This window comes from Gymnoscopelus microlampas (assembly GCF_963454915.1).
Source record: "Gymnoscopelus microlampas genome assembly, chromosome: 13".
NCBI classification, from domain to species: Eukaryota; Metazoa; Chordata; class Actinopteri; order Myctophiformes; family Myctophidae; genus Gymnoscopelus; species Gymnoscopelus microlampas.
The window spans coordinates 41,010,749-41,066,385 of NC_139950.1; the positions used below are offsets into that span (position 1 = coordinate 41,010,749).

Below are 55,637 nucleotides of genomic sequence, written 5' to 3' on the forward strand. Positions count from 1 at the left end.
ATTTGCGAGTACTTTGTGTAAAAGTACTTAAAAGTGAATGAATGGAGTTAAAAGTACTTTATTTGAGTAAAAGTACTTACATGTGAATAAAGGGTGTAAAACTACAGTATTTGAGTAAATGTGCTTAAAATGATTAAAGTGAATTTAAAGTACTTAAATACTTAGTAATTATAGTGAGTAAAAATACTTGAAAGTAACCAAAGTGAGTAAAAAGTAGCAACCACATATCAGACACTTGGTTTACCATAGAATTATGCTCATCATCTGATTTTCGTTTTCACTTTTATTAAAAATTGCAATAAAATACTGATCAATTATGTATTTGAACATTATAGGCGAAATGCTTTTTTAATATGCATTATGTACAAACAGGACTTAACGGGGAGAATATAAATACTCTTTCAACAACACCAAGAAATGCCTGCAATGTAAAAAGCAACCACGCTATTAGAAAGTGAGTGATGTGAGGAAAGGCTTACATTCCTGAGAAGCAAATGTATGATTTGTCTTCACTGTATACGGGGTTAGGTCCTGGACAACCTGCAATGCTCCCCTATCCTCACTCCTTGAACACAACTGTCCCAAGTATTGTTCTATTATGTAGTGGCTTTAGAAGCCTTTATATGGAATTTTCACATCCATTTGTTAGTGTACAGTTGGTTGTATGTGAACAAACACGATAATTTAAGCCATCAAGCAGATATCAGCACCATTGTCTTTTTGAGAGGAACTTGAACAATGTCCCTACCATAAAAAATCTCTCCTATTAGGATGATCAAAATGCACCAATTCTAAGTATGTCCTCTTTAAAGAGAACTGTATTAAAAAGCACCATTTTCAATTTATGCAGTGTGTTAAGCCATAAGAGCAAGTGCTAGGCATGCAAAATCTAACGTTCTCTGCAAGCACCATGTCCCCAATAAGGTAGTTTTACTTTTGTCCGTCATATTGCATAATAAAGAACGAAAATGCACCCCGTTTCTATGGCACTGTCACGCTGGAAAAATGGGACCTTGTGCTCAGTATTTAACATGGTGCAGACTCCTTATACGTAGCCAATTAAACAAGTGAGTGGGTCGCAAATGAAACCGTCTTTTATTTTAGAGATAAACACGGGTTAGAAAAGTGCTTTGTGGAAGGCTGATGCCCCACAACATTTGTATCGTTCATTTCCCCCTTGTGCTGATCTCTTAAATAACATGAGGTGAACCGTTTCCTGTGCGACCCACTCCTATAACACCCTCCCCCAAGCATGATCTAAGGGCAAAATGGCCACCTTGTGAATATGGTCAATGACGAGACGACCACAAAGATGAATTCCAATGACATAGGTGACATAGCTTCAAAGTATCCCTTGAAATATCAGTGTGGTTGTGAGCCATCGTGGCTATCCAGGCCCTTTACCAGGAGCCTGAGCTTTATAACTGTGACCCAGTGCCTCTTTTTAGTTTATGATTTGTATTATCCAAACCCACAGTCCTCACCGAATTTCTAATAACCTCCCTGTTAAAATATTTGCTACTGTAAACCAATAAAGCACCACCGTCTCGGGGCGACAGATATACTATCAATGTTCTGTCAAGACTCTGTGCCCGCCAGAAGCGGTGACACTGCAGGATCAAGATGGTCACTTCCATATCCCCACCCTATCCTCCTTCCCTCCCTCTCTGTGTCCCTGCACCCCATGTCCTTGGGTGAAGTGTGTCCTTTCTCAGTTTCTGGGCTGGGAGTTGAACTCCTGGCAGATGTTGTGGATGATCTTGGGTACAAATTTGTAGAGGCTGTCGAACTCGTCTACGAAGAAGGAGTGCTCTTTGTCGGGGTCGGTGGCGATGTACTCCAGCTCGTCCTGGGCCGCCCACGCGATACCAATGGAATAGGCAATAACACCTAGGTCACAGGAGATGAGAAACACGACATGATGAGCACTTTGCAGAGGTGAGGCAAGCAAGGCAGCTGTTCAAACCAATACACAGTACAGTACGTGTACAGTATACTAGCTTGGATCAGCACTTCCATAAAATAAACAATTTCTCCAGTTCTGATTCTGTCGGCTTCTTACCTTGGCGATGGACAGCCAGTGCGGGTGCTCTGACATCATCGTAAGAGCGTCCATCTGTGATGACGATCATGATCTTGCGTTTATTGGGTTTGGATTTGCTGAACAGCTGATCTGCAGCGTAGGTGATGGCAGCTCCGGTGCTCGTCCCGCCGCTCCAGTAGTTGATGCGCTTGATGGCGTTCAGCAGGTCGGCCTTGTTGTTGTGCTGCCCAAAGGCGAACTCCAGCCTCTGCTCGTAGGTGTACTGCACGGCCCCCACCCGTGTGTCCGTGTCGGAGATCTCAAACTCTCTCGTGACGTTGGCGACGAACTGCAGCACCGTGCGGAAGTTGCCCGTGCCCACGCTGCTGGAGCCGTCGATGACAAAGGCGATGTCGTTGGCGTTGAGGCAGGTCTTGCTGCACACCAGACGGTCAGTGTCGCAGACACGCTTCACAAGGGGCTGCACCGCCTTCCTCAGGCCAAACCAGCTGGACACAGGCAAGGAGTAGAAGCCGTTCGTTCGACACACAGCCTGTGAGGTGGAGGTCACACATGGTACTCGGTTACACATTTTATTTGGTCAACTTCTAAGGCAAATGGTAACATGTTACAGGCCCCGTCACAAGATTTTCAAGGGGAGGGGCCACACAAACAGCCCCTCTTCTTTCAGGAAATCTTCATCACTGTCTACCACACCTTAGCTCAACACAACTCAACTCAACTCTAACCACATGACAAACGACAGCAGCGTCAAACGCTGCTGTCGTTTGCGGTAGCACTTGCTACCACAACTTACACCATTTAGCCTTTAAGTGCATGTTACTAGACCAGTAATCTCTCAAGACAGATTCAGAGCTCCGCAAATTTTTTTTTTTTGCCGATGAGTTCCCATATTGCTAGACCAGTGGACCACCATGTTATTTTCAGCAAGACACAGACATACACGTAGGACAATGTGTAAAATATGCACAGACACACATCAGTGATAATACCTTGTCAACGAAGTTGGGCTCGACCACATTGGGTTTCTCATTGTCATCAGGACCCTCAATGGTGACAAAAAAGATGTTGATGCCAGACTCCCTAGCCAGCCGGGAAGCCTCCTCCACCTTATCTGTGGGCCAGCCATCCACCAGCACCACAAGCACATTGGGAGCTGCTCCTCGGTTGCCATTGACATCGCTGAAGTAGTGCTTGTTGATGTAGGAGATGGCCTTCCCTATCAGGACACAAGGGGGCAGTAGATATTCAGTGCACATTGGTGGATATCATAAGCGACCACTGAGCATCTTGGTGTTACAGTGCAACCATATTTATTAAGATTATTGGGAAACAGGGCTAGTTTGAGATAGTAAAACGGTCAGCACACTAACATGTATTCTGTTTTATGTACTTAATTGTAATCAGTGGGCTCAGATGCTATTTTATTTTTTCAATACAGTCTGCAATTTCACAAAACATGCAAGCACATGCTTTGTATGTTGGGTTGGGTTGAATAATGTGAAATATTTTGATTACTTCATTATGGTATCGTGTTTGCCCTTCCAGGCCATCGCATAAAATATCAATCCAAATGCAAGATAATTATTTTCACATTTCTGAGGTCTGAGGAACGCGTGAACAGTAGACCAGTTGATATGTATGCCCGAGGCTCAGATAATCAGGGCTCTGTAGGGCGGAAACGTAGCCACATTACTAGAGCAACATTCTAAGAATACATGCATTCATGTCTTCAACATACAAATATCACGTTCTACTTAAAACGTATACAAAAACATTTGCGTCTCTGCAAAGCATACGGTTTGTACAGTTTAGTCTTTCAGAAAATAGTTACAATATATCATTAAGCCTGTCAAAAGCGTAGCGGGTGGGCGATGCTATATCTGTGAGAACAGGAGGAGATCAGTATTTAATGACTATGAGGTTGACATTGTTGCTTGAGGGGGCTCCTTAACTTACACAAACAGCACTTCTTGTATGAGGCTGCAAATTTGAGCCAACCCCAAGAACACATGTGGCAATGAATGTGTGCTGCTGACGCACCAGCCAAAGCTGAAAAATAGAGCTTACTTCTTGTAAGCTGACCCCCTTGAGCTGGTAAAACCAGAATGCTTTTGGTCAGACCAGGAAGAAAACACTGCTTGCAAAAGCAGAACTGTAATTTAGCAAACAGTGTCTAGGGGCAAATTTAGATTTAATTCTATCCTTGCATGTGAAAATGTGAATCGCCAAGCGATAATTGTGCCCCTTTCACTTTCACAGTTGTGTTTGTCACGGTCGTACCAGTCCAGTGGTGGACAGTAATGAAGTACATTTACTTGAGTACTGTACTTAAGTAAATGTGAGCCGTTTTATTTTCTTTCTTATTTTCCGCTACATTTCTATGAAGGTTGTCGTTACCCGTTACTTTTAAATATAGCTTTGAAGTCAGCAGTTGAATTTAATAAGTTTGACCAGGCTGAGAATTCTCCCTGTCACTAGAGACCTGTTTCAACTCATTTGAGATGTAGACGACTAGACGTCATTCCCAACAAATTGTTTACATTGACTGTAGAAGCGCACTTCTTTTTGCCTTGAAAAACTGAGTAGACCTTCGCCAAAAATTAAAATAAATAAATAAATACTGTAGTTCCTTGTTCGAAGACTTTGCGTGGTTATGAATTAATACAATCTTTATTGAGTTTCTCTCGGTGATAGCAGTATTGTTGGGGTAGTTATAAAGCTAGAAGGGAAACTGGGATTATAAGGTACTGTAGGTTGATTGTTTTATGTATTTTCTGAGGAATCTGCATCTACAGCAATTCCATTGGATTTCTATGCTGAAGTAGGGGTTTCTCTAAGCTTTGTGTAGAATAGCGGTTCTACAATCAAGGCATTGCATTCATTAGGTAGATTCAGAGGCCTACAAGGTTCTGTATTCATTCATGCATTTGTGAAAACAATACGGCAATTAAAAGGAAAATGTACTTTTGAATACTTCTGTCATTTTGAACAAGCACTCCAGTACTTTAACTCAAGTAAACATTTAAGCAACTTTCACTTTTAGTGGAGTAATATTTGACCTGAGGTATCTCCTGTATACTTTGTCTCAAGTAGTCATTTATCTGGTATCCAGGTGACTCACCCACATTGGAGAGACCCCCCTTTTGGGTAATCTTATCGATGGCTGCTTTCACATCTCTGGAGTTGGAGTACGTCTTCAGACTGAGCTCTGTCACAGGGTCGTCCCTTCACACAAAAAAGACCAACAATCTCATTTTGTGGGTATTTGTATATCGTTGCTGTTGGGTGGAAACCTTGTAAGTCCAAAATATTATTTTAAAAACTATTTAAAAGGCTGGCATAGCGGTCCGGGCACCTAGGATGCCAATGCCAGCGTGTCCAGGGTTCGAGGCCCGATCCTGACGACCTTTGCCACGGGTCACTCCCCATCTCTCTCTCCCCATTTCCTGTTAATCTACTGTATACTATACTATCAATATAAGCAGAAAAGGCCCCAAAAATATATTTAAAAAACTATTTAAAATAGTGAATATAGCCTATCTACAAGCTCACTGTTTACAACGTGTTGCGTCGCAACACGTTGTAAGTTTGTAGATCGGCTATTTTCACTACTTTTGTGTACCACACTTTTATGATGAAGTAGGGCATTAATTTACTAAATAAATACAAATTTGAAACGGAGAGACAAGGTTTTTGCACGACAGCAACGATATCATGTGTGTACACACTAAGTGTTAATTTAACTCTGAGAGTGTACAAATGTAACTAAACAGGCCTGTTATATTTGTACACTTGCAAGTTACAAAATGTTACAAATGGATAAATGAACACTGAGGATTTTAGGAACCGTATAAAACAGTGAGGGTACCCGTATTGGATAATTCCCATCATGGGTCCAGCCACGCCCACATTGATGACCTGTGCCACCTCAGCCAGGAAGTCCTTCTGGATCTTGAAGCGACGCTTTCCAATGCTCCAGCTTCCATCCATCAGGAAGGCAAGGTCCACTTTACAATCTGCAGAACCCCCCAGGTTACAAACATGAACATTGTAGTGCACACAGTGGTGGGAAAAGTACTCAAATGTTTTACTTAGGTAAAAGTATCAATACTGCAAAGTAGAAGTACTCTGTTACAAGTAAAAGTCCGGAATTTCAAATTTTAGTAAAAGTACAAAAATTTTTGAGTAAAAGTACAAAAATATTGGTATCAAAATGTGCTTAAAGTACCAAAAGTAAAAGTACTCAAATGTTAATAATAAATAGTAGATCTGCAAGCTCGCGACGCGTTGTGAGCTTGTAGATCGGCTATTTTCAAATAGCCCACGCACATCTGTGAATAATGAAAGAAGTACAGAATGAGGGACATACTTGGGTCTCCCTGGGACACAGGCTCTGGTATCCTAGGTATAGAGTCTTGATCTCTGACACCGAAGCCTGGAAATGTTTCAATACACACACACACACACACACACACACACACACACACACACACACACACACACACACACACACACACACACACACACACACACACACACACACACACACACACACACACACACACACACACACACACACACACACACACACACACATGTATGCAGAGTAACAAAATGAATATTGATTTTAGCAACATTGCCCTTCAAGTAAGTTTAAACCCCTAAAAGATTCTATTATATGACGATTTCTGAGTCTCAACATGAAGTTAAATACCATCACATTATGTCACAGAATAAGCTTTGTTTGAAATAGACAGACAGGCGTGCATATTTATGAACTACTGAGATAAATACAAATCTTCTGAACAGTCACGTTCCTGTATTTTATCTGGCATCAAGAATTTAAGAATCTAAAAAAAAAAAAATAGATACACAGTATGACTACAGGAACAGTGTCAAATATAATTCAAAGTCATAGAACTTTATCTGTCTTTGTGCCTGAGAAAAACGTTAGGGGTGCTTGGGTGGCACAGGGGTAAAGTACCTGGCAGTGCCCACCACCGGAGTCTGGGGGATTGAATCCACCTCTGTGCATCCGGTTTGGCTACAGTATATGAACACAAATGGCCATGTTCGGGGGAGGGAGGTGAGTGATCTTTGTCCCTGTGCTAGTTATTGACTCCTACGGGCTGGGGCGGCGCCTGTCAGTGGGGGGTGATGAACGAGAGGAGTAGGATGGAGGTGCTATGTCCTCCCGGTGAGGCCTCCTCACTGGTAGGTGAGCCAGTAGGGTGGAATAGCAGTGGCAACACAGACATGTGTGGGGAGGATTCATTGACATAATGACTAAATTGAGAGAAAAAAGGGGTCTATTTTTTTTTGTTGGCTACTCTAACCCAAAATTTTAAAAAGAAAAAAAAGCCCAATAACAAATTTCAGTCACCCAGTCAAACTGGGTCAAATTCCCCTTTCATTATCATATCCAAAAGAATTCCCATGTGTATACTGAATGTGGCAGTTGTGGCAAGATTTTATACCAAACGGGAACAGATTCATTCACCAAGTAAGCGTCCCGTTTGACATTCATTCTAAATCAGTTAAATTACAGGCTGAGCAGAAATGTGGAAACCCAGAGGCTTTTTCGGTTGACGGTTTGAGCAGCCTTCTCCTCGGATGACCTAATTCACTGACCATCACTCGAGAAGACGCACTGGGTAAAACGGAACCAAAGTTTTGCGACAGAGCAAAGCCATCTCACCTAAATCATAAGGGTTTGCTTCTGGATTCCAGGCATCCACTGGCTCCACTGTGTAGAGTACAAGCTCACCATTAGCAAAGTGCCCTCCACAAAGCAGCAGGTAGATAGTACCACTTCACCATTATAATAATATCATTATTATAACCACAAAAAAAGGAAACTGAAGTGAAGTGGAAGGGATTTCAAACTGACCCAAAATAATGAAGAAATATATTGAAGCAAGAAGCTCCTAGAATACAAGAAAATATTTATTTATGCTATTAAATAGCACAAAGAGTCCAATCAGCACTTAAGTAGCCAAGAGGAAGACACCTGGATTCGTAATAATCATAATAATATCTAACAGCACTAATACATATTCCGTTGCATTCAAGGAGCTTCCTACTACAATATATTTCTTTCAATAGTTTAACATAATTATCACCACATTTTGTACAAAGGAAAACCCCTTTTAAAGACTCAATCATGATCATTTCTAGAGACTTAATCATGATTCTTCATAATTGGAAAGGTAAACATATTTTTCTATACCAGAAGAAGATCCCCTCTACAAAATCCCAAGTAAGGGACTCCCTTGTCATGTAGGCTGTGGCCAATGTTATGACTTGCTGCATACAAATCAGTATATTAAACAATAAGAATGCAGAAGATTGCCTTGAAATTGCTGTACATCATGGCCATTCTAAAGAATCCCTGGAGACATATGTGTGTTGAACTATATATCCTGCCGTGCCACTTACCTCTAGTATGGGTAGTGTCCAGTGGCACTTTGCGGCTGCTGTCTGAGTCAGCGGAGCGGGGTACTGAAACGTAAACACTTAAAACAGTCATGCACACGCCCTGGCGTAAGACCTCAACATTATCTGAAACAAATGCCAACACACCAAGGCAGAACTCCCAGTCCCTTTTCGCTCAATCTCTCATCTGGTTTGACGTGTGGTTGTATGTCTGTGTGGGGTAAAGTTGGAAACAGCTTAGGCACTGGTTTAAAAAAACCATTCCATCTTCCGCCTAGATTTAGATGCCTTGACAAGTGTCGTCAAACAGATGGATCCGTGGTCTATAATCTCATAAGATGAGAGACGTATGTGCTTGCCACGAGGCTCTCTGACATGAGTTCATACGCAAAGTGCCTGCTTTGGTGTTTGTGAATTAAGGCCTGCGGTATGAACGCCATTGACAAAGACGAATCAGATTTTCACACTTTCTTTTTTTTTTTTTTTTTACTTTCTTTTTTTCTTAGAGCAAGGTAGGTCATTTTGGGCATCACATTTACATTAAATGAGTACATTTCTGGTATAGTTAACACTCTTATGTTAAGGGCTATTCAGTCCAGATGAAATGAGAGGGATCCTTATTTGAAGTAGCTTCAGTCCTTTTGTTGAGAGATCTCAGTTTGTTTGTCTTTACTGTTAAAGTCCATGGTAGTTTGTCGGTAGATAATCCAATGTTTCACTCCTGATTTTTGGGCAGGTTTCCAGACATTTAGATTTTCACACTTTCAAAGCGTTGAATTGTTATGGCCACGTTTAGTAGGGCTTGCTATTGTGTTGGATACATTCAGTACTGGCATGCACCATTGTAGTATCATATGGGAGGTTTTAGTTTAGTCTCATTGCATAGATTTGTGAACCTGATGAATCAAATGTGCCTCACGTCAAAAGATATGAAGTTAAAAAAATAACAGAAACTTCATGGTAAGGGAAAGAAAAATACAGTATTAAATAATCCTGATAACAAAATAGAGAATGTGGTGGTAGTGTGTGTGTGTGTGTGTGTGTGTGTGTGTGTGTGTGTGTGTGTGTGTGTGTGTGTGTGTGTGTGTGTGTGTGTGTCTTCAAAGAAATAAAGGTATGAGAGAAGTCAGGATGAACGTGTGTGGTGTTACTGTGACAAAACGTCATGTGTTATAATATAATAACATATATTATATACACATACATGTGCACATCATAAAACCTGTTAGTTCCCAGTAAATGGAATAGAAAGTCACTTACGGTACGCTCCAAAGTTATAATACCATCGCTCATACTCTGAGATATCAGGCCTGAGATCACGAGCTAGAGGAGGACGTCGTAAGACCCATTAGTATTCCCACAGTGGACATCAGAGGGAGACACACATACATTTCCATGGCTGTGATTGGTCAAATAAGCACAGCCTTATTAACCAATCGCAGACCATTGAGGAGAATGGCCTTGTGCTCACTCATCCCCTTAACAGAAACACTCATCATGCACCAACAATAAACCTGCCCTTACGATGTGATACATGACAGGAATGGTGCATCTCCCATATGCCAGGCATATGGCATGCATTAAAACATCCCGAGAGAGCCCTCTGGCATGGTACATAGAGTTGCACCAAACTCAACACACACATGGTCAGCAGATACCAAACTATATCAGTCACGCGGGCATGCTATGCTGTTTGAACATGCACTGGAAACAGATATAATGGATACCAGGCTGGGTGTAGTAACCAGCTCCTGTGGGAGGGGGCGGTACACACAAAGCATGTCATGTTGTGCTGTCTGCCCAGCGGGGTGTCAGCTTACCTGCGATCTCAGGTGTGTCCACCTCGCTCCACGTGTATCCTGAGTCTGGGGCTGCAAAACTAACATCTGAATGTACAGTAGAGAAGGTGGCGGTATCAGCAACTACAAGGATCACATTTCAGCAGATAAAGGCCAGTTAGTGTGCTTCAGCAAATGTTATATCATGTTGAACCTAAAGGTGAATTTGTCAAAAGACAAAAAAGTGGCCGCACACACCGTTATAACCAAAGTGCCAATTTATTATAGGACGCAGAGTAAAAAATTACCAACGTTTCGGCACAAGTGCCTTCATCAGGGTATATGATGAAGGCACTTGTGCCGAAACGTTGGTAATTTTTTACTCTGCGTCCTATAATAAATTGGCACTTTGGTTATAACGGTGTGTGCGGCCACTTTTTTGTCTTTTGACAAATTCACCTTTAGATTTTTCTGCCGTGAGCCAGCACTACTATAAGGATTTGGTGTGCGTAGTACCTTTTTGCACATATCATGTTGAACCCCCAATGTGGGATTTTATGTCCCACAAAAAGACTGCATGGATACAGGTTGATTCTTGAAGCTTGGCACATACTGTAACTGTAGCTTCTCAATCCCATTACTCACATCCATATCCCCCCAATGTTAAACAAACAATGCATGTGATCAAATCATTCACAGATTCTAAATTCATGCAATTGAATATTTATTATTGTATCATTTGTTTATGAAGATTCATAGAGAGGATGATTTATCCTCATTTTAATACCTGCTGGTCGTCTAGCGGCGGGGAACCAATCGGGGCGAGCAAAGGCAGGGGGCGGCCAATCCCTTCTAGGAAAAGCTGTGCAGGGCAAGATTAGAAAGCCGCGTTCATTGACAAGCTTCAGCCAATGTCATTACTAGGACTACCATGCTTGTGACCTCCACTGAACCTGCAAGCGTAGTGGAGTATACACAAGATGATCATTCTCAGTCAGTCAGTCAGCGGCCTAGGGACAGACAGCGACTGAGTGACTGAGAGTTGATGTTGTGAAATAAGAACCAAGCTATTCCTCTGTGACTTGCGTTCTTCAACCTGCATTCTGGCGCAAAGGAAGCAAGCCTTTGACAGCAGGAGAACTACAGTAGGCTAGAACGCTCACAGATCGAGTAGTTGGTCTATCATAGGCATGTAGCAAAAATGTGGCATAAGAGCAGCAGCCAAAACTAAACCATAATAGTACACTGTCTGATTTAACAGCATACTTCTGTGAACCAGGAGGTTACAAAAACACCAAAGCCTATGTTCTGCAGAGTTCCCATCCAGCTACAGCTAGCGAGCAGTGTCTGTGTTGACGGGGGAAAGGCTGGGAGAGCCCAGCTAGCAGCTCAACAGAGCGTGGGAGTATTGTTCTAATACTGGTGTCAAACCAGGGACAGTATATACGGCAGAGATTAGGGTAATCTGCTGCTGGTCAAAGCCTCATTGCTGTACAGCAGACAGTTTAATGTTGTTCTTCTGATTAAAGTGGTGCTTATCACTTAAACCCTCTAAACTTGACGTGAGTTGGCTCTGTGCTTGGTCTGCTCTTTTTTACCGTTGTGTTGCGTTGTGACACATTGTGCACTTGTAGAACTTGGATTTAGTTACAAATTGTAATTTTGTTGCACATGCAATGATAATAAAGCAATTGAATTGAATTGAATTGAATTGAACCAAACCAAACCAAACCAAACTGAGCACCAGCACTGGTTAGCCTACACCTATTGTTACACTGCATTGCATCTACTAATGTTTTTACATTACAAGACTAGCCCACAAACTCACAACCTATCATTTCCAAAGTCATCTTTAGTTAATGCAAATAATAGCATCATGTTACAAAGTGACCCTGCATATCTCAGTCAAACCTCATTGTGCCATCCATCGTACACTGCAGGCATCTGATACCATCACATTTTAGGGATTGACGGTTTTTGCATTCCACAGAAGCAAAACAGAAACACATTCCTCCGAGGTCAGTCTGGGCTGGACTTGAACGACTTTAAGAACTTTCTATTCTAGACAAGCTGGAGAGTGGACCCAGATCCCGCAAGCCCCTGCGGCATTGTGGATTGGGTCAAGTGTCACTCTGTGGGAGCAACGTGGTGCCGCAGCTTTCATCTCACTCCCTCTGCAAGCGTTTACAAGGGAGTGGAAGAGGTCGGACCAGATGGGATCTGTCACAGGATATTATTACAGTACTGACAGAGTGCCTTTCTCATCATGGTCTTATCAAAAGAGAAAGCTTAGAGCAGGAGTTCACCGCCGTCTCATATCTGATGGAGATACGTCCCAAAATGATTCAAAATGAAATGAAAATCTTATCGTCTTGTCTCTTCTTTGAGGCAATATACCTACCATACCATTTCCTGTCACGTTATGCTTGCCGAGATAGAAGTCGAGAATAATGAATAATGTCTGTTGTTTTTTACCCTGTTATTCATACTGGAGTGGCTGTACGTTTGAACCACAAACGGTTAACGTTGGAGCGGCGTTATAAAACATTTCACCTTGGGTTTTATTGCCCTGGTTATTTCCCTGTTTGATCGGATGTGTTGCGTTCACTGCCTCTCTAGTAAATAATGTCTGTTTTGAAGTACGGTTTTAGGGATGCAGTTTTAGGAGACACTTACTGGGGTTCGACTGGCCAATGTGCAGAGTCCTCTCAGGTGGGGCCGGCTGAACCCGGTTGAAAGCTGTTTGTAGCAATGGGAAACAGGCGGATAGAAGCAGAGGAAAGTAGGAATGAGGGTTGGGGATGAGGAGGAGGGAGGAGGACAGGAGAGCTTCAATCCTACGGCTCCATCTGCAAATGGAGCCCAGCTGTTTTTCTTTTACTTAAGTTGAAGGCATTTTCTCCACAGCGTGATATCAAAAAGCCAAAAGGATACATGCTGGATATATTTACCATGCCTTAACTCATCTTTAGTGGATTAATTGTTCTTTTCATCTTGGAAAATAAAAACATCAGTGGGGGAGGGGTGTGTGTCTGACAGCAGAGTGCAGTACAGTAGTTAATGGCAGTGATTTTTTGGAAGGAATGCCGTGATGCATGATGGAGTGGATTAGTGGTGACCCCGGGGTGAAGATCACAGGGGCTTACGGGTGTGGACATGAGGGTCAGACTTACAGCAGTCATCGTCTCCTGGAACGCAGTTCCCACCGCCTGCTATACCCGGAGCCATCTGCACCTCTTGTTGTCTATTGAGTGCCCTTGACCCGCATTCCCTGTCAGTTCCCTCCATGTCTATCTCATTGCAGTGCGTGTGCGTGCGTGCATGCGTGCGTGCGTGTGCAGTGTTTGATAAAGCTGACCTGAGCCGGCAGGAGGGGCTGGCTGTCTCCTAACAGTAGACCCTGCTTCTGTCCTGCGCAGACCTGTGCCCAAGAACAAGACAGACTTAACATTTGCAGCATGCTTCCCGACAACAATCAACATTTATATGCATGTATGAAATATACAGTATGTAAAATTGGTAAGATGTGCTAAATTGGTAAACATTTTTTTTTATGTCATGGGGGAATAAAGTGTGGTTAGCTTCAGCAGGAGCCAAGGGGTGAATGGGCTCAGAGAATGGCATTGATTAAAGGGGAGCACTGCACAATCCAAGTATTCACACATGATTCCTATTGGCCTGGTACTGTGGGGCAAATATTGAGCACGAATCATACACGCAACTAAAAACCTGATGAACTAAAATCTATGATTGGGTCTAAGATTGGAGCCAGGAACTGTTCCACTAACCTGCAATGGGAGACTGACTTTGTGAAAACACAGAATGCTTGCCACAGTATGTTATTATGTTATATGATTTTTTTAAATAAGCATTTTACGTTTCCAAACCACACAAATATGCCCAAATCCATCAAACAAAATTTCCCTGGATGCTCTCACGTGCATTTGCTAAAGTCATATTTCAGACTGTGACAGGAAAGGCTTTTGCATCTATAAAGTGGTAGGTGCGTAAGAGAAGACAAAAGGCCGATCAAAGTAAAATAAAAAAAGGAGTTTTTTCTTTTATATTTCAGACTGTGACATTTCTAAAGAAAAATTAACACAAGCTGATCTGTCGTTTGACAGTGGGACACATGTGAATAATGGATTTTGGCAGCATTCTACTTTAAAAGACAAGAACAGAACAGACAAGTGGACCATTCCAGAACATTCTGGGTCCACCCTTGTGTTGGCTCTGCAGTAAAATTCATTTAGGCAGCTGTGCACATAGAGAACAGAGATGCCACGCAGAGATTAAAGATAGTATCTCAGTGAGAATGAAAAAGTGTGTGTCGGGGAGGGGGGGGGGGGGGGGGTGGGGACACACACATATAAAAGAACAGAAACAGAACTCAGCTGCGTGAGTGAGACACTCGGGCTAGCCCTGTTCAAAAGGTAGACAAGGCACACAGCGAAATGACAAATGACACATCACTAATATTAAAGCTTGGTTTACCTGGATTAATGCGTGGTGAAAATCTATTCGGATAGCCAGTCCCTCTGAATACTTTGAAGAGATTTAACGGTTTAGTTAGACTTGAATCATTATTTGTTATGAGAAGGACTTTTGAGGATCTTCAGAGTCAATGACAGTGTCGACATACCTTGGCTGGGACCGTTTCCTTGACCATTCTGTGACTGCCCTATATCAATGTTGAAAGTTTTAGAAAAATAATCTTTATTTGTAATGTTTAAACATGAATTACTTGTAAATGTGTTGTTCTTGGTTTAATATAAGCACATAGCTTGATTTACAGGTTCATTCTACGTTAGAACAAACTAGTGTTTTAAGTGTTTGGCTTAAAACGAGAGGATTATTTGTAAATTAAAGTTAAAGATCAAACAAAACATTTAATTAATTAAATTAATTATTACACACATTAAATATGCAAGTTATGTTGTATATTTATAATGAACTTGCTCTGACCATACTTTAATAGTTACATATTAGGAACACTAATACCCTGGTAAGCTTTAATAAAGAATATTTTAATCCTGATGGACACCAATCCCAGAAGACTAACATGACAACACTGAAACAACCACAAACAAAATGCCTTACATCAAAGCACACTATTGCACACCGTGATGATACATTATAATCAACAACACCCTGGCCCTTCATGCTACCAACCAAGGTGCTGGGACTCCATAAGGCTTTTGCTACACTTACTTGAGCTGGCAGCTGCTGCAACAGAAGCAAAGTATGGGTGACTGCTGCCTAGATAGAAGAATCACATTGGGTCCCAATGAGAAAAGAAAGATAGAAATAAAGATAAGAGGGAGGGAGGAGGAAAGAGAGTGAGAGAAGGGATGCAAGAAGCAGGCACACTCTCATTTAGGACATCATTAGACAGATACATGAGTACCTGTTCACTGGGACAGATCGCTCAACCTGATCGCCATCTGACATCGTTTTCATTTTGTGATCAGTATATACAGTATATATAAGCTTGTGTTCAAGTCAAATGTACAGCACGGTCAGCCAGTAAAGCAGGAGAACAGTAAGGCCGCAAGGTTATCAGCGACCAGCTGTAATTTGACAAGCACTCATCACTGAAATGAAAGCTTGTTTGGCCAATCAGAGCAATTCCACAGTTGATGCCAATGCCTCTTGGTTGACACAGTAACTGGATCTATCAGTCTGGATTGTTATTAAGGGATCAATTGCTGCCTCTATTAATCAGAGGATGTACAGAGCATTTGCACCCAAGTGAATACACAATCCGCATACATACATGGATCCAAGTAACATCAATGTAACATGTATGCATGCTTGCTTGGGCTTATCCATGAGTGAGTGAGTGAGTGAGTGAGTGAGTGAGTGAGTGAGTGAGTGAGTGTAAGTCACCTGCATCCCTGACTTTGTGGACTGCAGCACGTGCCTTGGCGGTGGTGGTGGTGGTGGGTAGTGTGGTGGCGATGGTGGTGGTAGTTGTGGTAACTGTTGTGGTGGGCTCTGTTGTGGTGGTTGTCGTCGGTTCGGGAGTTGTCACAGGTTGGATAGTTGTGACAGCGGCTGCTTTGGCCTCCTTCTGACCTGTGAAAGATGCAGATGGTAAAAGGTTATGGAGGAAGAGCATTCTTGGCATTCTTCAACACACCGCATACGCGGCGCGCCGGCCCCCCGACTCCACCGCGGCCGGGTTCAAAGTGCCGGAGCCGATCATGTGATCTGTAGACTGTGACAGGAGGTCATGCCATAACCCCTGTGCTTATCGTTTTTTGTGTGATCACTGTGAAATGCCAAACATCTCTCAATCCACCCATTAACATGCTGGGTCATTAATTATATTATAACAAGACACAAGGCTAATAATAACGATGTGGCAATTGAAATTATGCAATTAATTTAGCCTTCAGTTTGCTAAATATCTGTTATCTAGCGGCCTTGAATCCCCCTAGCCTACATCTTGAAATTCTTGTTGTAGTGGGACAATTGCTGTATCTCGTGCTGTATGCACGTGGCAGCGTCTGCTGCACAGTAATTGGGCTACTTTTGTGGGGACAGAGATACAGAGCAACCCTGTTCTAGACAGCGGGCCCCTTCAGTGCCACAGCATAACAAGGTGGTGGAGGAAATGGGAGTTTGTAGAAGAAAACAAGACCTAATTGACATACTAAATATCCATTATGACATTATGGTAACAGTCTGAAAACACGGTTCGGGCGCTATCGCAATATTGTGCACAACCCCACAGATGTCTGACACCTGGTGTGGCAGCATCATGTACCTACGGACAGTCGAGTACCCCCTTGATCCAAATGAAGCCCGAACGCATTCCGTGGCCCGGCCATGCGTATTTTTGGCACACTGTGGAACATGCACTCCTACATTGTTTGCGAGCAGGATCATCATATAGCCTATCATGTGGGAATAATCTTTGTCAGACTACACGAATCAGATCAAAATGTAGGCTACATTATGATTGGAATACGTTTTGAATATCAATTTCACCCAGCACCGATTAGTGTCCCGTGCGGCCTGGAGATGAACGTACGTTGCCGTTTGCAAAATGAAAATCCTCTCGCAAGCACTTTTGCTGTACGTCTTAATAAAGCCAAATGTCGAGATATCTGAATAACTGTTAAAGCTTTAAGCTCCCGTTTAAAGGGGTGACTGATTAAGCATCCAACCTAATATATTTGAATACCTCGCTTTTAAATGCTTGTAATTATGTCACCTGTTAACCCCATGATTACAACTGCCTACTCATGTTAGGGATACTTACTTAGCTCCTTCAGACGTTCAGTTACATCATTTTAAGTGAATAGTGGCTGCTGCATAATGTTTAAATGCCATCAGATTGCCAGACAATGCTGCACCGCATGTCTACGATGGAACAAACTGGTGTACACAACCTGATGTGAAATTTGAGCGTGCCTTACGCTATGGCACTTTGACTACGCTCAAGTCAAAGTGCCGATAGAATGATAAATTCCGAAAGTTATGGTCATCTCGGCGTACACTCGTTTTTCAGTCTGAGCAAGTTTGATAAATGAGGGCCAGACTCTGTCTTTCATATCGACATCTGTGACCGCCCCTCCAGAGCATGGGAACTTGGGAAGCGAGAGCGAATCAATCATCACAAAGGTGAACAAATACGCCCCCACATTTAGGAGAAAAGGCCTTTTTTCTCAAAGCCGCGCCACTTTTTGCAGGCTAAATTAATAGTGAAACGCCCACATTTGAAGGGCACGACCTTTATTTCGCAAAGAAACGCCTCTTTCTTTCGGAGTCTTCGTTGCACTGTTGCCACAGTTAAAAATCCATACAGTATATGTGCAAAATGAGCCTTACTTGTTTTCACGTAGGTTGGTCTTGAAGGGGTGAAGTCCAGAGTAGACGGGTAGATCACACCTTTCTTTGGCTTCCCCACTGCAACACAATAGTGCAAAATAAACATCAATTCCATGCACTGAGGGATAACTTTAACATAATATGTTATATTATGCAAATATTATTTGCAGCTGAATTTGCATGTTTAAAGCCTAATTTATGCTCCGTCGCACAATAGTGCCTTAATAACTGATTTACGGTGAGCGACGCAATCATGCGGCGAAGAGTAAATCAGACTCTACTGGTTATACCTGAGACTACAAAGGACTCCCTCCATTTTGGCAGGGACAGAGAGCGCACGCCATTGGAATTGCTGCCCTTGTAGATATTCTGCCCAGCCATCTTCCTCACAATCACTTTTCCTCCCGAGTTGGTGATGACTCCGCTGTGAATCAAATTCAAATCATCTGTAGCTGTAGGAATGCTCTGAAATTATCTATCTGCCACAACGATGCTTACTCTACACACCAACATGTGAAATGAAATGACTACTCCCAGTCTCTGGGGCAAAAATCATGCAGCTGCTCTTTTCAATGTAACCACTATGGCGTTATGCCACGGGTGCTTTATGTTGGGGTTTTTTCATGTCTTTTTCATTACAACACCGTGAAATCACTGGGAGTCACCAGCGTAAGTGAGTGAAAACACTGGTTTCCCTGCAGGGCAGCAATTATGTTGGGATGTTCTAAACATTAAACATCACATTTTATCATTGCGGTTGACAGTCCAGTCGTTGTACCTGTGGATGGCTGCATTGCAGATGCTAGAGATGGAGGCAAAGACTCCTGTTCCATAGACCTGCTGCTTGGTCTCCTTACATTGTGCTGGACATTTGACTATGAATTCTGGGAGGTTGACCTTTCCTGCTCGGACATCACACTCTATGGCTGGAACAACTGGGCCAGGGTGTGCACAAGAGAGAAGGGTTGGGGTCAATTCACGGTTTCACCTTTCCTTAATTCATCCAATTCAGGAAATTGTGTTTATTTGCAATTAAAACACTGGAAATCCTTTGGAGCAAACATCATCAAAGCCATGTTGAGTCAACCTACAAAAGAGTAGAAATTAACTGTATGCCCGTGTTTATATACTGTGTCCACACCCCTGTGTCCACACCCATAAAAGGTAAAACCCCTATATCACTTTCACTTATTGGCTCTACAAGTGAACACAATACCTCAAATCAATGTGTCAACTTAACGCTCTGTGGCATTGATAAATATGGTATACTGTGTGTTAAAAACACAGTATACTGACAAGATAAAGTACAAGTACAATGTGGGTGACTTAATCGAAGGAATTGTAGTTTCAATGTACAGTACATTTGCAATAGAGTGAAGTGAAAGGGAATTGACCACACCCCTGTGACAAAGAGGGTAGGTGGAGATAATAATACAAGGGCTGACACCGAGATTATAGGCTTGTTCTTGTGTGATGTGTAACCTTGCTTTGGTTTCTTGTTCTTTGATCCATTCGGCTTGGCCCAGCAAATACTAGAAAGCAGGAGAGCTGTGGGGAAACATAGAAGAAATTCACACAACGCCACAGTAACATAGCTTGTTTTATGTACACAGAGGATTTATATGTTAAAATATGTTCATAAATACACAGTAAACAAACGTAGTAATGGATCAACACCAAGGGACAGGATCATCTGCCAGATACAGTATGCACTGTGTTTTGTGTTTTGACTATGTTCCATTTACGTTTGGTTTGTGGCAGGAGAAAATTAGTGCTGTGAGAGTGAAAGCGAGAGAGCGAGAGCGAGAGAGAGAGAGAGAGAGACCTACCAAGGCAGATGACAGTGAATGGTAGTCTGGTCATGTTGGGTGGTGGTAGCACGTTGGCCAGATGTTCTTGTATAACCCCTCACCCTGCGGGAGAGAGGATAACCAGAGAGTTACCAAAGAGGAGCAATACGTCATCACTTTTTATCTCATAGTAAATTCCACAGACTTCGTTTAATTGTGTACAAAAAATACCAAGTTGTCACTTTTTGCACTCTCTGGATTAAATTAACACTGAAGATTTTACTCTGTGAAAGTGTCCGTTTTTCAGTTTCTCCAAAGTTTGAAAGAATACAAAAACTCCCATCAAAGCTTTTTGAACAGGCGACAGAACATTGTGACATAACTGTATATATTTTTTGATTCTAAATAGACCGACACATTGGTACCATGAAATAAAGTAGTTTGAGTGTATAAGACCAAATCTGTCAAATGCATAAGGTCAGAAATTGCATCACATTATTATTATTTACTTACAACACTCTAACTCTCTCTAACTCTCTCTCTCGTCTAGGCAGGTTAAATGAGGACATTGTAGAAGCTAGCGTCAGCTCGAGTTAGATCATTTCTAATTATGGCTGATTACAAAAGGCTTATAAAATGAGCATGGCATCTATAGCAACATTGTTCCAGAAATCTGGGTTGGAAGACACAACAAGTCTAGATGTGTGAGGTACTCCCAAATACCAAGGGAGTACTATTACTAATGTAATACAGACACTACAAACATAATACCATAAATGAACCCAGCTTCAATGTATCATAAATCTATATTTGGCATGAAGTTAAAAAAACTGCAAGTTGATTCATGACTACAAAAACCTATTGTTAAAACCTAGTGTTTACAGTACACACAAAAAAAGTCTTGCAGTGAATCAGCTTGAATGCATATCCCCATAAAAAGTCAATAAAACATTGTCAGAGCTTGTCAACCAGAACATAACTTGGTTGCCAAGGCGTCAAACCAGACGCCACAAGTCGTTTGTAGTAACAATACACAGGTGTAAAATCCTGTACAAATGGAAGAGGGTCCATTTGGCTCAATTTGTACACTACGAATTGTAGACTAACTCCCCCCAAAATGGTGTTTTTTGTTGGGTTAATGTCTTTTTGAAGCTGATAATCCTGATTATCCAAAGCATTTACACCTATATCTGGTCTTCAGATATACAGTAGCACTCACAGTGAGTCACATACCGAACGCCAATCACAGCCTGTCTAAAGACAAGCATTGGTTAATGATGAAGTATGCAGGGACATTGACTGTGTACTAAACAAGCGCTCTTCTCCCATCACAACATGTGGGTCCTGTGACTCCCGTCAATGAGAGAGTGACATGCAGGCTTGTTATGATTTTGCTGCGGTGAGTTTGGTATTTTTGTAAGGATGTTCTCTGTGGATACTTGTTGGATTACCTGATCCAACAAAGAATACATATTATTCATAGATGATGATGGAGTAGTAAATGAGGGCAAAAATAGAGAAAATATAAAAGGTAATTGTAACAAGAATATATTGCAAATTGATAGTAAATTGGGATGTTCTGGGGGGGAGAAAAATACTTCTACTTGTTGTACATGTACATTTGTTTGTTTGCTCCATTCATTCATTAATTCGTTCATTCTCTCTTTTTTTCTGAGGATTTCAACCACACCAGGGCACATATGGACAGGGACTTTAAATGAACACTGACTGGGATTTTACTGTGTAGGTTTTGTATGCCTGCCCAGCTTGCAATCACACAGAGACAGACAGAGAAAGTCGTCCTCTGTGTCCTTCACACAGGCAGCTTAAAGGTTCTGCCCCACTGCCCTGGCTTTTAGGCCAGGAACATGGGGGCGACCGCCATCCCTGCAAAGCAGCCAATTCCTGGCCTACGCCAGGGCAGTGAGGCAGAACTCATCACAGGGGAGGTGATGATTGAAGCCTCCCGGTTAACTGTGGAATGCCATGCCTCCCACAGGAGGCAGCGTCTGGTACGTCACTGCTGCCACAGGCTGGCAGCTTCAATTTGATCAAGTGGAGACGTGATCATACAGAGAACCCTCAACCCCGAGGCTTGATCAGATGCCATGCAGTTCAGCCAGTGTTCCATGTAATATACAAGATTAGCAGCTGAGTGACATATTAGCAACATACCGCAAGATCCTCAGTGTCCTCAGTGCTCAACTTATTTCAATGAATAAAACAATGCAATATAACGAAGCACATCTGCAGTGGTTGTGGTTGGTCTCCCTACTCTTCCACTAAGAAATATAAACCCTGGTGTCAGGGAGGACACCTACTGGTTGACAAGTAGTACAGTCAGAAGCTCACAAGCGCGATATCTCCCCTTGGCCATGCAAGGATTCCATCTTAAAAGAGCGATAGAGGTTTGGTCTCCCACATGGGGTTTGAATACCCCGGTAGGACATGACACTTACAGATTTCAGCTTTAACACTGAGTCTGTGTGTTTTACAGAGGCGGCGCATAGAATTGTACGATTTCTCACAACATGAAATACTGAAAAGGTCAACCGGCACAGCTGTGATAGAAGACACAGAGGTCGACTCATGCAATGTCCACTGTACCACTTTCTATGTGCCATATTATTATCTCGCAATTCATAACAAGCATTGACACAATTCTTTCCACTGTGTTGTGCTTTGACAGGCAGGCAGATAGGACTCCAATCTGCCCTCGCAGGGAAGACAGCTGAGGCTTGGAACAAGCTGGGGCAGATATATGCGTCTGTGGAAGACCCGACCTCCGCTGATAAACCAAACTACACAGCTCAATTTGTCAAACATCTGTGAAGACATCTACACTAAATCCTGCTGTAGAACCATTTCTTCATAACTATTATGTTCATACTATTTAGTTTAAAAAAAGGATTCTTCAAAGGGGTTTAATGGTTGGCTGGCTCCATAGTCCTGACTAAAACTGTCCTTTATAGAACATAAAGGAAGGTTTTAAAAGGATTCCGAGATGATTCTTGAGGGTGAAAAGTTAAAAAAAGTTCCTGTTTGTTTTTTTGTTTTTCTTCCTGAGAGAAGTCAAAGGATGGTGCACTATGAACTCCTTACTGTTAATTTAACTCCAAAAAGTGTGCGAATGGAACCAAATGGTTCATTTGTACACACTTTGGGGTTAAATGAACACATGATTTTACTGTGTAAAGTGAATAGAGGGTGGCAATCATTCGAGTTCTAATTGTCTGGTTTTCCTGTGGTTTTTCCAGCTATGAAATGCAAGGCAAATGATATCCTTTCCCAAACAGCGGGGAGTTCCCTTAACGGCAGACAGTAGATCTTGAGGGGACTTGCAGAGACACAATCTCCAAGCAGGATAAAAACAAAACAAACCGATCCAGAAGACTTATCGCCCATCACCTGCGTAGATAGCTTTGCAGTGTGTCATGGTCTGCCAGGGCTTTCACACACTCACTACTTATCATCATAAATCACAACATGGGAGGGGACACATTGTACAGTTATTTAGCTTGAGAAGGGTTCTATGTTCCCCACTTACTGTAGGGTTAGGGTTAGGGTTTAGGGAAGCGGGGAACATAGAACCCGGGGAATATAGAACCTGGGGAACATAGATACACTCGCCTTGAAAACACAAGCATTAGCATTAGACACATATATGGGGTTTGCCAGTTTGCTTTAGTTTTCCATCATGAGTTCTTTGGGCATTCCAAACAGTGCATCTATCCTACCAAAGTAGGGATGCTGATCAAGTACTGCAGGCCCTGACGTTTAACTTGTACGTACCTCATGGTACGATCAAATAACTGATTTACAATCTATTATTCTCGGCAAACAACACTGTCGTAAGTATAAATTAGGCTTAAGTGAATGCACATTTACTTGCGAACATCTGTAACAAATCAGTACAACCAACCAACCAGCATTGTGTTTTGACGGCCTCACTAGCAAAAGTAGGTGACACGCTCTGTGCATTCTTAAGCTGAAAACAGAAAAATAGACTGAAGAAAGAGTACGAAACGTCACCTTGGTGGTAAAATATCTGTGGGAACATGATACAGTATTATGTTCTGTTTTTCTGTTTTCATGCATTCTTCTGTCCATCACCTGGTATTCTATACTTTGATTTAATTGTGCATGTCTTTGTAAACTTTTTGCTATCCTTAAGCTGCCTCGGTCACTTCTACAATACTCAACAGCTCAGACATATCACATGGTTTGGGTAATTAAACCCCCATTGCACTGGACCCAACATTCTCACTACACCATTACATCAGTGGATTGTGTGTAACGAACGAATACCAAGCAAAGCAGTTCTGCACAAACGCATATTGTGTTGGGTCTCCTGTTGCATAGTGTGGCACATTCATGGAAGTTTTCCCCTAACCAACAGAAATGTGATACTGTAGGCTGGAATCCTCCAATGTTTTCCAATGGAAAAGCTGTTAAAGGTGTCTAGTGATAAGATAAATAATGATAAAGCACAGCAGCTGCGGTGCAAACAGGATGTGTATAGTAGCTGTCTAGGCCCATTTCTAAGCTCGCCACACAATAGATTCACAAAGCATGAACAGACCACACACACCTGGCTCTACACAACCTGCTGCTACTGTACACTGGTGTGCAGGTACACACTTAAATCCTGAGTGTTAATTTCACCCTGAGAGTGAAAAAATACCAGAATTTAGCCCTGTACACAGTAAAATCCTACGGGCTAACTTATCCATTTATAACTCAGAATGTAAATGTAACCAAATGGACCATTACGGGTCCATTTGGAAATTCTCTGAGTTACATTTTACTGTGTGAGTAGCCCTGATGAGTAAACATCCACTTTTCATCTATTTGGACAATAGACTTTTTATAACTTTTGTGGTAATCGCTGACAAATACAATTAGCAGATATAGATGAGACATTCAAAGTGGTATCTGGTAACAATTTACCCCCTGAACTTTCCATCAAATTCAGTGACCATCAATCATGGTGAAGAAGAAGGACCGGACATAATCAACGGATGTCCCATCCCAAAGAAAATTACCATAATTCATGTTAACTGCATGGCAGCACAGCAGCACTGTAAACACATTCCTTGTTCTATAGAGCCATGCATCAAATGAATGGAGGATATTGGATAACATGGATGCATATAGGCCAATATCAAGACCAGCTGTGAGCATGGTTTTACAGTGCCTCTGAATGACGACATGGGTGGTTTTTAAAGCAGCAATTTACCCACGCCCAGCACCAAAGAAGTGGCCAGGTAGTGGTGAATTCCAACATTTACAGGTGTTAAAAATGTCCTTAAAGCACATTTAAGTGTGCCAAGTGCTGTAGAAACAAGCCAAGAGGACAGACCAATGGAAGAGATCAGAGGCAGAGGAGAGCCAACATGTCTCTACAGGGTCATTTCCAGTCTTGTGCATTTCATATTCCAGCTCTGCTGAGGCACACTGTTTGTTTATTGAGTGCAGAACAGACTGAATTACTTTAATTCTTGGCTTATGTCTTGCATGCAAGCCAGAGCTCGTAGGCCATTGCTGGACATGTTGTCCAACAACCACCTGAAACAAATTCCTACTTCTCAACAACATGAAAGAATTATGAAACGATTATACAGATCTAAATAAAATGAATTAAAAAAATATATTATATGGAATATAAATAAATAAGCAGCTGATACTAATTCCCACAGAAATAAAAAAAAAAAAACATACCCAAGGGATTTCAACCACCACACATGAGGAGAAGGCTGTGATGACTAAAGCTTCACTTCCAAAACTTGTTTCAGTCAAATCATTGAGAAAGACGGGAGGCAGTCAGTGTTGCCATGTCTGCTTATTATAAGCAACTTTGGGCTTGTTTTTCTGTAAAGTTGCTTGTAAATATTTAGTTGCGGGTTGCAGTTTTTTGGGCTTGTTTCTAAAGTGTACCTGCTTATTTAGGCTTGCTTCCAAATGCTTCAATTATTTTTTAAACCAGTGGTTCTAAAATATTTTCATAAATGTTTTGTGCCACAGGTAGCATTTGTGTTAGAATTAGAGAATTAGTTAGCATGTTTCAAAAAAAATATTCCAAATATTCCACATTTTATTTCAAGATTTTTTGAAAATAGCAGATCTACAAGCTCGCGACATGTTGTGAGCTTGTAGATCAAATGCATTGGTTTAAGTGCTCATGTGCCCTAAGTTGCTTCTTTTGGGCTTGTTTTCGTTGCTTATTTCTCTCACAAAATATGGCAACACTAAAGGCAGCATGCAGAGCTCAGACTGAGCAGTGTATAATAGTGGTGCTACAGTATTATTGACATAATGAATCCGCTTTAAGCACTGTTTCCCAAACAGTCGATCGAGACCCATATGTGGGTCGCGGACCAATTTTTATAGGTCACGAGTAAATGTCAAAACATAAAATACATTTTAAAAAAATAATCATGAATTTAAAAAAATGTAAAATGATTTTTAAAAAGAATTTCATGAATAAATAATAATAATTAAAACAAATTCCATAAATTAGAAAACAAATGTTTAAGTAGAGAAAATAGCCAATCTACAAGCTCACAACACAGCATGTGAGCTTGTAGATCTGCTATTTTCACTAGTTTTGGGTACCCGGGCAAACATCCAAATTTCTCTTTTGGGTCTTACTCTTGAGCTAAAAAGTTTGGGAACCCACTGGCTTAAAGAATGTCAAAACCCTTAAATCTTCACGAGTACGAAGATTTACATGAATAAAAAAAAATAAAACATGATAAAAATCAATAGGTTATAGCCTACCATACAAGTATAATTAATGGCTTTTAAAAAATATATATATCCCACCTAATACTAGCCCTGAAACATGACATACAAGTTTCATGTGAACCATGGCTAACCTAATACAAGATATAGCTCCATCATTATTAGGCTAAAGTGAATTCCACACCGTGACGCGCAGAAACAATAATACAACCAGAAGTTTCACATGTCACTCCACGCTATGTTTACAGTAACAGAGGATCAGAAGAACTTACCTGCGACAGAATTAATTCCCCAAGCAAGAATCCCCAGCGGAAATGTCAGTAATATTAAACCTGGTTCATTGGGAAAAACAGTCCGGATCAGATCAGCGGGCAGTCAGTGCGTGAAGCCAATCAACTTCCACCTGGACGTTAGTTAGTTAGGTCTGCATGATGGAGCTGTGTGTGTGTGTGTGAGTGCATGGAGGAACGGGATGGGGCCAAAGCATTAAGCATTACCCCCTCCAGTCCGTCCCACTCCAACAGCAGCACAGAGCCAGTGGTGGAGGGGGAAAAAAGTATTTTACTTAAGTAAAAGTATTAATACCACAATGTAGAAATACTCTAAGTCAGTGGTTTTCAACCCTTTCCATGCCAAGGACCCCTAAATTGATAGCCTACATTTGGCCGCGGACCCCCCCATTTGAAAATGTTTTGTGCCAGCCAAGGACCCCCAGAAGCAAAGATTTGAGTTAAAAATGTTTGCTTTAAAAAATATATATTCAAAGATATGCACACATTTTCAAGATTTTTCAAAAATAGCAGATCTACAAGCTCATAGGGCTGCCTGCACTCGGTGCCGCGCTATGGGCTTGTATATCTGCTATTTTTGAATAGCCAAAGCTAAGTGGTTAAAATTATTGTGACGCTATGTTAATTAATTTGGCTAGGGACCCCCTGGTACCTCCCAAGGACCACTGGTCACTGGTGGTCCCGGACCACTGGTGGAAAACCACTGCTCTAAGTAACAGTTTGGTATTCAAAATGTAGGCTACTTGAGTAAAAGTACAAAAGTATTTGGTATCAAAATGTAGGCTACTTAAAGTAGAAAGTACTCATTATGCAGAATGTCCCATTTCAAGTCTTCAAAATGTATAGAAAAAACTTTTGAAAATAGCCTATATAGGGCTGAAGTGGTTAATGCATGTTTTGTAATAATAGTAATCAAAATCTACAAAGTAACTAGTGACTTAAGTTTTGAAATAATTGAAGTGGAGTAAAAATACAACATTTGCCTCTGAGATGTAGTGGAGTAGAAGTAAAAGTGCTGAAAATTGGAAATACTCCACTAAAGTTTTTAAATACCTCAAATTTGAACTTTAAGTACAGTACTTGAGTAAATGTAGCCTACTTTTGTTACTTACTTTACACCACTGTCCAACAGCACAGAGCAACAGCCCCCCAAGGCAGTATAGGAGATGCTTGTTCGTGTCATCTATCCTCCGACATTCCGGTGCAACAAGCATTGTGAACTTGTTGCCAGCATCTTTTTGTGTTTGACGTATAGCCTAACCTTTGCAATATGTAATCTTCAGCACTCAGCAGGCAATTTCATCATTACAGCGTGCGTCATCTCATCTGAGTGACTGCGAACTAGCTACTGCTGTTACTGTAGTGTCTATGGATGTTCAGCTCAGGATGAACAATGAACGTTTATAATGTCATCGCCATGAAACACGTTGCTGGTGTGATTTCTGGTAGCTCTTGTGTTGTGTTGTGTTGTGTTGTGTTGAGTGTTGACTATGGTCGGAAGGAACTCGAGCTGGTTGAACAAACAAACTAATCGGGAATGACACGTTTTCACACTTGAATAATTACTCCTCCTCCACCTCTCTGCCTCAAATAAACCAATCAACACCTAATTGGGAAAGACACCCAGTTCTAGTGATCAACTTTCACTGCGCGCGCGTGTGTGTGTGTGTGTGTGTGTGTGTGTGTGTGTGCGCGCGCGCGCGTGTGCAATGCAATCACACAGTGCACTAGAGCTAGAGCAGGTACTGTACAAGGGGCATGTCAATGGCCTGTGCAGAGTGCAGACAGCACACAAAGTTGTGCCATTATAGACTGTGGATGGAAGCTGTGTTGAGGCTGCCTGCCATTTTGATTTAATGGTCTTAAGTGGCTCTGTAAAAGACCTCATTGTGCCTGCAAAATGCAAATGTGAGGGCTGCCCCGGGAACTCTAAAGATTATATTTTCATGCCTCAAGTAAGTAATTGCCCCATTGACATTGTCAGATTGTCTGGTGCTGTTTCAAAATTGCTCCTTTTTCTTTCAACAGGCTCTTTAGTTTGTAGTTGTTGTTAGTTTAACCCCCTCCCACCATGGACCATGGGAGGACTTTTCTGACAGTTTGCTGTAAGTGTTAGAACCATTCTCCACCTTAAGGTAAAAACATTTACTCTTAACTGTATTCCAGATGCCCAATGTGGAGATGATTGCGCCTTTGGGTCCTTTGGACTGGATCGATCAGTGCAGGAATTGTGCAATGATGTGAAATCAAGAAAATAATTTTATTGACAACATTAACCACATTCTATCTATCATAATGGGTAATTGACCACCCCTCCCCCCGCTTCTTATTTGTCTTTCTGGAAGAAAAAAAAATTATGGAGCTTGCACAAAAAAAAAATCACCCACTGTTTTATATCTGTGAACCTGTGATGTGACAACAAAGATGATTCTGATCTCCCCCTGAAAATCAAGTAGCGGTTCCATTCAAGTAATAAGTATTAAGCACAATAAGCAGTGAATAAGCAGGGTTGCCATCAGAGTCTGTCACACCAGTACTCTGATGTCTCAATGTGTGAGGGCACATCGATGCTGAAGACCTCAGATGGTGGCGTCTGTGGAGGACTGTTGACCCCCGAGTCGGTATCAGGAGCGGGTTGGATCAGGTCCCCCGTTGCATAGTATTTGGCCTTGTTCCCTTGGACAGGCAGTGGTGCTGAAGAAGGGGTTGTGGCTTCAGCCTTGGGGTTGAGTTCTTTGAAGTGCTGCAGGCGCACCACTTCCTTGTTCTCTCGGATGCATGGCAGCAGCACGGCCACATCCTTGCGGAACTTGGAGCTCATGCCAAAGTAGATGATTGGGTTGTAGAAGCTGGCCGACTTGGCGAAGAGGCGGGTGAGGATGCTTGTGGTGCTGGGCACGTGGTAGCCCCATGCGGACCACATTGACACCACTGCATAAGGCGACCAGGCCAAGATGAACGCCGTGCAAATTACGATGGACACCTAGAGAAAGAAGAACACACGGAAATGACTGTCAGGAATGGGAGTGGGAGGCAATCTGCTAGTGTCAGGGCACGTTTAAAGATGACTGAGTTACATTTTCTCACTCTTCACTTGTTTACATTCCAAAGGGCTCCGACATGAAAGACACACTTGAGAAAGTGCAATGGGTCAGTATGTCTCATGCACGCACGTACCCTGGTAACGTCTCTCTCCACCTTCCTTTGGCGTTCACTTAGGTAACCATCAGCTGACATGGCGTTGGTGCTCTTCACCGTGTTGATGATGGACACGTAGGAGAAGAACATGATTGACACAGGGACGAAGAAGCAGGAGATGAGGATGGAGATGATGTACGACTTGTAGATGGTGGAGTAATAGGCTTTGGACCAGTCCACCTCACAGGTGCCATAGCCTCGGTCTATGGGGAAATTGAATAGGGTAGATTATATATATTTATTTCTCCTCATTCATTGTGTTATATTGTACTTTAACACATACTCAGCATTTACTTGCCCTGGGGGAGGGGTTGATAAGAGGACTGAGAGGCCATTGATAGGTCTGCGGCCGTATCATTAGAGATAATAATACGGGTACAAAGAGACCAAAACACAGTAACTTTCAAATAATTCACAGGTTGCGTGGCCATGTTTTCAGTCAACTCCCTCCCCCCCAGTTGGGAAATCCCAGTGCGAATGACATTTAAATCACCGGGGCGATTCCTCGTTGACACTATGTAAATCTATTCATCCAGTTGAATTGCTGATCAAATGCTATTGTCTCGTTGTCCTTGTGAAAGATAATGTAGTGAGGGCTGGCGTAGAATGTTATTTAGATAGCATGTTGTTTAGACAGATGTTGGGTTCAATGTTTACCTGGTATCCTAGTTTCTTTGAGGCGCTACGTTGTTCTCTCTGCTTGCTTGTGTGTCTATTTACAGTGTAAACGCTGTTGTTTGTTAACTAGGGTTCATGCTTGTAAAAGTCGCTCTGGATGAAAGCGTCTGCTAAATGCCTAAATTGAAAGTATAAAATGTGATCATCTAGACTTATTTATTTACATGGTTTTATATCATTCCCTGATATTAGAGAATGGCTGATGTGTGAGGACAGACCTGTGTAGCTCCCCCAGCCCAGCACGGGGGCCAAAGACCAGAAGAGCGCCCCGTTCCAGATGCACATCAGCGATATACATATGGTGTTCTTGGTGATACAGTGAGCTGCAGATACACAACAACAACAACAACAACATTAACCATAGTGGTAGGGGTGCAACCGTTAATTGAACTAATCAATTTAATCGATTATATTAAATATTGATATGAATAAAAAAATAGATTTTTATTCAAATCAATGCAATGCGTTGTGAGCTTGCAGATCGGCTATTTTTGCACTGTTGTACAATTACATGTAAAATAGGGCTTAAGTGGTTGATCAGGCTAATCAATTAGTCAATTATAAAAATCTATTTATTTTCAATTCATTGTTATCATTTTTATATTAAAGAAAATGCTTCTCGGTTATTTGATTAATCAAAAAAGTCATCAATAAAATAAAAGCTAAGAAAATGAGCAAAGAACTAAGCTAAGAAAATTCTATATAGTTGCAGCCCTAGATAGCGTTCACATAAATATGATGATATGATTTACTCTATCTGATGTAGCTAGCTCCTAGTCCCATTTAACTGTATGCCCTGTGGGCTGTTGAAGTGCTTGGCTTGGCTAAATGTTATCATTATGACAAAACACAGCACAGGAAAAGTGAGAGGCACTTTAAACTCCAGCATTCTTTCCTAGTTATGAATGTCAGATTGTGACATTTATTGAACAATGAGTACTTTTCTAGTCCTGACAGCCTTTTTGAATCACTTCGACTGAAAAGAACCTCTGTTGACAAAGTACTCACAGCTTTGTATTCAGAAGAATAAAAAAAAGAAAAAGAAAAATCAAGTGGTCTGATCTATTTTCACAGAGATTCCTTATCTTGATATATCAATAACTCCTGTGTGAATAAAGACAAGAAATATGCCCTTATTTTTTAACTGTTAACCCAGCATGATGGCATGTTTCTGCTTTGAAACCTGTACAGGAACACATATAGGCCATATCATTTTATTTCCAAGCTTAATCACTTAACCACAAAAATATATTTAAATTATTATTTAAAATAAATAGCTGATCTACAAGCTCCCAACATACTGCAGCAAAAGTCGTTTTTTATTGTCGCCTATAATGACATGCCCAGAATTGGGTTGCCAGGGCTAAAGTGGTTAATTCTCAAATGAATTATCTCGATTTGTTCATTTAGTTTACAAAAAAACAACAGGTCAATCTTAGGCTCACACTATTAAACAGATACAAATGTCAGGGAAGGAATTATCAAATGAATTAAGCTAGCTTCCATTGATCAAAGCTAGAAGCTGATTGAACTGCTTAGGTGCTTTATGTAATAAAAAAAAACACTATATAGTTTATATAGGTAAGTTTATGTAGTTGTGTTTTATGAACAACCGCAAACACAATAAAACCTGTACGACTGGCTGAAAACAGAGGCACTTACTCCAGCTAATTTCCATGTAATTAAGACATTCTTCAACATCATTGCACCTAAAATAGCAAACCTCACCTCACATTAACTTAATGACATGTTATGGTGAAACATAAATGAAATTACCGGAATCAAGCAGTAGTTATTCCCAAAACCAAGTCACTAAATAAGCTTTCATTACCTAGGAAAAAAAATGTTGTCAGATAAGAGCTACTGGAATGTTGGAAAGGCAGAGACGCCAGCCTGAGGCACTTTTTACATTGTCTCTATGCAGAGCAAGTCTAAAGTCATCGTCTATACATCGTCTGACTGTGTCGTCTGAAAAATGCTATGCATCCCATGACGTGTTTTTAAAAAAAAAATCTTTATCATTATTTTTGGTCGTACAGCAAAGTCTTAACTCTAACCTCTGTTTGGGTGGCATCCCTTGATGTATCTCGTGACACTGATAACGGTCAAGGTGTTGATGCTTGCAAGGCCAAAGAGCAAGGTGAGGAAGCCGTCTAACTGGAAGGAGACAAGAAGAAGATCATTAAAATATCTCCTTTAAATGTGTTGTTTGCGCATCACTTCATGGTAAAGGGAAAGTCCAGAGAGGAAGCCAAGCTCCGAGGGAAGAAGCCAATGATTGCCTAATTGTCCCGGTCCTCTGTTTGTGGATTGCATTGGGCCATATCAGATGGCGACACAATAGCTTAAAGTATTTTCCCTATACAGTTAGCTGATATGTTCCAGATCCAGGGCATTTCCTGTTCTCATGCATGGCAAGCATGTTTCAACCTGGAGAAACGGCACCAGAAAAAAGACGTGACTGGGACATTGGAGTATCATTAGGACAAATAGCGACTTCATCCTGTTAGGAAGCATCAACGAGTGTATAATAATGAAAATGAAAGAAAATAGATCAAAGTAAACAAAGCATAAAGTCTGCTGAGTTCAGTCAAGGCAGTGATTCTTGTGTCTCTGTTTCGTGATGAGCAGTGGTGGAAAATATACTCATGTTTCACTTAAGTATAAGTATAAATTCTGCAATATAGAAATACTCTAACTAACTCTTACTAAGTAAAAGTCCAGAATTCAAAATGTACTTAAAGTACCAGAAGTAAAAGTACTCATTATGCAGAATGTCCCATTTCAAATGTATACAAATATTTTGAAAATAGCAGATCTATTTTCAAATGGCCGAAATGTATATAGGGCTGAATTGGTTAGTGTATATTTTGTAATAATAATCAAAATCTACAAAGTAACTAAAGTTTTCATGTAATTGTAGTGGAGTAAAAGTACAATATTTGCCTCTGAGATGTAGTGGAGTAGAAGTAAAAGTACTGAAAATTGGAAATACTCAAGTCAAGTACAAATACTTCAAAATTGTACTTAAGTACAGTACTTAAGTAAAAGTACTTAGTTACTTTACACCACTGGTGATGAGTTTTTTCGTTTGGTGTGTGCACATACTGGGATGAATGTCCCGCTGTACTGCAGTCTGGTGGCTGTGTAACACAGAGGAGGATCCATGCTGGGACACTGCTGAGGGACAAAGGCCATGCAAGGCCTGCCTTGATCTCCTTAAGGACCTAATCCCATTACAATCAATCCAACGTAGTGTTTCATTCACTGCCACATTCTGTACAATAGTTTCGTGTACAGTCTATTGACAATAATATTTGCACTAAGGAAACCCACCCTTGAGCAAAATGTCTGCCATGCGAATGGGGTCAATGCATTTGCCAAAAAAAGTCCACTTTACCCTCTAGACTGCTTTTTTACCCCCCTTCTTCTTCAAATAAGGGACAAGATTACTTAAAGATGTCTGGTCTTCTGAATCAATCAGCCTCTCAGCCTATATCCCGCAATTCAATGCACATGTACTGTAGCAATAGCATTGCCTCACCAATTTCTCTGTTTGAACGTGTAAGAACATATGTGGTCGTTTTTTGGACACGTAAGCTGAATCAAATCACCTGAAGACAATTTTCTTTCTCCTTTATTTCTCTTTGAAAGATGAAAAGGGGGACATTAGGATCCCTCCCACACTCAATGATGACCTGTCCCGTAGTGTGAAAAGCACAGGGGTCCGGCCGCAGCCTGGCCCATGCAGCTTCATACCACGTGTATGTTCATGTTCCGTCACGCTGCTGCAGTAATCTGCTAATGCTTCTCACATGCCTGTCTCGTTCACACTCCCGTGTTCCTTTTTTTAAACAGCTATTTCTGCCACCTCTTGCAGGTTTCTATGTTTGCGCCTGTTCTCCCTCTCACACCTTCTGCCCACCTTTCTCTCTCGTGGGAGGTGGAAGTGAGGGGGGTTTACTACTACTATCTCAATATTTCTCCTGCACCCCCCCCCCCCCCCCCCCCCCCCTCAAAAAAGACAGAGATAGGATAGCTGAGCGATGAGATCACCCCCCTTCGTAAGTCTACCTGCAGCGGCACTGTCCCTCTCCAGATTATAGGGTCTCTGCTTGTGAGACTGATTCTGTTATTGTTACTCCCAATGTTTTCCTGTGACTCCACAGAGACCTTTTCTCATAGGTGCACGGATATCAGGGTTTCCACCACAGGCTTGCCTTGGAGCAAGAAAAATAAGCTATAAAAATTCCGAGCTGAAGTATGGCAACTATTCCATTGCAAAGGGAAAGGCCTTGGGAGGAGGCAAAACATACATGACTATGTGTGTCCTCTGCAATGCAAGCAAGAAAGTTGTCCATATGGCTCGCCACATCTTATCTAAGCATGCATAAGGATTTTTCAGGATACCCCACTAAGAGCATTAATGTTGACAGCATGTGTTAGGAAGTGAGCAAGTGAATCTGTATAAGCACAAGTTCATTCACCTATTTCTCACCTCTCCCTCCCCTTTAAGTACCAAGCCTGGTACTCTTGATGTAATTGATATAGCCTAATGAATTATATCAATCATGTAATTTAGTGTGACGCCAGTCACACGACCAACATCAAAATCACATTCAGTAAAAGAAAAGACTGTCAGTGCATTAACCCCCATAGCTGTAGGTCAAGTGCAAGTGTCTGCCTGTCTGCGTATCTAAGCTCTAAGCTGTTTTTCTGACATTTATTTTATATTTAATGATTTTTTTTACTATGCTACTCCTGTTAGGAGCAGCAGCAGGACCAGTGTCTAAAAACTAGGTAAAGGCCAAACTCTAATCTGTAAAGGAATTTTTGGAGTGGCTTAAATTACAGTGACCGCAACATGAATTTTGGAGTCAATTGAGATTTAGGAATCCATTGCTAATGTTCATTGATTAATGTCTGGATGAATAAATTGCCCACACAATAGATAATGCTCCACAAATACCTTTTAAAAAAGAAAAAAAAAAAATTTCTGGGGGTTTATGCGGGGGGAGACATACAGCAAAGACGTCGAACCCGCGACACGCTGTCATGCTGGATAACCAGCTTATGTGGTATGCGCCTGGACCGCTAGGCCAGCGGACACCCCCACACAATTACCTTTTAATAGACAATGTTTCAATCCTTCTTCAATCTTCATTGGGTCAAACAGGACGTTTGTCTGTAATGTCCTTACCGTAATTGAAACGTCTGTCTGTTAAAGGTGTTTGTGGAGCATTATGTTGCATGCAGGCCTTCTAGTTATCTATCAAAATGAAAATCTCAGACCAGCACTTTGTAGTATATATGTGATCATCTAGATACATACAGTATGAATTAATTCATCATAGATACTGGACTAACAAATGTTTAATGGTGTCTTTTCCCATTCAGTGTGTGCAATATATTTGGCTTTTTACAACATAGCAGTCATAGTGCATTTGTACTGTCTGTGTACACACACTAGTAATAGTAATAACACAAACACCCAGTTGTATGCTGATTATGTCAAATTAACTGAAAGGACTTTGATCACCGGTTTACAATATACCTCAGACACAACAACAAGACTCTTTATAAAATTATGTAATAAACATAAACTCTGCCATTCTTATTAGTTGCCCACTTGGTTCTATACAGGTGCCATGCCTCTCTGAGCGTTTCACCATTCTAAGGGGCCCACGGCAGTAATCTGATTAGAGATTTAACCTCCAGCCCACATGGCTACTAGCATAATCCCTCACACAAATATACACTTTGCTGTAAGACTTCCTCTGATTCTTTTCTTTTCGAGTACCTCATTAATTGGGTTCAGTCAAAGTAAATCAGCAAATGGATTCCCTCCCGTCCCCTTTGCAAGTTACAGTTTGCACGAATGCCACTGGATTCAGTACAATGACTTCTGAGTAATTCTACAGACATCTAACACCTGAAAATGCCTTTAAGCAAAGATCTGGGTGAATCTATCGATTACCTGGCATGTCCAGATCCATCTGATCAAGTAGCCATCATCCCTCAAGATGTTGAATATCTCCAGAATCCCTCTAGAATAGCCAAACACTGCGATACTGGCATCGGAGATTGCTAGGTTCAGTGTGAGGAAATCTGTTGGCTGAAGTGAGTTCCTCTGTCTGTACAGGACGAAGATAACTAAACTGTTCCCAAACCAAGACAGCCAACCTGAGGAGAAGTAAACACATATATATGCATCAGTGGCTACTTCCTCACCTCCATACGGTGACCTCATAATAGTACTACATTCACATTTAACAATTAAACAGTAACTGTATACGTTTTGACGGTAGTAACCCTAATGGAAATACTACACTTCCATTGTAGGCTATAAACTTGTGCACTCATCCATGACAACATACAGGAGTAATAGTAGCATAGCGTTAATAATAAAAAAAAGTGTTTAAAAATATCTGTGGTTACAAGGGAAAGGCTCTGTGGAAAATGACTTGCTGACTCATTAGTTGACATAGAGCAAAGGGAACTGCGACAATAGACTAAGTGAATGTGACAGCTGTGTATTGGCCTTCAGGAACATTGGGGACAATGGTTGTTTTTGTTTTTGACTCTTCAACAATGTGTGACTCCTACTTGTCAGTAATCTCTCATCATCAATTATGAGAGGGACAGTCATTTATATGTTCCATGGTGGAATTGTCTGGATGTCTGGATGTTTGTGGCAAAGCAGAGTAGATAATATTTGTACACAGTACAGAGTAAAATCTGGAGTGTTCATTTAACTTGGAGAGTGTACAATTTGACCTGTGGACCTTGTTAGGTCCACAGGTAACAGCTAGTATCTGCAAGACATATGAATAAATGTGCAAAAACAAATCAAAAATGTTCACAGCCATACCATGCTGTAAATTAAAAGGATATAACTTATAATCCTAGCAATGTTAGTGAAGGACACAGATACACATGTCATGTATGAAACAATATAAACAAACAAAGCTAAAACTTAAAGCCAGAAATTGAAATGAGCCCTATGAAGCCAACCAGACTTACCTAGCACTAAAAGATAGACTCCAATGATGGTCTCTCCTTGTTCTGACAGAGGAGTCTCTATGTGCAGATTGGTAAGGTTATTATTCCTCCATGGAATATTGACAATCTTTAGAGGAGGAGGAGGCCTTAATACGATTTCCATGGCCTAAATATCGCTGCCAAGGCATGCGGCGCTCTCTATTCTTCGATCAGTGGACACTGCTGCATATGTTTGCAAGGACGACCAGTCAGCTACTCTTAAATCCAGCTTAGATGCACTCGCTAATGCCTCACAACTCACCGTCAGCTTCCGTAATGCCATGGATGTCTTAATGACTGATCAGATTTTTTCTCATCAGAAGTTCTTCTCTAAAAGATGATACTTGACCTACTTGAATGTTCACCACTGCCACATAACAATCGTGGATTATGGAAACAATGGAGATATGTTATTGATAATCCTTGTTTTTAACAACCGGTAACAGTCCTGGGGTCTGTGCTGTCCAAATCACTCAATTATATGCTGAAATACAATAACACAAAACATGCTGTGTGTACACTGACTAACTTTCAATTTCTTTATAGGCATAGAACTGGCTACTTAAACAATGAATTTTCACCATGCACTGTTTTCATCAGATGTTACAGTTATATTGTCTGCTAACAATTTGCATTACACCAACCATTAACAAATTCCTTTGCAATTTGCTGCCTCACAGATGGACCAGTAGTGCCTCTAAGGTACATTCTCCCAGGAGATGTGTTCTAGTTTTTTCGTAATCACTTCCATTTACTTGGGGCCCTGCACATGCTCACTGTAGCTCTATCATCTTGATTACTATGAACCTAAATATTCACATGTGGAAAATCCAGCCAATGCTGGGAGTGGGAGTGTCCGGGACCGAAAGGATGATTAAGTGTGTGTGAGCTGGTATGTACACTGAAAGATTCGTTTAATTTTGATATGAGCATCAGAGCACGAATCTGGTATCGAGGGGAGACAAGCACACGAAAGCCTCTTCAAAACACTCTTTAAATAGCATCCCAGTGGTGAGCTCTCCTGTGATATATTACATCAAAAACAAATACATGACAAGCTACTGTCACTTACTGAGGGAGAGAAATTATTCTGGACCTCTCCACCCTGTGTTGGTCAAACTTGTTTGATTCAAACCTTTTGTTCTGTATACTATATATTTACAATCATACCACACTCCCTCCGTCCCACAAACACAGTGAGGTTCTCTGTGGTAACACACCATCCAATGGGGTAACCTGAACCCCTCCAAACACGCGCGCGCGCGCGCGCGTGCACGCGCACACACACACACACACACACACACACACACACACACACACACACACACACACACACACACACACACACACACACACACACACACACACACACACACACACACACACACACACACACACACACACACACACACACACACACACACACACACACACTCTGCATGTAGATCACAGTGTTCACCTTGTTTCCCTGCCCCAGCCACCACAGAGCGTCTCTGCTGGCCGGCCCTCAGGATGTGGAGGGAAAGGGCTGCTGCTGCCAGATGCCTTTGGCCCTTGGCGGTGCTTCCGAGCCCCTCCTCGTCAAACCCTTCCTTTGAGCCCCAGAGAGAGAGAGAGAGAGTCTGCAGAGAGAGGGAGAGCTGTTGCTGGCGCAGTGAACCTCTGACCCCAACTGTCACCCATCCAGCAGAAAACACTGCTCCCAGTCAGCACATACCCCCACCTTCCATGTCTATCTAGGCTTCACCCTCAGACACCACGCGACACGGCTCCGGTTCTGCAGTGATCCCCGCGTGCGCTGCCCGTAGAGACACAGGGTGGTTTTCTGATGCAGCTGCGGTGGGTTTCTGCTGGTCAAAGTGGATAATGCGATAATGGTTTTGGGAGGCGACGCACAGCAGCCTCTATATAAAGATGCGCATACGGCATAATATTGCGGCTCACAGCGTATGCAAAGTGAGGGCTTTCTTTCAATCGTATCTTTTTTTTCTTCTCCCCGATTGTTTGTATAATCCCTGTCATTGCCAACTCCTACTGTTTGGTCTGGGGAGGGTGTAAACAACCACACATCTTTTCGAGTCAGGACAGTGAGGAGTTTCACTGAGAGGATGTAACGCATGAGGACAAAAAGGCTATCCCTCCTGGCTATTTCAGCTGATCAGGCGCCCCGACCAAAGGAGTTGGTAGTGCAGTGACAGAGAAAATAGCCTCCCCTGCTGGCTTCCCACCTGTGAACACGGCCAATTGTGGACCGTTGGAGCACCTAGCCAAGCCAAAGGGCAGGAACTTTACCCTGTGCCACCCAGACGCTCTCATGAATAATCTTATTAGGAACGTCAGCCTTTGTCAATGAAAGTGAAGAGATTAACGTGTCTGTTGCACGCTAAGTATTGATAGTAGTCGTCTACTTAAGGACATTAAGGACGTTATGGACAGTTGCCTTGTGAGATTACGCTGTGGCTGAACTGAGAGGCCAAAGGCCGGTTCCACCTCCGACAGGTGCAGACTCACAGCATCTGTGACACAAACTGTGACAAGATCTTCTGCTAATGCAGTGAGAGTAACACTCCATCCACTGTTGCAATCAAAGTTTATGTTGCAATCAAGTTTGTGTCCTTTTTCTGCAGCAACTCTTAATCCGTAGCCCACCATGCAATTATGGTCTACAGTTATGTTTGCACACAAGGTTTTATCACTAAACCTACAGTAACACGCAGAGGTACTGCACAATGTACAATACTCATGTGCAAGGACACCTCCTTTGCCGGAAGTGGTAGCCATGATTAGCTTAACGGTCTCCTGTGTATTTTGGCACGCGTGTGGTTAAAGCGTGGCAATCACACTTCAGCTACAGTAGGCCACTGTACCATCAGACTTATGATGATTGCCTCTCTAACTCTCTCTCTCTCTCTCTGTATAGCAAAGCTGGGGATGTGAGGTTAAAAAACACACAGTTCACCAAATGGAAAATCACAGACACAGATGCTATTATGGAGGTGTGTGTTAACGTCCATGAGCTGTCTGAGGGCAACAAAGCTTCTCTTCACAGACGACATACGCCAGGTCAAGAGACCAATATAGGTTCTCCTTAAAGAGGTTCACTTTCAAAATGGGAGCAATGCTCTCATACGCTCGCTCGCTCTCTCTCTCTCTCTCTCTCTCTCTCTCTCTCTCTCTCCCTCCCTGTCACTGAGCAAGGGCCCTCAAACACACAGGGAGCGCTTGTGTAAGTGTTCCACACAGGAATAAGGAAAATGGCTTGCCTCTGATTCCTCTGGGACAAACTGTGCAGGATATTGACAATTGACTAAGCTCTGTGGATGTCCATCATAGCAATGCATTACTCAGTAGTTTCTTTAAGTTTATGGCTATCTACAATCTTGAGATACAGTACCGGGCTGTACAACTCTGCCAAGGAAGGCTGTTTTGAATCTCTGTTAAGGGACATTTTTCCACGCCCCTTGCAATTACTTTGTTTGCTCATAGATGAATGTGAAAGCCCTAAGCACGTTCCCCACAGCGAGCCTTGTGGATTCAGTATTTACCCGCAGTGCGTAGATATTTGGGGGAATACAGAGAATGAGAGAAGGGTTTTCATCGCCGTTGCTTGTTCTCAGAAATGGAACATTTGCCGAGAGGAACATTCACCTGGTATACATCTGAAGATGGCACCAATCCAGCATCAAAATGTTATAAATCAGAACCACCTGCCCACATGCTCACACCCAGAGGTCTGGATCTCCAAGGAATAATATTGCCTTTGGTAAATGAAGCATTACTTGTCATTTCAACAAGGTACTGGGGATCCCCAGGGGTCCTTTAGGGCAGTGGTTCTCAAACTTTTTCATGTCAAGGACCCCCAAATTGATAGATATTTGGCCGCGGACCCCCATCTGAAAATATGTTGTGCCAGGGACCCCTAGAAGCAAAGATTTGTGTTAAAAATGTTCACTAATGTTCAAGATTTTTGAAAAATAGCTAAAGTATAAAAGGTTAAAGTGGTTCAAATGATTGTGATTCTACATTAACTACTTTTGCTGGGGACCCGCTAGAACCCCCCCAAAGACCCCTGGGGGTCCCCAGACCACACTTTGAGAACCAATGCCCTATTAGGGGTTTCTATGGACTCCCAAGCTAAATATTTGATAGTTACAGTAGGAACCAAGTGGACCCTTACAGGTCTGTAACTCATGAGAGTGTGCAAATGGAATCAAATGGACCATTCCACTTGCGCACCCTCAGAGTTAAATTGTAGTTTGCGAACACCTCTACCTCTGTGAAATGTTCACGTTCCCATTAATGGATCCAATGGTAAACAGGATATGGAGTTTAACAGCTGGGGATGATGTTTATCCCACTCCAAAGAGTCATGGCATGGCTCTGAGGTTAGAGAACTTCTCCTGGCAGGGCATGGGTTGTTGAAATTTAGACCACAGCTCATACAGTGACTTAACCAAAGGTACAAAGACCGGCCTGTTTTTCTCTTTCCCCTTTCCACCAAAACAGTCCCCACTCTTGACGTGCATGGTAAACCTGGAGAGGCAGGCATCACTGCTCAAAATACCGTTGCATAGCTAAACAATATTTGACAACAAATGCATGGGCAGAGTTGAATTAGATGTGAGAATCATTTTTGAATGTTCATGAAATTGCACACAGTTAAGGAGTGCTTATATTGTTACTGCGATAATTTGTAACGATTACAGCAGGAATGAGAATGACTGCTTTGTTGCATGAAAAGGCTTTCTGCATAATAATCCCAAAATAAACCCATAATAAAGAGCACTTGAATAGTGCAGCACAAATCAAGTGAAAACAGACTCTGTATAGCCTAAGGACCAATGTGGATTGGTTTGTGGCTCAGGATCTTTGGCACTGAACCACATACAAACATTTATTTAGGCACCGCTTCCAGGTTGCAATTTCTCCTCCAGACTCCATGGTTTATTTAAGCAGGTAACTTATGTAAGTAGGTCTCATTTAGGGTAGAATACACGACTGTCCCCACGGGGTCTGCACATCAGCTTTGACATGGAGGGATATTTTGCCAAAATATAAAGTAATTTCCACGAGGAAATGGAAATGTGTAAATTGAGCTAAACATCCTGTTCGCATTTAGACAGAATCATGTGTGGACAATACACACACACACACACACACACACACACACACACACACACACACACACACACACACACACACACACACACACACACACACACACACACACACACACACACACACACACACACACACACACACAAAGTTTAACTATCATTGCATACTATCTTCACTTAACCCTAAGTGAAGATAGTATGGGTTAGCCCAGCCTAACCCTAAACACCCTGTCCCTTTACCCTAAAACTAACCCTAACTTTAACTTCTCACCATATGCCTAACCCTTACTCCTAATTCGGACCCCAACCTGGATATTTACGTAATTGTAACCCTAAGTCTTTTTTAACCACAGACATGATGACTCTTTTCTTCATGATGACCAAAACAATCTTCCCTCGGGGGTACTTTTGGTGCCCACCAGGACACTAAAACACACACAGACACACAAAGAAACGCACGCACGTACACACGTACGCAAACGCAGACACACACACACACACACACACACACACACACACACACACACACACACACACACACACACACACACACACACACACACACACACACACACACACACACACACACACACACACACACACACACACACTGCAGTACAATAGCTCCAGTTTCCAGGGCACCTTGCCATCCTCTCTGTCTGGCCAACTTGTTGATGTCTGACCATCTGAGGCATTTACTTCCACCTAAGCTCAAGTATGGTATCTGGCAGCCCTGAAGCCCTGCTTGGCATGGGTGAGAAGGGAATGGATGGCTGATCTCCTCAGCCCCCTCCTTTGTTTGAGTGAATGGCCTGTGTACAGACACTGGACACTGGATCCCCTCCTCAGACCCTTTGGGACCAGAGAGGATTAGTGCAATGTCTCCTCTCTGGAGCTGCAGCTGCAGTGGACCCTGAGTTATACTATAAACCCTGAGTTATACTTCGTTGTGCGCCATGTCACGCACATAAAATAGCCGATCTATAAGCTCACGATGCCGCCAAGGTGCGATGTGTTGTGAGCTTGTAGATCTGCTATTTAAGATCAAAGACAAGCTGGCACACCTTTGGTCTTAAAGGACCATAGCATTGTCAATACGGTCTATTCACAGCTTATTGTGCATAAAGATTTATTTCTGTTAATGCCTTTATTTTTCTCTTTGTTGTTCTATAAAGTCATTAAAATGTAATAATTCTTACAGTAAGTCTGAGTCAATGTTGGCTAAACATCAATGCGTGGTTAATAAGTCATGGACATTAAAAGCTTTTGTTCGAAAATCAATCAGACTGGATTTGGCTAGAGTGTCAAATCAATCTGTTCTTTAAAATGCATTAAAACACATCGATAAGGTAACTTCGCCCACAATATTGTTCTGATAATGATATTTAGTGTGCTGGATTTCAAGTTGCAGGTCTCTGCAAGTTGATTGCTCAGTGTACTTTAGAAAATGGTTGGCAGTAATGTCAAGTACTGGATAGCGTGAATCATACTCAGTGCCACAAATGACAATGGAAGTTGGAGTCAACAGATTTGAAGCTGTCACTCAGGATCAAAGTCAAATCAAACAACCATTTCAAATCCCCTTAAAAAGCATGACCCCGTCCGCAACAGTGAAGTTTTAAACTGCATGCGTACATCCCCGCAGGTCAGGGGTTTGCCCTGAGTGTGACGGGTGGGGAGCCGGGGTTCCTAGGGCAGAGCGTGACCTGCACCCTCAGCAAGGAACGTTATGCCTCAAGATGCTAGCTTCACCTGATGACCCATGACACATGCCTGTTCGGGCCTAATTAAAAAGGGATAGGACCTCTCTCAAGCTGATCTGCTGACCGCAGAAGGGATCTGTCACGGCTAAGAACTGACCTCAGGTCAAGACATCTGCCACAGATGTTCAACAAAATTTAGTTATCAATGTCTCTACGTACCCTCCAAGCTTATGGGACTTTGCAGACACAGGGCGACGCAATAAGGGTCAGTCCTCAATATGGCAGTGAGGAAATCCAACACATTTAATTTCTGCTCATCACAACGGTTCTTGACACAGATGTACCAAGGAGACAAGTCAATACCGTTGTTACGTTATTTTCTTTACTATCAAGACAGCCAAATATGAAGTTTCAAACCTCATGAGGAAGGCCTAGCTAGCCTGAGGTAGAGAGATGTTTTCTTCCTGGCCACCTGGGCAACGTGCCAAGCAGTCCCCATCGTGACTCATGTCAGTGTTCCACAACCAGCTGTAGTGCAGATGGCACAAACTGGGCTCCCACTAAAAATACTAGCCACATGGTATCGTGTTTACAATGTATGTGTTTATAGGACAGCTGAGCCCCGAAGATCAAATGGCTAAAGTGCTGCCTCTTGTGGAATAAATCTGTTCCAGGTGCCAGTTAAATGTACTACTTATCTTGTTTCGTGAGAAATTATTATATAGAGGACCACTGTGTAGAGATACACCTGTTAGACTGATCAGAAAAGAAGCCCATGATGAAATTCAGAGGGCAGTCATAAATGTCGTCTGGCAGAATCCTAAAGGTGCAACTCTAGTGAATAATAATGCTTGATTCCACATTCTCTGTTGTAAGCCAGGGTTGCTTGCACCTTGTGTGATGGCTTATTCCATCTCATCTTCAGAATAGCATTCAAGCAAATGATGCAGTTCTATGTCCCAACATTTTCTTATCACTTGAAGTTCATGGTATGACGGGCAACAATACAGCAAAACACAAATGTGCCCCGTAGTCCTCTGCCACAGTAATTCCCACAAATCCTTTTTAAGCACAGGTTGGAAAACGTGTACGGTTTCTCTGTCCTTCAGGCATGAATGCCACATCAATTAGCTGTAATACTACCTGGCACATTGCAGAGATGGATTTACAGTAATTACCCCGTGATTTGTACAGGATGCTGCAAGGAGATATGCATTTATACAACACACGACACACAATATTATGCTACTTACATATCAAAATCACCATTTGCAATGCTGAATAAAACAAGGCGCTCATTCTCACCTCCTGTAAATCGTTTAAAATGAAGGGGCTCAACAGGAAGGTAGAACTACCATTTTTAACATCTTGACTTTTCCTGTGATTCATCTCTCCGCCATGCCTCCTCCATTAAGTCTATGTTTAAGTTTTATTTGCTTCTCCTCCACTCTTTCAGCCTTGTGTTTACTATGGCTGATGACTCATCGCTAATTGCTTTTGGAGAATTTGCACAAAAGGCATCACAACAGAGATGAAAAACACCCAGCACGGGGTGGTGGCAGGCGAGGTCTGATGCAGTGGATAACAACACCTCTGTCTAACAGGTCATGTGACAGGGGTCAGCGTCTGCTCCTTAACTACATGACCCCCAGACAACAGGAGAGAGGGGGGAAACAGGACCTGAGTGGAGTCACAGGCTCCCTCTCTCTCAGAGCCCTGGTCCTGGTCCAGGGCCAAAGTCATGGGTGTCTGAGGAACCCTTCATGTAGTGCTGCTACCTCTGTTGGCAGTCGGACGCGCACGGGCGGGGGGGCTTTCGAAAAAGAACCACCTGTCATGGGAAATGTGCACGTGTGGAACTGAAATCCTTAATCAGAAATGAATTGTATCATGTGTGTGCGGGTGTGCCACTAAAAGCATGTCTGTGTTTTTGCGCGCACTTGAGTTCAGGCTTTTTATGTGTGTATGTGTGGTCATCAGTGGTGCTATGAGACGCTGGGAGACTTCTGTGAGACACAAACCTGAAGGAGGCAAGGAGCCCCGGGACTGTTCCTGGGCGCACGGCCAAGACGGCCTCGCTTTGAAACATTCTAATGGAACTGAACTTCACCGTAGGCTTGTTCCGTCATGATGTCAATAGACTTTGATATCCTGCACAACGGGCACAAACACGCACTCGTCTTTAGAGAGGTTCCCTAATTGCTCCCAAGCAAATATCTTGCGTGCGACATGATATAAAAGATAGACCGGGTGACTCGCAGAGCATGAAATCCATCGTGACAGAGAATTAAAGTAATGAATTTCTGGTTGGATTGGTGAAAAAATGCTCATAGGTGTGATTCTGAAATGATGTTAATTCAATGTGTGTGCACCAAAAAAAAGAAAAAGCTTTCTTCTCCTGTGAGAGTGCAAGATCAAAAGGTGAGGCTGTAGATTCTATTTATACAGCTGCTCATGCTACAATGAGAAAAGAAAATATGAGCATTTACGTTTGTGGATATGATCTAATACTTTGTCAAGGGACAGTGGAAGACGGTCTTGTCTAACACACTGTAATTTATAATGATTGAGAACCTTGACTCTAAATTGGGGTCGCTGATCTGAAGTAAAGACCACTAACAGAGAAAACATTTTCAGGGAAAGATGTCCAAGGGTTCCAATTTCAAGGAGAACAATTTACTTCCTGTTGGCAGCGGGTACCGGGTCAGTTGTCTTTTCCTTTCAGCTCTGTTTGTACTACAGTATGTAGTCAACTGTGGATGCTGGGGGACACGTAATTCAGAAGCTGGCAGCACTACAAGAAGATCATGCCAACATGTTGGGATCTGCCAACCGGTTACTCTGCAGATATAGTTTCTGAGCCTTTAGGGTCTTCAGTTAATGTCAAGCCAGGAGTAGTGTTTTTCTTTTCTATCCTCCAATGCCTGCATTTTCAAGGCATGATTTTACAGAAGAATAATTAACAACTAACTGTCTTGACCCATTAAGACCTGGAACGCATCTGTGTCACTTTTTGATGTGAGCTAAAAAGCATTATTTTACAATTTGGCTATTCAAAAATAGCAGATATACAAGCTCATAGCGCGGCACGAGTGCCACGCTACGAGCTTGTAGATCTGCTATTTTTGAAAAATTGTGAAAATGTGTGAAAAGCTTTGAATATATATATATTCTTTTAACGAACACTTAACTCAAATCTTTGCTTCTGGGGGTCCCTAAATATTACAAAATATTTTGAGATGGGGGTCGGCGGCCATTTTGGGGGTCCTTGACATGAAAGATTTTGAGCACCACTGATATAGAAACATTTCTTTTCAGAATACCGTTGGGATTTAGAAGATATTTGTAGAATCGGCTTCAGGTCATAATGGGTTAATCATAGTATATGCTGCATTAAAACAAATATATTTTGAAAATAATAATATACCTTTTGTTTTGCTGCTACTGAGCTTTTACCGATATGTATTGTATTGTATGTCTTACTGATGAATGGAGTACAATGGACCACAATGGAAACAAGCCCCCTGGGACTTTTTGTGTTACCGTATCCTTTTAGCATAACCTTTGACTGCACTACTTGTACTGTTACCAACCGTGTTAATAAAGTATTCAATCAATCAATCAATCAATCAATCAATCACAATGTGTGAATAAGTAATTATTTGATAATTAATCAGTGATTGGTCTTGAGGTTAAACGACAGGAAACTCATCAGAGTAAGAACGAGTAGCCATGTATGTACTGTATGTTCACAAACTAAGAATTTGTCCTGGATCTTATGTGACACAGTCGTACAGTAAAATTACATTTCTACTCTGGGGACTGAACCGCAAACGTCACAAAGTCAGGGAGGATACTCTGTCTCTGACCACCCTCTGTCTGGTTTGGTGTGACTTGATAATGTTCTCAGGAAGTGTGGTTTCAAATAGCTTCAAGGAGAAGTGTCACCTAAAGGCCTCGGCAAGCAGAACAGCTGGCTTGTCATGTCAAAGTGCCATAACCAGAACACCTAAAGGGCACACAATTGTCCCTCATCCCATCTGTTTTTTGACGTTTTTCCAAGAGACTGGAATATTTATGAAACAACGATTTATCGACGACCAGCTAATAACCACCCCACTGCTGCTAGAAGCAGTGGGGTGTGTCACAGTAATGATTTTATGGCAAACTAGTGACCGTAAATGATTTTGCTTCATAACAAGAAGTCAGCCAGTCTTTAATCTTGGAGGTGGAGGTCAGGGGTGAAACTCACGGCAGTTTAAAGGGCTAATCGCTCTACAATGAACCTGAGCGGTCCAGAGGTGAAGGTGATCCGCCCGGCTCTGTCTTCACATGAACGACCCCAGGGAAAGACAAGGGATGAGGAAAAACTAAACAAAAACACAACAAGGACAAGAGGAGAGTGAGAAAAGCTGAGTGACAGACAAGACAGACAGAGCATTACTCTTGTGAAAACACACACTCTTCATTGCACTTTCACTTTTCATCAAGTGTTTTTGGCGGCTCACAGGCTGAAGGAATGCACCCCGGGGCAGCCTGCTGCTCACCCCGACACATTACCACTCCACTAACCCCCCCCCCCCCCCCCCACCTTCAATCCCAGTCCCACCCTACGTCCTGACATGTCCAACACGTCATGTCCAATAATGCAGTGGTTCTCAAAACCTTTCATGTCAAAGACCCCTAAATTGATATGTATTGGGCCGTGGACCCCTATTTAAAATGTCTTTGTGCCAGGGACCCCAATAAGAGGAGATTTGTCAAACGTAGTTGAAAAAAAGCAGATCGACAATCTCAAAAACACCTTGCATCATGACGCGTTGTAAGCTTGTAGATTGGCTATTTACGAATTAACGGGAAATAAAATAGGGCATTTAACTGTTTCTCATTTAGCTGGGGACCCCCTGGAACCCCCTCAAGGACCACTGGGGGTCCCCAGACCCCACTTTGAGAACCACTGCAATAATGTATCCCGAGCATCATCTGGGATGAGCGTTGGTCCGAACGACTGCCCACTCAGTGTAGCAGAGTGGCTCACAACCTCAGCCTGATGGCCTGAAAGTCTAATGACTCCCCTGAGCTATAGGGAATTCCCTTTGGCTTAGTGATTACAATGTTGGCTTTCCACGCGGGAGACCCGGGTTCGAATCCCGGGCGTTAGATCAGCACTGCACAACCACATATGGTCATATGGGCAGACACGCCAAGTATTTAAGTCCCCAGGGTGCCCACATTGTCTGGGACAGCCACAGACAGAGTTTTTTGGAATTCATAGATTTTGAAAATTTTCCACATATGGTATGCCTTAAGGGGATGATCTTTTATCCTGCTTTTGAATGCATTCTTCTATCATGAGATTCCCTTTCAAATATATGAACATATTTGGGGAAAAGTGATAAGACTGATATTACACTGAAAACAGTAGATTTGTCATACAAAGCTACACCAACTAGTGTCAAGTCTAATTCCTCTGCACTTTCCATGAACCTGAAGTTCGAGGCCAGGATGTGCCCCCGTCATCTCCTCAGTCCCACACTTGCTTTTATTGAGATTGATACCTTTACAGGTCATGTGTGGGCATGACAGAGAGCTTGTTTCTCCTCCGTCCACCCCAGTCTTTTACAGCTTTGTGGCTGCAGGCAGCAGTCAGTGAGAAAACGCATATGAGCCGAGTTCACTCGAACAGGCATACGTCCTGGTGGTGAGGTTTCTATAAACATTTTACATGGCTTCCTGTCCCATATCAGTATCACCGATGGGCATACCATCTCTTCCCTCTTTTGTTTAATGAAGCACTTACTTTAACTAAAAAAACAACAACTTTGCCACAAGTTTCTTCCCTCATACACCTTGTAAAAAGCAGTGGTTTCCCAAATTAGACAGATGCGTTGCCAGGCCTGCTATTACTGACCTGACCACAGGCCCTATCACTCTCCTAGAGTGAAAATGTGCGTACAGTGTTTACACCAAACGATTCTGGGCTGGCACAATGTAAACACAAATCAACCAGCAATGACAAAAACAAAAGTCCTAATTGGTCAGGGATATATGTCTAATTGGTCAGGGATAAGTCTAATTGGTCAGGGATAAGTCATGGATAGATGTTCTTATTTTCTGCAACCTTCAACGAGAAGATTTCAGGAAATAAGAACCCTAAAAAATACTACAGGAGTGGTTGCTAGCAGTCCGGGATGCGATCTCAGAGACTCGACGTGATCTCACTACATCAAGCACTGACTGTACAACGTATGTATCCACTGATTATTCTAATCAACATCCATGGTGTTGAAAGGTACAGTGACTAGGTGTACTAGCATGCACTAAAAATATCTACTGCATCTACTGTATGAATGTCTATGAATGTGTGGTTTATTAGTGGTGTGAAAATATGGTCATAGGTTTCCGTTAAGACTTACAGCAAGCAGCTAAAAATGTTATCCACAAATGCTGCACCCGCTACTTCTTTCCAGTTCCACTGTGTTATCATGGAATATATATCTTAGAGGTTAGTGTCTTAAATTGACAAATGTTGACATGACATCAGTTTACAAGGACAGTTGTGCTGTTTAAATATTTTCAGGACAAAATGTTTCAGAATTGTCTATCTCAGGTGCTACAATATAGCTATGCAATTTCTACAAGTAATAGTAAATTCAAGTTCTCAGGAACTCACTGCTTATTGAATGAATCGATGATGGATCGATAGGGTGAACTATTGATTAATGATTCAATCAAAACAAAATTAACTGTACGATTAAAATACTATCTTCACAAATAATGCTAGAATGCAGCTGAACTGAATCCAAACCATTGTTTAGTGGCAAGAAATGTTGTAACAACAATTCAAGATCTCTTTAGGATATTGACTACATTTGCAGATACTGTATGAAATCATTATTACAAAGTACAGCTGTCAACAACTAACTAACTAACTAACTAAATAAAGAATTTAATCAAAGATACAGGTAGTGCTCTTTTGAAGATGTGAATCTGAACTGATGGTGTAGAGGTAACAATAATGGATATAGCATGACTGTGTCTCAATCTAGGTTGATCTAATACAGTTACAGAGTCTTGGGTAGTAGTAGTGCAATTAAATACCTGAGATGACAGGTCTTCAGTTTGACGTTTACATTGCCATGATGAAATCTGTGAAATTTCACAGAAGAATGCAATTATTTTCTGACAGCATAACATCCCACTAGGTATATGTGAGACAAGCTGAAAGAAAAGGAGGAGTTTGACAAGCAATTCACACACACATTCTCTCTCACACACACACACACACACACACACACACACACACACACACACACACACACACACACACACACACACACACACACACACACACACACACACACACACACACACACACACACACACACACACACACACACACACACACACACACACACACACACACACAGCCCTCTCTGCCTGCTTTAATGCACTATTCTGGGGCTTTTAAGCCTTTTAATGACTTGGACATGTTTGGTGCAAAGCAAAGACATTTAGCTATTTGGTGCCTTTGTGTCCCTTCGTGGCCCTGCTGTTTCTATTGTGTCACGGTTTGGCACACATGTGGCAGGGCAGTAAAGAGAGGAAATCTGTGCCACACAATGCACGTGGGCAGGCTCTGAATAATGAGCGTGCTAAGTGCTTTCTTAGACTATTTTTGTATGTTCAGTATGTATGCGCAATACTTTTTCTTAAAGGGATAGTTCACCCCAAAATTACTTTTTCTATCCATTATTCACCCCATGGAGACTTGAATTCATGGATATCTTTTTGTTTTTGTTGCATTCCTAAACCAATAATTTGATGACAAGCAGCGGTTCCGGTAGGAGACACAAAGAGTCTCCTTTGTGTCTCCTACCGGAACCGCTGCCTACTGGTCATCAAATTATTGGCTTGGGAATGCAACAAAAACAAAACAAAAAAATCCATGAATTCAAGTCTCCATAGGGTGACTAATCTATAGAAAAAAAGTATTTGTTTTGGGTGAACTATCCCTTTAAAAATGATTTTGTTACTGCTTCATAAATGTGCAAGGCAAGCACAAACATTTATTTTTATAAACAGTTAAATAAAAAGGGGCAACAAGTGATATCTAATAATATGTACCGTATAGCCAAACCCCCTGGCCCCCCTAATTCCACACTTTCCCTCCAGTCAGAATTTAGTAGTTTATCGTCCTATGTCACGTTTGCAGCCCACAACCTGGGTGTGATTCTTGATTCAGACCTCTCATTCAGTCCTCAAGTCACATGAGTCGTTCCGACATGTTATTTCCAACTAAGGAACATAGCCAGAATTAAATCCTTTTTATCATCAGCAGACCTTGAAAATTGTATTCACCCTTTCATTTCATCACGTTTGGACTTTTTATACTCTGGCCTCTGTAAAAAAAAAAGAAGGCATTTTCCGCCTCCAACTGGTACAAAATTCAGCTGCCAGACTACTAACTAACTCTAAGAAACATGATCACATTACACCCATCTTAGCTGCACTTCACTGGTTACCTGTTAATTTCAGAATAGAGTTTAAGATTTTACTGATTGACTTTGACTTTTAAAGCGCGGCAGGGACTGGCCCCCACCTATATCAAAGACATGCTGACCTCCTATGAACCTGGGCGCTGCCTTGCCTTTAGATCCTCGGGTAAGGCTTTCCTGGATGTCCCCATGTCTCGCCTCATGACCCGGTGCGATCAGGCTTTCGGCAGTCCGGGCACCCAGGCTTTGGAATGCCCTGCCAGAGGATCTGAGGCTAGCACAATCAGTGTCTTCTTTTAAATCACTTCTGAAAACCTACTTTTATGTTGAGGCCTTTTCTTAGTGGTTTTACCTTTTTTTATTTAATTGTTTTAATTATGTTACCCATTGATTTTATGTGCTGCTCTTTTATCTTGTTCTGTAAAGCACTTTGTAACCTTATTTGGAAAAGCACTATACAAATAAATTAATTATCATTATCGTTATCATTTAACTGCATGAACCCTAGCTTCCCTATTCTGGGCATGCCATAATAGGCGAACATTTTGGCAAAAATAGGGGAACATTTGGCGAAAGCACAAAATGGTGAAAATAGACAGTCTACAAGCACACATCGCGTTGCACAAGCAACGCTTCACGTTGTGAGCTTGTAGATCTGATATGTTTGCTATTTAACGTACAACAACGTATTCATCAGTATAGCTTATGGTTTAGTGATGAAGTGATGAAGTGATTTTACACCTGATGATTGACAACTTGTCTTCCAAGTTGCATGCCAGGCCCATCCATTTGGTTGACCATTTTCCCATGGCTGCTTACCTCAGGATTTTTTGGGAAACATCCCCATGTATGACGCAAATACAAAAATGACCACAGTGTTGGTTAATATGGTCAATACGTCCACTCAGGGGGAAAAAGAATGAGTGATCATTTGACAACGCCTCTGGTACAGCCCACCCTGTATGGTCCGAATATTCCACACAGTGCAGACAGCACACAAACTGAGCAAACAGACCCTGAGTGTTTCTCTAAGTAGCCCTTTATCAGAACAGTTTGCTATGGTGTGTGTGCATGTCCAACACTACTGCTTGAGCTGCAGGGGATCATTGATAGTTTGTGTAGGTTTTCTATGGGGCGTTGATATCATCTGTCAGTAGTATGCATACACCTTGGTGTAGTCTTTCAATCTGACATAAAATGTACTTTAGCAAAGACAGTGCACAGAGACTGTGCGTGATGCATGATCTTAAGAGTGCCAGCTAGGGAACGCCACCATTTTTTAACAAAAGCCTGATTGTAAATTGTTCAGCCAGGGATGAGGGATTTCCTTCAAAAATATGGGGGTTAGCCTTTTTATCACCCTGCTCTTAAAGGTGTGTTTCAGTGCTTTACACAGTGGAACGCGTTCAGGAGGACCGGCTACTATGAGCGGCAAGCACTGACTATTACTGTTCCACTGGCATGCAGAACAAATATGTATATAACTCCATTTACCCTGGGAGTATTACCTTTCTCTCTCATGGGACGACAGAAGCCAAATCTAATATTGTGTCCAATGGCAACATCTGTCTTTTATGAGCAAATTTATTTTTCTTACACACCATTTATTTACTGTGTGTGGCTGGGTGTGGTTAGGGTGTTTCTATTTATTTGTGTGTGTGTGTGTGTGTGTGCGCGTGTGTGCGCCCGCGTCTGAATGTGAGAGAAAGAGAGATGGGAGAAATGGTACATGCATACGAACACATACTGTATGCTATACATTTTCTATATTCATGATATATTATACCCAGCCTTTATCTGCCATGGGTGAGGGGAGTGATAAAAGGAATGCAAAGGTGATACTGATCAACATATTTTCCCTAGGGGTTACACGGCAGATGACCAATCAGTGTGCAGTTAAAGTTCCACTGTGTGTTGAACTGGAACCATGGGTGACCTTGCTACTTAACCACTTAAATCAAATCCTATTATACTTCGTTGACCGAGGTACCCCAGGGGTCCAAACTCGTTTTTTTTTTCTCCATATACACCTAATCTCGTCTGGGGCCAGTTGATAAACAGCACACCACAAGACCTGTTTTGAGATGTCTTTTTTGAAAAATAATGCCTGAATTATACTTGGATGCATGCTGTGCCACGCACCGAAAATAGAAGATCTATACATCTATGAGCTCACAACGCATGGCAGTGCGATGCATGGAGAGCTTGCTTAGAATGTGCAAAGTCAACTATAACCCCCCCAACACTTAAGGCGCTCCATTCTGCAAAAGTGAAAGAAACTCTTTAGTCATGATACGTAAAATAGAAGCAGTCCATCCAACTCTAGAGTAGAGTAGTCCAAGGTGTGGTTGCAGTTCTATGACCATGATGGTGGCTTTGAGCAAGCAGAAATAAGTCTAAAGACAGCTTTCTAAAGTAACTTAAATGAAAAATAAAAAAAAGATTCATTGGCCCTGTAAAGCTATGCAGGGAGGGACGA

At 42.0% G+C, this 55,637-nt stretch overlaps 2 protein-coding genes across 19 annotated transcripts; both read right to left on the reverse strand.

Annotated features, from left to right (window-relative positions):
- Nucleotides 1-265: 265 nt before the first annotated feature.
- Nucleotides 266-28,059, reverse strand: vit (vitrin). Of its 18 annotated transcripts, none has more exons than XM_084077323.1 (23): nucleotides 28,036-28,059; nucleotides 19,929-20,012; nucleotides 19,582-19,647; nucleotides 18,878-19,034; nucleotides 18,390-18,523; nucleotides 18,100-18,177; nucleotides 16,150-16,338; nucleotides 15,472-15,519; nucleotides 14,903-14,941; nucleotides 14,755-14,805; nucleotides 13,619-13,681; nucleotides 12,937-12,999; nucleotides 11,048-11,122; nucleotides 10,303-10,404; nucleotides 9,743-9,805; nucleotides 8,486-8,548; nucleotides 7,746-7,793; nucleotides 6,417-6,482; nucleotides 5,916-6,063; nucleotides 5,169-5,272; nucleotides 3,037-3,263; nucleotides 2,063-2,576; nucleotides 266-1,890 (listed from the first exon to the last, which is right to left on the reverse strand). In XM_084077323.1, the coding sequence occupies exons 2-23, from the start codon at nucleotides 19,960-19,962 to the stop codon at nucleotides 1,712-1,714; spliced, it is 2,511 nt and encodes an 836-aa protein (XP_083933449.1). In that variant the 5' UTR covers nucleotides 19,963-20,012; nucleotides 28,036-28,059; the 3' UTR covers nucleotides 266-1,711. The 18 variants fall into 18 exon arrangements, with proteins under 18 accessions (XP_083933449.1, XP_083933450.1, XP_083933438.1 ...); XM_084077324.1 differs by lacking the exon at nucleotides 28,036-28,059 and adding an exon at nucleotides 26,906-27,069 and having other exon boundaries at nucleotides 10,303-10,368; XM_084077312.1 differs by lacking the exon at nucleotides 28,036-28,059 and adding an exon at nucleotides 26,906-27,069.
- A 1,379-nt stretch (nucleotides 28,060-29,438) lies between these two features.
- On the reverse strand, nucleotides 29,439-37,964 carry LOC311059033 (opsin-5-like; the record flags this gene model as incomplete). The annotated part of the gene is made up of 6 exons (XM_084076609.1): nucleotides 29,439-29,906; nucleotides 30,101-30,324; nucleotides 31,018-31,122; nucleotides 32,857-32,956; nucleotides 36,777-36,982; nucleotides 37,823-37,964. The coding sequence occupies 6 exons, from the start codon at nucleotides 37,962-37,964 to the stop codon at nucleotides 29,439-29,441; spliced, it is 1,245 nt and encodes a 414-aa protein (XP_083932735.1).
- Between the last annotated feature and the right edge of the window lie 17,673 nt (nucleotides 37,965-55,637).

Excerpts from the sequence above, each read along its gene's own strand:
- vit (XM_084077323.1), bottom strand. The coding sequence starts at position 19,962 with ATGACCAGACTACCATTCACTGTCATCTGCCTTG. Across the intron at positions 9,806-10,302 it reads GGACACACCTGAGATCGCAG|CTCGTGATCTCAGGCCTGAT; the intron begins GTAAGCTGACAC and ends GTCCTCCTCTAG. Across the intron at positions 6,483-7,745 it reads AGCAAACCCTTATGATTTAG|GCTTCGGTGTCAGAGATCAA; the intron begins GTGAGATGGCTT and ends AAACATTTCCAG.